General features: G+C 46.1%; 1 protein-coding gene across 2 annotated transcripts; it reads right to left on the reverse strand.

Annotated features, from left to right (window-relative positions):
- Nucleotides 1-30,384: 30,384 nt before the first annotated feature.
- Nucleotides 30,385-42,000, reverse strand: EFCAB1 (EF-hand calcium binding domain 1). 2 transcript variants are annotated; one of them, XM_042924211.1, is made up of 7 exons: nt 41,847-42,000; nt 36,518-36,676; nt 35,681-35,785; nt 34,863-35,014; nt 34,473-34,577; nt 31,554-31,639; nt 30,385-31,145 (listed from the first exon to the last, which is right to left on the reverse strand). In XM_042924211.1, the coding sequence occupies exons 1-6, from the start codon at nt 41,902-41,904 to the stop codon at nt 31,580-31,582; spliced, it is 639 nt and encodes a 212-aa protein (XP_042780145.1). In that variant the 5' UTR covers nt 41,905-42,000; the 3' UTR covers nt 30,385-31,145; nt 31,554-31,579. The 2 variants fall into 2 exon arrangements, with proteins under 2 accessions (XP_042780145.1, XP_042780144.1); XM_042924210.1 differs by lacking the exon at nt 30,385-31,145 and having other exon boundaries at nt 31,533-31,639.
- Between the last annotated feature and the right edge of the window lie 30,089 nt (nt 42,001-72,089).

Consider the following 72,089-nt stretch of genomic DNA (forward strand, 5'->3'; position numbering starts at 1 on the left):
TATAATAGGTTAATGAGTGATTTCAAATTTTACTAGTGAAAAAAACCCTGCTACAGTTCAGGCTAGATCAGTGCTCTGGCCACTCAGTGAGCACTTCTGAGATGTCAGATGGAACTCAGAGATGTCTGACGCTCTAAATGAGGTACGAGAGTAGATAGGTATATGTAGGTGCCGTGCCACATGCTGGGTGCCATGGCAAAAGTAGCAGAAACTTACGGTGGCCTGGAATTTTAGAGTTTGAAGTATCTCAGCAAACTGTCACCCTCATGACAACCTCCTGGGGGTTCTAGCACAGCTATTACTACCTGTGTTACAGACGAGGAAATTCAGGCTCCAAGGACGAGCGACTTCCATGGAGTCATCTGGAACCAAGACAAGAGCCGTGTCTCCCAGCGTCTCACCCAGAGTTTCCCCGCGTGTGTCAGCTCTGCAGAGCTTGGCTGCGACTCTCCCCCAGCTCTCCGATCAGCGACTTCAGCCCGGTGGAAATATTTACACCACCAACATGGGCAGATGCTCCAGACAGAGGGATTTACCTCTCCTCTGCCCTTCAGAAATAGCTTGTTAAAATTTTCCAGCACACCACTCGTTAAGGCTATGTCTCTATATGTTTGCCAGTAGGGTTGTTTGGACACAAGGAATGTTTCCTCTTTACTAATCCGTATTCTTTTGCAGGGTAGACTTTGCATGTAGGTAGAAAATAAGTTCCCAAAGTTTTGAAGTTACCTGTCTTGAGGTTATGCAATATCCACAAATAGGCACGTAGGATGTGCACAAAGCATTTGTCTTCATCGGGAGGTAATATAATCACATATTTTACTGAAACAGCGTGTTCTTCTGAGCCGCTTAGGACAACCCTTGAAATTTACTCTGGTGATAAGTATCACCCTCCTTTCCTTTGTATAAAACCTAAACTGAAGCAACAAAAATCCATGGAGTTATTTAAGAATTAACACTTTACGGGCCAGAGAACAAGAGGCAAAAGGGGTCTGTTGGCCCATGGGGCAAGATGCTAGTTCGGTTGGGATGAACGCAAGCCCTCTGGATTTACCCTCTGAGTCTCTATGAGAGCGGAGGCTTCCTCTGAACATTTGGGAAGGCTGCACAAAGTAGCTGACCGTGGAGCCCGCCCTCTGGGCCACCACTGGCCTCATCGGAAACGCACACGTTTGTCAGCGGCATGGTCGGGGCATCAGTAGTCTGTTAAAACATGTGCTCTGGAGGCAGCAATCCGTGCAGCCCATGCCACGCGTCGGAACGTCTGTGCCGATGCTTAAGAAAGGTACATTTTGGTGAGGGAGAGCGGAGGGGCCTCCCCAGATGGGCTGCAGCCCCAGGAACACAAGGGGCCAGGAGAAGAGAACGAGGAAAGAATTGCGGTGAGCACTGCTACCTTTCCCTTTTATGAACGATAATCAAACTGACGCCATGAAATGTGTTGAGTACTTTCATTCGTGACCCTGACGGGCAGCTGAACTGAAGGAGAGAATCCGCAGCCGGTGTCTCTCCTGCTACCTGTTACTCTGCCCACCTCCAGGACCTGCCCGTGGGCAGAGGTACAGACACTCGCCTTTGTATCTTGATCTCTTAGCAGAGAACCTGACCCACTGTAATACCAATGATGATATTATCGATCTTAATAGGATTAGTGCAGGAACAGCAGCATTGTTGATAGGTTTTCGTGTGCCAAGCATCATACTAAGTTGTTTTACAAGCATGACCTCATTTTATTATCACAGCCGTCCTGGGAATTAGACCTTGTTATCCCCGGTGTGCAGATCAGGAAACAGAGGTTCCAGGAGGATACGACACTGGCTCAAGGTTGAACAATTACTAATTGATGTAGTTGAGTTTCTACCCAGGTCTACCTGATTCCCTAATTAGGGAATAAGAATTCCAAATAGATGCATAGTTCTGCCCTGCAAATATGTTTTCTGTTCTCTTTGAGTAACTTCCTTTCTCAGTGTTTTCTCTCAGTGTAAAGCTTTATCACAAAGCTGTTCGTGGCTCTCTTTCCCTTGAAGGGCGACTTTTGATACAAAGAATGAGACACAGTGCAGAATGCCGATTCTCCAGAATCGCCTGACTGAGGGCAGATACCAGACAGAAGCTGAGGGTCTCTTTCCACGCTTAAGTTCACCAGTGAGGCCAAAGGGGTGACCTCCAGAGGGGACTGTGACTTTTCTGCTACATTCCACGACGTCCACCACTCCCTGATCCCTCCTTTGGGAAACTCCCGCCTCCCTCGGGTTTCAGACTCCCACAGAATGCCTCACAGCTTGGCCTTGGAGTCAGAGTGACTCCGTCTGCACTCCACCATCTCTTACCGCTGGCCTGCTGGGAAACTTTCCCACTCTGAGCCTCAGTCTCCCCACTGCGGTGTGGGGAATCAGCGGGACCAGCACAGGTTTGCTGCAAGGATTGCACAAAGCGATGCTTCTGAAGGGTCTGGTGCGCACACTGAAGCATCTTGCGTCCCTCGCCCCTTCTCCGAACCTGGAGACGATATGAACCAGGGTCACTCATCAAATGAGAAACAAGGCACTCTTTAGTCAGAGCCGGATCCTTAACTTCTCCCGCTACAGAGGCCCATTGAGATCCCCCCTAGTTTCTCACCCTTATTCCGAGGAAGCAGGGCCCCCCATTGGTATTGAAGATGAGGGACAGGGCTTGCCTTGTGATGCCTGCCACCTCACCTGCAATATCCTGAGAGGGAGCATCTCCTTCAAGTTTATGGCCAAGTTCCAGACTGGACACTGAGCATCATCTATATTTCTATCTTTCCAACTAGAACTTCTGGTCGGCCCAACTGGGGTGGAGGAGGAGGCCTCTTACATATTTCCAATGACATAAAGTTGACATTCAATAAAAGTTAGCTGGACACGTGAATTATGTAATCACTCTTTGGTTCTGGGGAACCATATGAAAGCAAGAGACGTCGTAAGACTTCTAGCCATTGTATTAATTCTCCTGGGCAAGGATCAGCAAGCTTTTCCTCTGAAGGGCCACATACTAAATATTTAGGCTTTGCCGGCTATGCTCCCTCTGTTACAATTACTCAACTCTGCCATTGTGGTGCAAAAGCAGCTGTAGACACACATAAATGCATGAACATGGCTGTGTTCCAGTAAAACTTAATTACAAAACGGGTGCCGGGCCAGATTTGGTGCAGACGCTGTCGTTTCCTGCTCCTGCTTTAAGGGGGGGCACGGATCTCGTGTTTTAAATTCAGTGCCATAAGCAAATTTTCATACTTGGTGTTTCTCAAACATAAAGCCCTCAAGCGGCTATGCTTACCCTGGTGGCAGGCTCAGGATGTCATTCATTCATTCATTCATTCATTCATTCCATGATATTGGACCCAACGATGGTGAAACATTGTCCTAAGTGTGAAAAAAGAATGCTCCCAGACATATAGTTTTATTAAAAAAAAAAATCTGCCCTGAGATACTCGCCTCCAGAAGTATGCTGCTTATGATTTCATTTCAGTTGTTACCTGTGGCTTTCTGGAGGTTTCTTGAATGCCTTTTATGCTGTACCTGCCTCTGCGGCATAATCTATATCTTATCTCAGTTTGGCATGGCCTGAATGATTGCTCTCATTGCAACTTTTGGAACATTTCAGGGGCTTTCTTGGGCAAAGCCCCTGTGGGATTGGTGCTAGGTCCGGGAATGGGACCTTGTACCCTTTCACCGCCTCTTTGGGCTGACCTTCCAGTCTTGGCTCCTGGGAGGAAGCTGGACACTAAGGGGTTTGGTGTATTCCTGATGTCTTTTCTGAAAAAGCGGAGTGTGTGTGTGCATGTGTGTGTGTGTGTGTGTAATTTTTTTAAATTGTAACTAAAATTTTAGGAGAAAAGTAGTAAAAATAACAATTTAAGTCATGAGGTGTATACCATTATTCTATGTTTAGACAAGAATATAATTTAAATGGACACACAGATATTTAATTTTTAATAATTTAACTCAATAATTTCAATAATTAAATAATTTAATCAAATATTAAAATCAATATTTTAATATTAATTTAATATTAATATTAATAATTAAATGATTTAAATATTTAAATTTAAATATTTTTAAATTCACAATGATACTGGCATAAGGGTGTCTGAATTGTTTTGACTACTACCATTTTGGTAAATTGTCTTCTGGTAACTATGACCAAATAAATTTCTTTTTTTGTTTTAATTTTTTTAACGTTTATTTATTTTTGACACACACACACACACACACACACACACACACAGAGTGCGAGCGGGGGAGGGGCAGAGAGAGAGGGAGACACAGAATCTGAAGCAGGCTCTGGGCTCTGAGCTGACAGCACAGAGCCTGATGTGGGGCTGGAACTCACAAACCATGAGATCATCACCTGAGCCGAAGTTGGACGCTTAACCAACTGAGCCTTCTGGGCTTCCCGAAATTTATTCCATAATCAGAATTTATTTGCTTATTTCTATAAAAACAAAATATCCCTTACTGTTTCCTTAGGAAAAACATTTGGGCAAGTAGATCTCCTTCAAATTGGCTAGAATTTTCATACACACGAGAAAAGCCAATAAAGACACTGAGCCATTGGTGTGCTGGTAAATGTTTAGCAACCAGCTATCCAGGAAGAAAAAAACAATGTGTGCATCTCTACACACATAGCTTTATTATGAATAATCCTGACATGAAAATAATTTGCATACAGTTTACCAACAGTAATAAAATACACATGATTCTTTATCATATACTCCATTTGAGTCTCAAAGAGTGCTTTTGTTGACTTGCTGAAATCTTAGGTCTGTAGCCAACCCAGCATTGCCGCAGATGTACAAACGTGGCTCTGACCTGACCGTGGGGTGATTTACTTGCCTAATGAAGCCAGCAAGTGAAGAGAAAGTGAAATAACGAAGATGGATGTTTTGGCTTCACGGGTTCTTCATGGTGTGAGTGACTTCTTCACTAACTTGGATCGCCAGTTTTGCAAACCGAAGGAGGATCCTCTCAATTTCTGGTGCTGCCTTAGAGGGTAACAGCTGAAGGCACAACACACGTTCAGGTTTCATCTGCAGCATGAACGTTTTCTTCAACCTTGTCATGAGCCTCGGCAGACAACGAAACACTAAATCAGACCCCAGCTGGTGACATCTGCTGGTTTCTGTGGTGTAAAGACCCTCACCAATGACAGGTGACTAAGCACGGACTCATCTCCGCATCGGGCGGAACTTCCGCCCCACTGATGTCGTGGGGGACAAACCCCTCAAGAGCACAGGACACAGCGAAATGGAGTCAAATGCTCAGGAAGTGATGATGTTTCAGCTCTTATTACCTTGCATTTAATATAGTAAGATACAGGTTTATATACTTGAATATTAAATCACGGTAAAATGGAAAAGCCAAAAAGCTTCCTGAAACTTTAACAGGTGTCTCTTATGTGCCACGATGAGCTGAAACCGCCAATCGCCCAGTTGAGTTTGGCGAACGGCTCAATCGTTAGCATTAAACGTACCCATAGCTTGAGAAGAGCCTTGTAAGAAGTTGTACTATCTTATTTGCAGAACATTTAACGCTGGTTCCTAACAGGATCAGTTGCTGGCATCTCTTTCATGGAATTAGCTGTGAAGCACATAATATATGTGGCAACTTTTATTGAAACATATCAGAATAGATACACATATTTCAGTAGCGAGCCAATTAATTGACCTAATTGCTAACACTAGACGTTGTGGATTGCATATTGACAGTGAACATGGAACTTCGTAAAATGCAGACTGTAAATTCCATGGGTGTGGGGACTCGGCCCTTCTAAATTCTTATAAAATAACATGGGTTATTCTTGGTAATTTGCATCTAATTATTATAGTCTATCATTATGATAATGTGTCATCCATTTTTAAACCACTTAACACAGGGAAAACCATTCGTGAGGTTTATAAAGTAGAACTTGGGACCCATGTAGTGATGACTGAGTAAAGATAATATGAAGGAGGACAAGGCAGGATATGTGATCTTAGCGTGAAAACTTTGGGTCTCTAGGTTACTCTTAAAATTTGGGAGGATTCTCTAATTATTCAAGTGGAATTAATGTGAAATTAATTGACTTCTTTCAATATCCACTTCCTTCTGTTCTGCTTCCTGCTAAGACACCTGCTACTTCATAGTGAACTGGGATGGTCGTGGGTCCTGTGTGTGAAAGCCCCAGTGTGTGGGGCTGCTGCTTTGGACACATGTGTGACTCTCCAGAAGGCAGGAAGGAAAGAATGAATGAATAAATAGTGTGCGAAGCAGAGTATCGCTGCTTGGGAAGTGATGGCTATTGCTGGAAGACAGAGACCTCCCTACAAACCTGGCCAGGCCAGGAGTGGGGGCCAGGAGAGCCATCAGCACACCGGGCAGCGACCCTCTGGCTTGTGGCTGGACCGGGGACCTGGAGGTAACACCGCTCTGTGGCCTGGCCACCTCTGTCGTCTGTGCAAGTGTCCTTCACCATCAGCTTTAAATGTTTAGCTCACTTTTCTTACTAAGGATGCGTGATTTTCTCCCTAACTGAACTCACATTTTCCCCTGGGTGATCTGCCTATATGTATAAAATTGGATAGAACCTTTGCCAGCAGGGTGGAATGCACTCCTTGGGTTTCCTCTGGGCTGGCTGGCCCATCAGGAAGAGCTGACATCCCAGTAATTGGGCCACGAACGGCATTTCCTTTGAACCCGACCCGAGCAGGAACAACAGCTCTGTAGCGAGGTGCTGTCACTCATACTTTATGATCCCTCTCCTCAAAGACACAGGTAGACAATATGTACAATAAACACAATTAATGAATTCACAGGGAGGCTGGGCCCATCCTTCCTTGGCATTGTTAAACCCGCAGCTTCAATCACTGTGAAAAGCTCGATCGCTCAGTTCCCATGCTACGCGCAGGCTTCCCAGGTTTGCTCTACCGTAGGGCATCTTGCGCTGGCCTCTAATTGGTCTGCATGCACAGAGGATGCATATTCCACGTATTGAACTAGGAGGTGCAACTTGGAACCTGCTGCAGGAAAAGGTCCAAGGACAGGACAAGTGACCCCCCCCAGAAAACGATCCTGCTCCTGACCCCCCAGAAAATGACCCTGATCGCTCCCCTACCCACCAGTCTGAAACAAAACACACAGCCCAAACTACGTAAGCTCACGCCAATATCTGCACTGGGGGTGCACGCAAGGTCACCACCACCTCGCCGTGTCCATTTCACGTGGCGGTTGCCATGTTTCAACAAATTTTATTCCACGACTGTGGTTTTTAGGTGGGGCTAATGAGAAGAAAGTCGGATCGCTTAATCTCAGGTTCGACAAAGAATGAACTAAGCCTTCCTGTGGAAGATAATATAAACATGTAGAAATGGTGTCCAAAGGAACCAAACTCTATTGGAGAAAATGCTTCTAAGAAATTATATACTAATAATATTAATTACAATGTAAATAATAGGTAACACTGTTCTAAGTACATACCATATTGATATGCATTCCTTATTTTCTCCTCAAAACAACCCTCAGACATCAATAGCATCTTCTTCTTCCCCAGGTTGGAGAGACCTGAAGGTGGGACGGACGCCTGCTGTGTTCCAGCCCGGCACGGTAGATGGGGTCTTGGAGACATGGCACCTGATGGCTTTGGGCACCTTCTATTTATACCAGAGCATCAGGTCCCATGCACCTCACAAGTGGGGCAGGAGGAAAGGGGCTTCCAGATGGAGAGAGCAGTGAGAGCAAAGCCTTCAAGTTCTGCAAGGCTGGAGAGGGCATGCCAGGAGCTGTCCCTCCATATGCTTGGTGTGTGTGTGTGTGTGTGTGTGTGTGTGTGTGATAAAAACAGATAACATGACCTCCACCCTCTTAGCGAATTTTTAAGTGCAGGGTACAGGACTGCCAACTGTAAGCACGATGTGATACGGCAGCTCTTTGCAATGTGTGTGTCTTGCAAACTGAAACTTAATGCCGTCTGAACAACAATGCCCCACTGCCCTCTCTCCAGTCCCTGCCAACCACCATTCTACTTTCTGTGAGTTTGACTACTTTAGGCATCTCATAGAAGGGGACTCATGCGGCATTTATCCTTCAGTAACCGGCTTACGTCACTTGGCGTAATGTCCTCAAGGTTCATCCATGTTGTCCCGTATGGCAAGATCTCCTCCCTTCTTTAAGGCGGACTGACATTCCACATGCCCCACAGCTGCTCTGTTGATAGATACCAGGTCGTTCCACAATTAGGAACAGAGTTCCCGTATGATCCAGAAATGCCCCTTTTGGGTACTTATACAAAGGAAGTGATGTTAGGATCTCGAAGAGAAGTTCACATCCCATGTTCATTGCAGCACGTGCACACGCTTTCGCAGGTGTATTTTGGGATGGGAGGAGATCAGACTCTCCGATGTCTTGCCAAGTGCTCAGCCGCCAGAGCTGTCACAAAGAGCTTGGAGTGTGTGTCCTGTTGAAGCATCAGGCCAGAGCGTCGACACACGGAAGGATGTTTGAAAGCCGGGGGGACTTTGCCAAAGCTTTAGAGCTGGGGTTTTAGGCAAGGATTATCTAGTAGCCTATACGAAGGCACCCCAGGTGTCTGGGCCTCACCAGGGGGCCAGGAGCCCCGCGGGACAGTGTCAGGAGCCACAGTAGCCACAGGAGGTCTACTCGCACTCCTGGCCAGGGCCCCCTGCCTCGAACGCGCCTGCATCGTAAAACCAACGGGTAGGAAAGTGACGCGTCAACACCCTCTGTGGGACTCTCTCTTCCTCCAGAGAGGTAGATGGCCTGGCTGCATTCTGCGGAAGGATAAAGTACAGAAGCAAAATATCTCCCTGAGCTAACTTGCTCTCAGGATCCCTTCTTCTGTTGTTCCTTTTCATTCCCTCAGCACCCCGACTGTCATGGCGATGAGACATCTGTCCCCTCCAAAGAAGAAGAGTGACCCACCCGGCATGTGAACATTGCTCGGACTTTGGGGTTCCTCCCTCAAGCACTTCTTCCTAAGTTCTTGAATGTACGAACCACCAGTGCTTAGACTGAGACCTGGGACGGGCCTTACACGGGTACGGCTTGGGTACAGACGTCCCTGGGGCTCACAAGGGGGGCAGAGAAACCTTCAGGCTGCGGTCCCTCACGAGCAGAAGCCACCTCTGTGGGAAGTCATCCTGAGGAGAAAACTGGGCTCAGGCCTGCTCTGAAAACTAGACGGCCTAAAGCGGAGTCTGGGCCCGCAGTGCCAGGCCCCGTGGAGGGGCTGGCGGGGCAGAGGGGTGGGGGGCCGGTATTCCAGGCCACCGCAGGGGCTGACACCAGCATCAGCTTCACCAGAAAGTGAGTTTCCTCTGTGACCTCCGTTCAGACCTCAGGCCCCACGGCCAGCAGGGCTGGGAAGAACGGAATAGTACACAAACAAGGCACGCCACCGTGAACCGCAAAGGGCTCCCTTGAGAGAGCTGCTGTGGAGAAGTGCGAGGGGATTTCTGCTCCCCGCCTGGCTGGGAGCCCCCAGGGGCTTGCGCCTGGGTCAGACCCCCCACCACAGCCCCTGTGGCCCCGGGGCGGTGCCGGCCGGGGACCGGGGGTCCACAGAGCGTGCGGATCCAGGCCGCGCCTCGAGGCCGGCACCGGGCGAGGGTGCTGGTGCTTGGGGTGGGCCGCAGCAGGCGGGGGTCCCGGCGGTGGTGGTGGGGGCCGGGTGTGGGTGGCCGTTGCACCCTGGCTCCTCCACGGAGCCGTGTGTCTGGGTCTGTGATTACTGGAGGCAACCGGCTGCAGGCCTGGACCCGCCTGTATACTTACTGCTCTGAATGTGCACGGGCCCTTCTCGGGCGCAGAGCTCCCCAGGGGCAGGTGAGCAGGTGCGTGGGCCTGGCAAATGTGCCTCTTCATGACCCCCCCGGGGCCCAAGGTGCGTCCGGCTGCTCTCAGACTCCATTGGGAAACTCACGGAACAGAAAGTGTTTGCCACGGGAACGCGACCGAAGGTGTAGAAGACGAGACGAAAACCAAGTCTCGGATCCCCCATATTTCTCTGTTGCTGACAGAATATCCTCGGGTTTATTTACGATCTGAGTACCTCATAAGAAAAGCAATATAATATTGAAACAAATAATGTGTTAATGTCCTAAAAAAACAAACCTATGCAATACAACTTATGAGAAATGTGATTCCACACAAATATCTTTGCACTAAGAAGCCATATTTATTTACCTTTGGCATTCCTGTATAATCCGAAACCTAAGTGGCTCGCGGCAGACGCTCAGAGGCCTTGGCTGGTTTGAAACGGGTGCTCTGACCCCAGAATCCTGTAGGAACCAGGTGTCCTTTATCAGCAGTGGTAGGCCACATGGCCCATGACAGTCTGAGACTACAACATTGGATCCCATATTATCCCTTTTTTCCACCTGTACTTTTTAATGCCACGTTTAGGTCACTCGAGCTCCCTAATGACGTCCTAACCGAGGGGTACGTGGATACAATCTATTTCCATATAATCGCTTTCCTTTAATCGTATTTATGTTATTTGGTACATTTACTACACTGGGAAGAAAGTTTATAGGCCTCACAGAAGCCACGCACAAGGAGGTTAAGGGTGCACTCCAGGACTGACGGGAAGTCCCACATCCCTCGGCTCACTGCCACCCCTCAGCCTTCGCCTCCTGCCCAGCCCGGGAGACTCCAGGCCTGACACCCGGTCCCACAAAGGAGGACACACTCCCCTGCTTCAACCCACCCTCAGACCGGCGGCTTCCTACAAGGCCTGACAGTGGACAATGATCCTCTCTGTCAAAGGGGTCCCGGGCGCCACACAGGAGTGTGGGCTGGCCTCTGATCCTCAGCAGCAGTTGTAGGATTAGCTGGGTCGTGGCTCCCGCAGGACGAACGCTGTAGCTTTCGCGGGTAGGGCCCGTCAGGCCCACCCACCGAGCCCGGAGGATCCGTGTTGGGGGCCACAGCGTCTTTTTTGGTCTCTTCATTGAAGTCTGAGAAAGTCTGCCGCTGGCCTTGCCCATGGCTATAGCGACTCCTGTGGGAGGTACATATCTGCCCTGGCTTTGCTCGTGTGGAAAGCGAAGAGGCAAAACGTGGAACATGGTATTTGCTCAGAAGAGACGTGCCGGGGAAATCACACGTTGATTGTAGGGCAGCAGTGGAGATTTGAGCTTTTCTTTGCACACAGGGCATCAACCCCCCTGGAGACAGCAGTGTCTTCTGTGCTGTTTGTTTGCCGAATTACCCTGGACCCATCACTTGGTGCCAGTTTCCTTGTCTGTAAAATGGGGTAGTAACGGAATCTTCCGCTATGTTTTCCCCAGTCCTACATCTATGAGCTAGCTATGAGTCCGGGCCCCATCTGGGCCACACTCTCCTGTCTACAGGATGGGCCCGTGATCTATCTGGACCCCACTGTCTCCACCTATCCCCCAACCCCAGGGTTAACTAACTAGGACTTAAATGAAAAATTTGAAAATAAAATAAAATAAGATATAAAAACATACAAATGTCGGTGCTATTTCAAGACTCTTTTCAGATGTATCACATTTCTTCCATTAGTGAAGGGCCACGACTGACCTTCCTTTGCTTCAGTTGGTACAAGCCAGCTATGCCAATGGGCTTATGCTACTTTTCTCTCTCTCTCTTTTTTAAATGTGAAATTTATTGTCAGATTGGTTTCCAGACAACACCCAGTGCTCTCCCAACAGGTGCCCTCCTCCATGCCCATCACCCACTTTCCCCTCCCTCCCACCCCCCATCCACCCTCAGTTTATTCTCAGTTTTTAAGAGTCTCTTATGGTTTGCCTCCCTCCCTCTTTGTAACTTCTCATTGTTAGTATTTTGACTGTTTGTTTTTTATTGTGCGTGCTTATTTTTTCAAATTGATATACTTCCAGACCCTTGTAAGTACATAGGTCTTTCTGAAGTTCACGTTCCTCTTCCTGAGCTGAGAAGCAAGCTCTTTGACTTCATTCCTCCCCACCTAGATTTTCTATTAGGTCTCCCCTTGCGAAAAAAAAAAAAAAACCCACAATGCACTGAAACTGGGAAATCCCTCACCAATAGGAGTTTTCCACCACATGTGGCTGTGGAGGGGGCATCCTGTGGGACCTTAGCACCTTTCACCGGCTCCTTCCACTTCCCACGGGGAAGTCTCCATGTGACGGCAAATCTTGGCTTCGTTGTCTGTGCTACAAGGAACCCAGTGTGGTTCCTTCATTATTATGGCACTATTACCCGCCCCGCCCCCACTTTTGTTTTGTTTGTTTTTTAACCGAGAACCCTTTACACTGCAATTTTTGTGGGCGGTATCCTTTCTATGATTTGGTGGAAGTGAGAAGAAAAGCCAGAGGGAGGTGTGATTCAACACAAGGTGGCAGAAGTCTTTGTCAAGAGGAGTACTTCCTCAGAGCCCTCGTCTCCTCTCTCCACGACTCCTGTTTCCAGGCAGTTATTGGAGAGACAGGTGTGTGTGCGTGTGTGTGCGTGTGTGTGCGTGTGTGTGTGTGTGTGTGTGTGTGTGCATGACGGATGCGTAGGAAACAAACTGAGGCCTTGAGGGTCTCCACTTCCGGGAAATCTCCTCGCTATGGTTGAGGCAGAGAAAACAAAATCCCTGATGGTCTCTCAACTTAAAAACCTTTTTTGTTTGTTTGTTTGTTTACAGAAGTTTAAATATTCGGCAGTTTGGTGATGATAGTGATGCAGTCACTTTTTTTTTTTTTTTTAAATTCTTTGAACTTTTTAAAGCCCTTTGTGTTTTCCTAACTGTTACTCACAGGGCCGGGAGAGGAAAAATGCAGGCAGGCTGGTGCCTGCTTCTGAGCACTCAAGTTTGAGCAATCGCGTACCACACAGACTCAGCTAGTTATATGTATGCTTTTCCCTGGTGGTGGCAGCAAGAAGTTGGATGGGTTTCTGGGCACGTCTTGTTCTCCGGTCAAATGAATGATTTCCTTTCAGCCCCGCAGGTTTGAAATGAGTTCCTGACACAGGCTCTGTGTCCTGTTGGGAGCTGCTTGTCCGTGAAAACAGCCATCGGACACAGGGCTGCAGGCAGCCCAGATCACTCTGTGCTCACCCGCCTAGACGCCACCTTGTCTACCTGAGGGCTGGGCGGGGTGGGGGGGGAGACAGGCTGTCACTGCCACATTGACCCCTATCTCCCTCCAGGTGTCTTAAGCCAACTCCGGGCTCTGATGTTTTAGGACATGTGGTGGGATGCTCCTGGCAGGAGTTGCTGTTGCTTTTGAAGTGGCCTTGTGGCCGGTCTTGGTGGGCAAATGGCCAAGAGATGCTATCTTTCTAACATCTGCTGTCCTCTCTGTTGTGTGGGAACTAATGGCTGCGTTTGAATAATTAGGCCCGCGCACCACAGCACAACAGAAGCACCCACTGCTCCATTAAAACAAACGTAATTATCGTGGTGCACGGATTCAAAGCCCCTTTCATCCCTTCAGAACCTGCGGCCTCTGGGAAGGTCTGTGCGCTGGAGTGTTTGCTCGGGTGCCACGGACGCGGTCCCCTGCGGGGTGAGGACTTCTCTGGGGTGGAGAGGGCATGTCTGGGGGGTTTGGTCTTCGGACCTTCCTCTGTGCTCCATTACACTTTAGCCAGACCTCTGCTTTCGCGTTCATTCTCTCTTGGGCGTCCTTTTTCCTCCTAAGCCGCTGGGGTCCTCTGGGCCAGCACCGAGATCCTGTCCACGGCCATTTCTCTTGCACAGACTTTGGAGCTGAAGTCTGCTGACCTCTCTGCGCCTCAGTTTATTCATCCATTCATCATCACTTCTGCCCCAGCCACTTCCAGGATGGCTGTAAAGATCAAATGCAGTCATGGATATAAAAGTGATTTGCAAAGTATAAAAATACCACACAGATAATAAAAATCCTACAGCTACCTGGGTTAGGGCACAGATACTATTTAATCAGCCTGCCAACCATTTGACTCAGGATGTGGCTCTTCAATGAATACTTTTGAGAGATAGGATTTGTGTTCCTGGTGGCCAGGATAACTCTAAAAAATGACAGTCCTATTTATGAGAAACTCTGGTCTTCAGCTTCCTGGGCGCTGTTCCCTTCAGATCAGTGATCAGTGTGTTCTTTTCATTAATCAGCTGATCAACATATATGGAACACCTGTAACGTGGAAGGCACCGTGCCAGTTAATGCTGAAATACGAATATGCGTGCGGGCGGTGGGGAATATAAGGCTCTCAAGTCCCTTGAATCTATCAAACTGCGCCAATTGGTGGTAAATCCAAAGATGGAGCCAGGAATTCAAAGGACAGAGAAGGGAATTCCTGGACACCGCTCTCTTTTTCAATTTTTGCTATTTGTTGATGAACCTAGGGCTGGAGATGTGTCATGGAAGTAAAATTTGATGTGAAGCTTCAAGGATGAACAGCTTCTTTGTCAACGGAGGAGAGGTGCACTCATAAGATAATACACTGATGTATTGATGCTAATCGTATTTTGGAATTTTCCCTAAGATACTCAGCCACGTATTACTTCCCTACGTGGCTGTACGTTCCACAGTACATGTGATGAGCACTCATCATGACTGTCAATTATAGGAAAACCCAAGGTTAGCCTGAGACAGACAAATCCTCAAGGAGCTGGTGGTTGCATTGCATTATGGGTGAAAGGGGAAATGGGAGGTAGAATTCTTCACTTATGTCAGCTCCTGAATGAAGAAGTGTTTTGTTCTCCCATTTGGAATTTTAAGCCCCATAAAGAAGGATTCAAATAGGTTTTGTTTTGTTTTGTTTTGTTTTGTTTTGTTTTTTAGATCTTAGCAGTACTCCTGGGGTGCTCTAAGTTAGAGGATCCAGACACCCTTCTATCCTCTGCAAATCCTTCGGCTTTATAGACGCTGCCCAGGCTGCATATAGAATCCTCACATCGGTGAGATATTAACGAGTCATATAGACAAATAGGCACATTTTATTCCTGGAGGAGCTCATCTTTTGTAGAGTATAAAGGTACACCAGGAGGAAGTTGTAAGTGGCTGAGTACCTTTGGGGAAATGTCAGCGTTCCATAGGGTTGATGAATTTCGTCTGAGAACACTCTTCACGTATCTGTCACTTTAGTGGAGAATTATCATATGTCAGATGAAGGCACTGAAGTGAATTAGGTCCCTGGCCCGGGTGAAATCAGAGTGGATAAATGAGTTCAATGCTCTGTGATGCCATAAGAGAGGTCTGCACCACGGACCCCGTGCTGGAGGTGGGGTGGGGTGCAGACCTCTTGGCCGAGACCGGGAGGGTTTGCAGTGGAGGTGAAATCGGACATAAAGGGTAAGTGGAGTTTGTCAGGCAGGACGAGGTGGAAGGAAGGCCATTTCTGAAGCAGGAGTGGAGGTGACAGGACTCCGGTGGGCCAGCTACGTGCGCATCATGGCAACAGTGGCCTGAAGGAACTCGCACAGTCAGCTAGCTGTCTTATGAAAGCCCTCCGGGACGTTCGAGAATCGGGCAACCTTTCAGAAGCACCAAACTGCTCTCACACGTTCTCCTCGTCTTAGAAATTGTCCACTTCTAAAATTCAACAGATGACTGCTAAGAAAGGAAGATTTTCCTCGGCCAGGGCAGCCCTTACCATGTAGTCACTAATCCTGTCGACCTACATTACACACTCCCTTCCTTTGGGAGTTAAGATTTCGTGGCTAGCCACGCACTGAAAACCATGAGATTCGAACCTCTCGGCATTTTCCCTTTACCCAGGGCTTGGAACAGCGGTAGAATCATCATCCTCTGGAAACAATGAGCCCCTCCGTGGAGGGGCTCATCTTAGCCATCACAGAATATGGGACAAGCCAGTTTTTTAAGTTTCAAAGCGATGTTTGTTCCTTAGCTGATTGCCACAGCTCACTGTGGCCGTATCAGTAGAATAACCTTCATTTCAGTCAGACCAAATTTACTCTGCACTTCGGCTGGAGTCTATTTACTTTTGTTCCATTATTTGGAAGATATATTCCACTTAATAAACTTCCATGTGTAGAGTTCCAGGAAGGCCTTGACTCAGGTCTAACTCTTCTCCAGGCAAAGAAATGTTTACCCCTGTAACTTTCCCAGGTACGTGAGTGTCCCTGGGACACTCATGAGGGAATAACTCATCTTATTCCCTAAGGGGCTGTGTTCAATTTTGTTTGCCGGCCGAGTGAACAGGATGCTACTGAGGCCCGGGTGGTGATGAGTAGAATGAAAACACTGCCTCCTGCTCATGATTTCATACAATAAATCAGAGGCCCTCAGGGCTGCTGCGGACCAAGGAATGCTAGTTCAGCCTTCACTTTGTACTGTTGAGTACATAACAGTGTATATCAGCCTCCTCAAAAGACAACGCTACCTTGAGGACACAAACTCTTTTGAGATCCGATATAAAAAAATTGATTTTCCCATAGCACCTGTCTTGGGATTCAGTCATTCAACAAATATTTATTGACTGCCTACTATGCGTGGCGTCAGTGAAGACAACCTTAGCACTGGCAAGGTCTACACGTCCCTGCATTTACATGCTGGTAGAAGGAAAAACCCAAGAAAGAAGTAAATAGAAGAAAAGAATATAGCAGAGAGTGACAGCAGGCTGACTTGAGGCCTCGGCTAGAGACCGAACCATGTGGAGGCCAGGCTGGGCCTCCCCTCTGAGGGCTGAAGTCATAAGCCTGAGCTTCCCTTTCATAGTACTGAGGTGGTTTAAGAGAGTAAATGGTGATGATGATGCTATTGAACTTCACCTTTACCTTCTAAAGTTTAGGTGGCTTAGCTTCGGGCAATGTTTCCCATTTTTTCATAAAATTACAGACAGCAGTATTAACACTGTCTAAGGATCAAAGCCTTTTGGAGAAACACAGGGCCGAATGAAGCTGTGTGTTAGGGGGAGGGGTCCCAGTGTAAGTTTTCAACGTCATGTAGACATCAGAACAGAGGAGAGCCCTCCTAGAGAGGTTGAGGTCCTGCGCCCTGGCGGTGGTCATAACGCCGTGCTGGCTCCGCAAACCATAATCTTGCAGGCAGACAACGAAGATAGGACAGCTATTCAGAAAAACGCGTGGCTTTGGAGGCTCAGGACATGTCCCAACTGCACCTGCAGGTTTTCCTTTCCCGGGGCCGCCGGGCCCTGGCTGTGCTGCACCTGCCGCGGGCCAGCTCCCTGCCTCTCAGTCACATACCTCGTGCTGGGCGTGCAGGCCCCGGCCTGCTCCGCATCCTGCTCTGCCCTGACGACAACACCTCCAGTCCGCGGACTTCCCGACACGCTCCGCGAGGGAGGCCGTGCCTCTGCTCTCCGACCTGGGAGCTTCTGTAATAACGTGAAAAAAGAGAGACGAGCACCACTCTCTTGGCCCCCTCCTTGCCGTAGTCCACGGTGGGCCCTCACTTGTCTTTGTCCGATCCATTGCTTGTCGGTTCCTGTCCTTATGATGGTTTTCCAAGAAGCAAACCGATCTGATACACATGGGTTTAAGCTGTGTGCACACCAGTGGGCGATCTTGGAAGAGAGATAACCCCAGTCGGGGAAACAGGAACTCGGGAGGGCTCGCAGGCTCTCTTGGGGAAGGGGCCGGTTGTGCTTTTCTGTCGGAACGCATCGATCAGCTCTTTGTGAAACCAAACGCCACTTGCTACCCTACCTGTTTTGAAAATTTCCAAAACTTGTTTCAAACTCTAAGAGAAATCTACAGGAATGGGATTGTTCGGAAAGACAGGGTGGGAGACACCAAGGAAGAACCGGCCGTGTCACTCTTGAGCCGTGTGCATGCACGAGGGAGGGACGGGACTTAGTCCCACTAAGTCACAGAAGGCCCCACTCCTCTGAGCTCTGTGAACTACCTGTCTGACGCACTAGTGAGGATTTGCCTGGATGGCTTTTAGTAATGCTGCTTCTGTGATGTGTTACTTAGCACTAGAACAATGTGAAGATTTTGCTACTAATGGTTAAGCACATGCCATAACTTTCCTGGCCCAGATAGTGATGAAAGTAATAAAACTATTCTCTAATGACAGGAGTTTAAAGTCTTGTTATGTGCTTCAGTGGAATTTTTTTTTTTTTTACTTAGACATTTGTGTTTCCTTCAAACTCCCATTTTGTGTAGGGCTGGGACGACACTGCAGCCATGCGTGACTGGCAGGTGGGGACAGTCCTGGACGATGGTGGCACAGAGCTGGAGGCTGTGAAGTGAGTGTCAGGCAAAAGGGAGAGAGGAAACCAGGTTTCACCCATTTGTTCAAACGTCCCTCCTCCTGACACCCCCTCACGCAGGAAACACTGTGTGTTGCAGGGGGGGGGGGCGGGGGGCTGGGCCACATAATAGGAGCAGTGTAGGCTGAACAGGCAAGAGGAGGTAAAAATAAACAAGATGATGTGTGTCTTAGGGGGAGGAATATTTTCTTGAGGGATTAAATCATGGCGTGAGTACATAGCAAGCCACAAATTACCGAGGATGAGGGCCGTGCTGTTCAACACGCCAAAGGATGCTGGCGATTGCAGGGAGGCTGTGACAGAGCAGGGGGCTTTCTGGGACGTCCTCAGCAGCCCCTGTGTCACTCCTGACCTTCCGAGTGAGGGTCCGTGTATGTGCACGAAAGGCAAGAGGGAACGCCGGGTCCATTGGATGTACACATTGAGGTAGAATCTTTTCAATGCTGGGTCTACTGGGAGGCCTTCAAAATCGTATCAGCTCCATTCCTTCCCGTCTATAAGCCCATGATTGTTTCAGCTATCCGGACTGCTGTCCTTAGGCTGGTTTCAAACATTCCTGCAAGGGAAAACACATATGCTATTGTTGGACTGATGATCTACCAAGGTCTTCTTCACATCTTACCAAATCATTTCTGGCTGCAAGAAAGACCATTGTCCCCCCCTCCCACCCCCCCCCCCCCCGCCTTTTTTTAAACTTTTTTGGCTACGAGCAAAATCAGACTGGCATTTGGATGAAATCAACTGCCCAGTTTTGTTGTTCGTTTAGGACTCGTGCAGTGAAATCGAACCTTAGTTTTCATTTCTGTAGGTCAGATAAGTGATTTCTTTTGCAATGTGTGATGTTTGCAAAGCCTTTACCGGTCCTGAGGGTCATGCTTGGTCCATCTCCAGAGCCGAGCTTCTCAGTCATGCCTAGTCTTCTCTGCAGGATCTAGGGAAAGGAGGGTTCCTACTCAGCCGGGCTGGTGGGGCCCGAGACCCTGCATTCTAGCTCCCCGAGAGCTATTGCCCCTCTACGGGCAGCAGAGTACAGATGCTCTGCGGCCAAATGGGTCCTCAGTATGTCCAGATCCGCCTTCTAGAGAGAAGGGGGTGCCCTGAGGTGAACACGCACTTGCACCTGTGCTGAAGCACGGGCCCGAACAGGGAGACTCCATCCTGCGGTCGAGGGGCGCGCTCTGTGCCCTCCCATCCCTATGCTCACCTCCAGCACCCTGTGTCCTTCCTGCTGTGACCAGGGGATAGGGTGACCTGAAAGCAGGTCATTCATTCCCAGGAGCTCTTTGTCATCCTACCCACCCCCGGTTTATCGAGCTGGGCCATGTGCCACGAGCGTGGGATGCACGGGGACACTACTGTGAGCAAGGCGGCCACTTTCTGCTCCCTACAGAGCCTCAAGTCTGGTCTGTTTATTATTCCTGGAGCCTGCACTGAGTTAGTTCCCCCTCGTGTCCGTCAGAAGTGGCTTTTCCTAGAGAAGGTAAAACACAGCTCTGTTTTCCTATACCACACACCTGGCAATCCCTAGATAAGGCTGAGGCTCATGCCGTTCTTTCCTTTTCCTTTTGTTTACTTTTCTCCCTCTTGCCTCCCCTTGTCTTCTCTTCACTTATCTCCTTCCCTCTTCCCCTCACGTGCACCTGGCTTGGCATCGGCCACGGACAGCCAGCTGTCCATGCTTCTGTATGGGCTCCTGTTGTAGCCCCAGATTGGCACTCTTTTGTTAACTGTTTATATTTTTCAAGGATACGGGTTTCTTCTAAGCAGCACGATTCAAGGAACTCACTTGCGTAACCATATAGAGTTGTGTGGCCTGGCTGACTCGGGTTTTCCTTCCCCGTCCTCTTGGCACTGGGCACGGGGCACGAGGCAGCTAGCTGCCCCCCTGCGTCCACCGAGGCTGGAGCCCAGAAGGGCACTGCTTTTGTGGATGGGCCTCAGGGAGCCGGTGACCAGGACAGATTTTGGTCTGAAGGTTGTGGTCAAAGTCCCGGAGGCGTATCTGTTGCTGTGATCCCAAGACTGTGTCCAGCTCGCCTTTATTTTCTGAGCCCCGTGTGGGGTTTATTTCCACATCATCTTCCATGAAATCACCAGAAATGGTTAACAAGGGGAGAGATCGGCAGGAAGAGAAAAGCACACAATAATCTGGAGACATTCAAGTCAGTGCAAAGACAGGTGGAGCTGGGCAGCGGAGACCTGAGACGCAGAGGGAAGAAAGCCTCGCTGTGCGGACAGGTGAGTTCAGGTGTGTGCGGATGAACACGTTCGTGGGCGCGCGCACACACGCACACACCACATGCAACGGCAGCTTAAATTTGGGCCAGATAAGAAAGCACACTGAAGCTCGCATAGTAATGGATTGTGGTTTCGTGGTTAATAATAGACGTGAAAAAGGATTCCTGGGGCGCCTGGGTGGCTCAGTTAGTTAAGTGTCCGACTTCAGCTCAGGTCACGATCTCTCAGTCCGTGGGTTCGAGCCCCGCATCGGGCTCTGTGCTGACAGCTCAGAGCCTGGAGCCTGCTTCGGATGCTGTGTCTCCCTCTCTCTCTGCCCCTCCCCCACTTGCACTCTGTCTCTGTCTCTCTCTCTCTCAAAAATAAATAGACATTAAAAAAAGAAAAAGGATTCCTTAGAAGTAGCCTGTGTGGGGGCGACTGGGTGGCTCAGTCGGTTGGGCGTCTGACTTCAGCTCAGGTCATGATCTCGAGTCCATGGGTTCGAGCCCCACGTCGGGCTCTGTGCTGACAGCCTGGAGCCTGCTTTGGATTCTGTGTCTCCCTCTCTCTCTGCCCCTCCCCCACTAGTGCTCTGTCTCTCTCTGTCTCTCAAAAATAGATAAAAATAAAATGTAAAAAAATAAAAAATTAAAAAAAAAAAAGAAGTAGCCTGTGTGCCTCTAGGATACTATTTTTGTAAGGAGAAATCCCCTGCGTGTTCAACCAATAGGGATTCAGATTATGACCAGGAGTTAGCATCCTAGGATGTTTCCATTCTTAGCTGAGAATTTTTGTAGGGAAGGTATTTTTATTTGTTTGTTTGTTTGTTTGTTTGTTTATTTAACATCCAAATTAGTTAGCTTATAATGCCACACTGATTTCAGGGGTAGATTCCTTTATGCCCCTTCCCCATTTAGCCCAACGCCCCCTCCCACAACCCCTCCAGTAACCCTCTGTTCTCCATATTTAAGAGTCTCTTGTGTTTTGTCCCCCTCCCTGTTTTTATATTATTTTTGCTTGTAGGGAAGGTATTTTTTCTCATATACTGAGGTGTTGAAGAACACCATTTAATGGTGGCTGAAATGCACCTGCCTAGGCCCCTTCCAGACACGCCCCCTTAGGACGCTGACCCCTGGAAGAATTCCAGTCCTGCTCAGAACTGCAACAGATTGGTGGCTGGTGGCACACAGTGCCGTCTGAATGCTGTAAGGGGTAACCAAGGGACCAACTGACTGATCGTACAGCTACTCTTGAAATCATGACACCGAATAAGAAGATTCATGAAGTGCAGCCAAAGCATACAATGTTTACATAATAAGTCATCTGTATCTAATAATACTAGGAGCTCACATTTATTGAGCATCTATTATGTGCCAGGCACCACCCTAAGTGTTTTTAATCTATTTACATATTTAAACCCTCTGCGGCAGACGTTCTGCTGACCCCCACAAAACTAGACCGGCATTTGGATTAAATTAAACTTTACGGTCGTGTAAAGTAAGGCAGAGCGGTCAAGGCGTCTGTCCTGGGCCACGTGGGCAGATGGTGGGAGCAGTGCTCAGCCCTGCCCGGCTTGTAGAGCCCACGCTGAACCCTGGCTGTGTGACCTTTCCAGGTATATGCAAAGGCTACGGGGGTGGGGTGCTGTGCATGGTTTCGGAAGGAGGGTACCCCATTCCTGGCATGGTGCCCAGTGGCCCTACCAGAAGTTATGCTTGCTTGATCCTGGGGGTGCAGCTCTGGGTTCTGGGGTGGGACAAAGCACAAGTCCCAGGGTCCCTCCGACTCAAACAGGAGCAAAGGCCTTGCTAAAGAGGGGTGCTGTGGGGCGCCTGGGTGGCTCAGTTGGTTGAGGGTCCGACTTCAGTTCAGGTCACGGTCACGCGGTTCACGAGTTCAAGCCCCGCATCAGGCTCTCTGTTGACAGCTCAGAGCCTGGAACCTGCTTCGGATTCTGTGTCTCCCTCTCTCTCTGCCCCTCCCCTGCTTGTGCTCTCTCTCTCTCTCTCTCTCTCTCTCCCCCCGAAATAAACATCTAAAAATCTAAAAACAATAAACAAAGAGGGGTGCTGTGCTGCACCTGCTCCCCTGGGGCTGGGGGACAAAGGAGTTCCACCACTTCCGGTTCTTTGCGTTCAAGGCTAGAAAAGCCTCAGTCCAACTCCCCGGGCCTCCCGCCCCCCGCTCCCCGCGTCTTGGGGTCCAGTCTCAAACTGTTCTATATTCTGACTTTGTACTACAACCATTCACACCCCCGCGGCTTCCAGAGCAGGGCTCTCCCCTTTCAGCGTTTGAAAGGATTTGCTATTCCTGCATTCTTCCCCTGGAAGCAACAGGTCCTGACAGGGCATGCGGTTGGAGCCTCCGCCTGCGTGCCCCAGGTGGACTGAGGCAGGCCAAGAATGAGAGGGGGAGGTGTGGGGCGGCCAGAACGCAGTCACCTGAGAAAGGAGGAATTCAAGCCCGAGTAATCCCTCGCCCCGTTCTGTGGGTGCCCCTCTCCCCACCCGCCTGGATGCTGCTGTCTGCCCTCCCGGAGCCCCACAGGCCAGGACGTGGGAGGAAGGATCCAAGCAGATGTGCAGGGCCTCCCCAGCACGCGGCTTCACGGGACACCTGCCTGCCTCTCGCTGTCCCGGTGGCCTCGTCGGCCCCCCTCCAGCCGCACCTCCACACTGCTCACCCTCGCCTCCCTCTGGCCTCTCTCCAGCCGCACTGCCGTGGGCTGTGCCGTGGCTCGTGTGGCTCTTCGGGGGTACTGCTAGGAAGGGACCAGAATGTTCCTTGCTGTTGTCTCCAACTGTTGTTCTGCAGGCCTCTTCATGCCGCAGCACTGCCTTTTCTGCCTCACTAGATCTTTCCCCTGGTTGCACATCCGGTCAGAGAGCAATTCCTTACCCTCACACTCTCCTCGTTCCTTCGGTCATGGGCATTGCTACAGCAACTGCTATGCCTCTGTGACTGAAATTTCTAAAAATGTACGCTCACATTTAACACATCCTGCCCTCCCCACCCCCCTTTCTAACAGACCTCTTCTGGACAGGGTGGGAGTTTGTCCTTGACCACCTACTGGGAGTTCTCCTCTTTCCAGCTGAACGGGACAGTGGCTTCTCTGCAAAACTGCTTCTGCTCACAGGTCGTGAGAGTGGCCGAGAGGACCTTTAAAAACGGACAGCGGCGGTGGTGAGGCCGTGCTGGCTCCCGGGATGTGCAGAGAGGCTGCGGGTGGCAATCGGAAGTTCTAGGCCTGTCGAGCACTGAGTTCTGGGGGGGGCTGCGGGAGTCACGGAGCCCAAGGATGGCTGAGGGAGGAAGGAAAGAGGTGCCCTGTGTGGAGGACAGGAGGGCAGGGCTGAGTGGGAGCCGGCGAAGCCCGGCTCCGCCGCAGGCTCTGGGGAAAGGGGAGCCCTCCCAGGGCCACCGGGGCTGTGCGGGGCAGGTGGGCGAGTCCCCCCCCCGCCCCACGGACACTGTCCTGCCGGGTCTCTGCCCTCTGCGACTGCACCTCACTTTGGAGCAGCCCGCGTGTGTCATCAAAGCCGCCAGAGCCGGAAACTCCACCAAACCCCTCCCGCCGCAAACCATAATCTTGCAGGCGGACAACGAAGATAGGACAGCTCTTCAGAAAAACGCGTGGCTTTGGAGGCTCAGGACATGTCCCAACTGCACCTGCAGGTTTTCCTTTCCCGGGGCCGCCGGGCCCTGGCTGTGCTGCACCTGCCGCGGGCCAGCTCCCTGCCTCTCAGTCACATACCTCGTGCTGGGCGTGCAGGCCCCGGCCTGCTCCGCATCCTGCTCTGCCCTGACGACAACACCTCCAGTCCGCGGACTTCCCGACACGCTCCGCGAGGGAGGCCGTGCCTCTGCTCTCCGACCTGGGAGCTTCTGTAATAACGTGAAAAAAGAGGGACGAGCGCTAACCCCCTTCACTCTCCCGCTTGCCTCTGTTTTTTTTGAAAAAAGTCACGCCAGGGAAACCTTTGCTCCTACTCAGTTCATCTTATTTTAGTTTCCGTCTCTTCCTCCTCCTTTCCACAACCTCCTTCTCCTGTTTTCCGGGACAACAGCAAGTCTCATTTCCCAGATGGTTTGCTCCTGGCGGGTAGGGACAATGTCCCTATCCCTTTCCCTCTCCCTGTCCCATATCCCTTTTCCATGTCCCTTTTGCTGCCCGGCGTATAGTCTGCAGACATTGGGTATAGCACCGTGCACACATGATGCATAAATCCGGACATGATCTTCAGGGTCCTTGGAAAGAAGGAGGGTGCGTCCCCTTCCTAGTAAATAATTTGACTGTAATTCCTAAGGCTGCTGTATTCTCTTCTGCATGTGCACGCATCAACATACAGTGATATTTAGAAATTCAAGGAGGACAGAAGCCTGTTTTTCCCTTAGTCAAATTTACACTATCCAATTTAAGAACACAGCATGTGGACCAAGGTGTGAGCTTGGCTAGTTGGAGCTCACATAACTTGGATGTAAGTTCATGTTTACTCACGGGTTTCTGACTCCTGCGCATTCACACAAACCACGCATCTTGTTAAGTTCTAATACGTCAGCACGTTAGAGCCCGCGTAACAAACACATCAAGCCTCGAATGTCGTTAATCACGACTGTGGACGTTAACAGTATGGCGCCGATGGCCTTAGAATTCGTGGTTATCTTGACTGGATGAGAGAGAAATTCAAGACACTCTGATGTGTCTGTTAAATAGAATAAACTACCATGTGTATGTCTGTGAGTCTAAGAGAGATGTGTGTGTGTGTGTGTGAGTGAGCAAGTGAGGGTGTGGGTGGGTGTGTGTGCTCACAGGAGAGGTAATTTCACTAACACTAACTCCAATCATGAAAATTCCAGTGTTGGTTGCACTGAAGTTTTGTCCTAATTTCATGAGATTCGTTTCTGTAAATACATTAGATTACTAAAGATATTTTTAGAGGCATCCTTCAGCTTTCTTTAACTGGCTGAGTGGCTTGAGCAATGTCACGCATGTAGTCAAATGCGTCTCATTTCCAGGTTGTTGATGCTCTTATTGACTCATCGTATATGAGCTCCTACTGAGAACACAAACATGTCCCAATGCAGGGCGTGTGTTCCACTGTCTAGCGCATTCCAATATCAATCTATGTATTTATATCATACTTCACAGTTTACAAAATGATACCGTAGACATGATCTCATGCAATTCTTACAAAAACCCTGTGAGGTGGAGACACCAAGAGTTGGTATTATTCCCATTTTACATGAAATGTCACTTGAGTAATCCGTAGCCTGTAAATGGGTGGCATGCATATGGCTTTGCCTGGGATGACATTGTCCCACTGTAATTATGAGCATCTCCTTCCTCTCTCAGTATCTCTGGTCTGGGTGACAGATAACCATGGTGGTCCCCACCAATATACACACCACCTTTCACTTATATAAGACTTTTTTTTAAATGTCTGTGTATTATTTTTGAGAGAGAGAGAGAGAGTGTGTGTGAGAAGGGGAGGGGCGGAGGGAGAAGGGGACAGGGGATCCGAAGTAGATTCTGCACTGATAGCAGTGAGTCCGATGGGCTGGAACTCACAAACCTGAGCCGGTGGGACGCTCAACAGACTGAGTCACCCAGGTGCCCCTATTTACATCAGACATTTTAGGTTCGTGCAACCTATGCAAGGCCATGTGATACCTTGTGACAGTTAGAGGCAGTCGGAGCTACAACACAGTGGGGCTGGGCTACAAATCCAGCTACACCTTGATTAGTCTCCGTGGGCCAGTTACTGGCACCCAGTAAGGGCCATATCATAATTGCCGGTGTTTGCCACTGACTCATAGTCTCTCATCACTGGCATCTTCTTCAGATGGATGCCTTTCTTTGGCATCACCCAAGATGGCTCAAGAAACATTCTTTGTCCTTCTCCATTTGACGGGTCCTGCCCTTCCTCTCCTTCTGGAAGGACTTCTGTCTCTCTCCTCCCAAACCAGCAATGGTCTCAGGCTCTGATTTCTCCTTCTGTTGTTCGTTGACCCTCACTTCACTTTTCCCCCTTTGCTGACCACGGAGTCACAAGGTCTGAGGGCCTGGCCACCATTCATGTACCCCATTTACCACAGGTGGACTTTGACAAGGCAAGGTTCCAGCCCAATGTCTAGATTCCTATTGGTACCAACCACAGGCACACCTTTACATCCAAATCGGAGACTGCAACTAAATGAAGGAAACTCCAAGGTGTTTCCGATGAGGACCGTGCCCTGGAGAGAGTTGTCAACATCTCACTTCCTGGCATGCCACATACCCAACACTTCCAGGGAGCCATGAAGGGGCGCTCCCAAGATTCTTCAGGAAGCAGGGGTGCTCAGTTATTTCAAACGTCAGGGAGATGTATGGCAAGGACACATACTGCTTCAGAGAAGGATCTTCAATGTTAGAACTAAATGCGGCCTGAGTCTTGGCTTTGTTCTTTACCAGGGTAGGACGTGGAGAGAGTTTCTTGATTTTCTTAAACTCCTATTTCCTCAATCTGCAGGATAAAGAAGTAACTGATGTTTATGTTTACCTCTTAGGACGGTTGTGAGAAATGAGTGAGATAGTAAATGTAGAGTGCTTATCATAATACCTGGAACAAAAGGGCTCATTGGATTTTTGTATAATGTGTTATTGAGATTGCCGGGACAGTTTTATCCCACTTGCCCACTATATTGCATTTCTGAAGGACTCATTAAGGAAGACTTGACCAAATGGTTTTAATTACTCTTCGGGAGTGCTTTGGGCTTTGGAGCTAATCACTCCTACCAGGAGGTGGTGACTCAAGCTCTCGATGTCTCTTGCAGGGGAGAACTTGTAAATTCCTCTGCTTCCTTCCAAGCCATTCGCCATCTTCAGGCTCACTGTTGCCCGGCTCTTGGCTGAGGTATGGCCTTGGTCCACATGAAGACTTTGGAGACAGGGACAGGAGACGGGAAGGTGCACCTCGGGTGAAGGGGAGGACAGCCTGTATTTCACCCAGTTTATTCAAATGCCCTTTAAGCTGACAAGCTTCTCACCCAGGGAACTCTCTGTGAGTCTGGCTGGGGCCACATAATAGGAGTAGTGTGGAGCTCAACAGGCAGGAGGGAGGTAAAAATAAACAAGAGGATGTGTGTCTTAGGGGGAGGAATATTTTCTTGACGGATTAGGTAGGAGGCAGGAGGTACACAGAAAGCCACAAATTACCAATGATGGAACTGTGAGCCGTTAACCGCTGCTCAGGTTAATGGCACTCTGATAAAGACGTTTCAAGTGTGGAAGCATGCAGCAAATTTCCTGCCTTTTTCCCCCCTCGTTTGAAACTGAGCAAGTTTCCTTGAGAAGATATCTCATGAGAAGGGGACGTTGATTTGCTTGGTATGTATTTTGGCTTCTCCTTCAGGAGTAACTGAGACTGGAAAACAGTTAAAGAGATCGTCTGCTTCACCCTAACAGAGAGAACATGGTCACTGAATCAGGAAAGACACATGTACCGTTTCTCCCTCTTTTTGAAATATTACCAGCCAATCCTCAAGACTTGCTAAAGTGTAAGTGGCGAATGCATAGGTTAAGTTTCTATTTCATTACAGATTGTTGATAATAATCTCTGCGTGTCAAATGCCATGGCCATCGTTTCTTGGTCACACCAGGTGAGAATTACCATCTACTCTGGATGACAGTGGGAGAGTTGGGGGGGGGGGGTGTGTGGAATCCTGTGAGGGAACGGACACAGATTAAATGCAGTCAGCAAAACTGGGCCGTCCAAGGAGCTGTTCGGAGTAGCCTTGCCAGACACGGCTGTCCCCACAGTTTCGAAGTGTATTTCATTCTAACTCCCTCTAACCACGTCCTCTAATTAAAAATGACATAACTTTTGGGGGGAGGGGTGGAGAAGGGCGGGAGAGGGGCCGTCACTGTGCTTCCAGGGAGTGAAGGCGATGACACAACACAGCTGTCGCACGGCACGAGTGAGGTGACGGCAGGGTGACCCAACTCGCGCTGTGTTCGCCCTCGCAAGGTGGGAACCTGGTGAATGCTGTGGATGACTTTATGCAAGCAATTGCAGGCTTGGCTTCTTAGCAAGTGCGATCTTGTACACAAAGCTATCTGCAGGTTAAGAATGCGGGACTACCAGTTTTCGGGGGTAGTTTCTAAATCCTGTAGTCTGAGACATGTGCTTGATGGTTTCCCAAACAGACTCTCTGCACGCTGCGAGCGAGGCAGCGTGTCTGTCCCACCGGGGCCCGGCTGGCTTTCTGCTGGTCACCCGAGGGCACCGGGAGAAGGGCAGCCAACGTTCCGCGGAGCCGGTGGGAGGAAGGCTACTACGTTCGGTCCTCCAACTCAAACTGCTCATCCACGGTGCCGTCCCAGCCACCCAGAGGCAGGCAGAATGGGATGGGGTGAAGTCAGGGCAGGCCGGCAGCAGGCAGGCAAGGCCCGGAGGAGGCCGCCGGGCTCGGAGCGAGAGGAGCGAGGCTGTTTCCTCAGAGGTGCCCTGTGTCCTCGGATGGCCCTGCTGTCGAGCTGGGAGGATGGTCAGTGTGAAGATCATTTGTGAGTTGTCACAGCAGGACAAGTGAGAGAACCCGGAAATCCAGACACAGGCACACCCGGAAATGATTTGGGCGGACACGAGGCGGAACAGCGCAGGGGGTGTGGTCTGTAGCATTCGGGGCGGGGCGAGGGCGGGGCGAGGGCGGGGCGAGGGCGGGGCGAGGGCGGGGCGAGGGCGGGGCGCTCTCTCACGGAGCTCGCGAGGCCGTACAGTCAAGTGCCGACGCCATCTTAAGTTCCTCCGAAATTACTCGGGCGTTTCTAAAAAGGCCTTTTCGGGGGCGCCTGGGTGGCTCCGTCAGTCGGGCGTCCGACTGGGCTCGGGTCTTGATCTCACACTCCGTGAGTTCGAGCCCCGCGCCGGGCTCTGTGCGGACGGCTCGGAGCCCGCTTGGGATTCTCTGTCTCCCCCATCTCTCTGCCCCTCCCCTGCTCGTGCTCTGTCTCAAAAATAAATAAAAAAAATTTAAAAAATAATAAAATTTTAAAAAGGCTTTTCCAGTTTTAAATAATGTCAAGTAACGAAATGGGGTCATTCACACGGAAGTCACTTTTTATACAATCTACAGTACCAATTTCAGGTGCAGGTGTAGAAGAATAGTTCCCTAAATGAGAACTCAAAACCATGGTCAATCATGGTCCACAACATCCGCGAAGACGTTAAAAGGAGGTGCACCCCAGAGAAGCGGAGCGGGCAGCCCGGGCACCAGGCACGGCAGAAACCCCAAAGCCAGGCCCCTAACCCAACATTCGCTTTTACACACGTACCCCGAGTAAGCCCGCACTGATGCATGTGAAGAGATTTATTTACGAGGACAGTTCACTTTGGAAATTATTTGTAAGAAAAAAAACCAACCAACCAACCAAACAAAAAAACGTGGGAACAACCAAAATGTCAGTGACAGGGGAGGAGCTTAATCAAGTCTGTTGTGATGGACCAGGTGGTCATGGCACGTCAGGCTGTAGGCAAATAGAAGTCGACCTGAGAAAATGCCATGAGCTGGAGGTCCATAAAAAAAGGGCTTAAAAAAGGGCATTTTCAACGTGATCATCTAAAAAAAATATATATAGGTCTACTCCGGGCAAAAGTATAGCTATACTTACAAATGCCTTCAGAAAGCCTGAAAGAATGTATACCAGAGTATTCATGAATATTTTAATTTTATTTTTTAATTTCCTAAACTTCTGAAATGGTCTTCAGCGAACCTCTCTTACTTCATAATCAGAAAAACATAATTTTTAAAAAATCAAAGCATTGTGCGTCCCACTGTTTAGACCTACTCAAGGCAGGAAAATGGTGTCGAGGTCCATCTATGTAAGAATCTAAAATTTTAAGAAAATACATAGGCGGTAAAATACCTTTTATTTCATGGAATCACTTATTCCATTTATTTGTATCAGTCCTTTTTTTTTTTTTAACACAAGGTACTCTTTTGCTTAAACTTAATACGGATGTTAACGAAAGGGATTTAGTGTCTCAAGTAGCCTCTGAGTGTTTATATGTGGACAGAGGGGATATCTGCAGATCTGCACGCTCGCAGCCGCCTGCACGCATGTAAGAAAGGGGTGAGCGGCAGCTACCGGAACCTAAGCGGGCCCCATCTTTCTCCTGTTGCGCCCAGGGCCTACAGGCACCTGCTGGACGGTAGGAGGCCGAGGAAGCAGCTTTGCCTTCGGGAGTTCACGGCTGGAAGGAGGAGGTGTGACGCGCTCCCTGTTAAGGGGTGCGTGAGGGGAGGCCAAAGGTGGAGGCATGACACTGAGGCGCACCCAGGTGGGGCGAGGGGGATGGGGCTGAAGCGGAGAGGCAGAGGGATCCAGGGCAGAGAGGGGACTTTACAACCGGCCACAATGGGTGAGGAGCCTCGGGGTGACTCCAGAGATGGACCGAAAGCTGTGGCCGCATCACGCATTATGTACAGAAACAGCCCTCTCTTCCTCCTCCGCTCACCAAGAGTCTGGATTTATCTTGCAGCACTTTGCACTTTTCCCTCCACGCTGTTGACTGCGTACCCGTTCTATGCAGGCGACTGTCCTCACCGCTGTGCCAGACACAAAGATGGGTTGCGGGGATCCCTGCCTTCAGATGCTTACTGTCTCCAAGGCTGTTCTGGCAAAGCCTCAAACAATAACAGGCATCATGCTGAAGTAGGTCCCATGCCGCTTTCAGCTCTCGGAATGTCCCTCCATGCCTAGCGGAAAGGTGTCGAAATGCTAACTGCCATTACCCTTTCCTTCTTTTGATGTGGTCTTGATTTACCGCTCCAAAGGAAATTCAGTAGTCTCACTGATTTTTCAGTGTACACCCAGCATCTTTCTCACATGACAAGTATTTGCCTCTGCATGATTATATAATCGATTTGTTTCATGCTAGTTCAACGGATAGTCTATGTGATAAGATATCTGGCAATGTTAAACTGCCAAACGCACACTCAGAATGGGGCTTCTTGTCTCCCATTTGTTCATTTGCATCTTCCACCAAGGTTGGATGACACCTGCTGGTGAGTCCCCTCCCCCGCCCCAAACACACGACTCAACATCATCTTTCTGAGCTAAGCAGGAGAAACAAACAATACATATGCGCCTCCTTTTTTACTCACTTGAGACAACACAGACATTTAGGTATTTATATATCATTGAATTCATTCGGATCTTTAAAAACGTGGGCTTCAAATTCCATCTCGCTCTGTAAAAAAAAAGTGCTCAAATTAGCACAGACTTCCAAAAAGGTAAAGAAAGCAAAACGTTCTGTATGTCTCCTTCATGTTTGAAGAGCTCCAAGATAACTGAAGAAGAGCGGGGACCAGGAACTTGTGACACTCGTGCACTTTCCACTCACGGGCAGGGACAGTGACACGTGGTCTGGGGCCACAAAGATGAGCAAAGGGGCATGACACAGCTCTCGAGGAGCCTCCAGCCTGGTGGCCAGGTGGCCACAAATGGAGCTTAATTCATGGCGGGGACGGTGTCAGAGGGTGACTACATGGGGGCTCCGGAGTCCAGGAGGCCTCATGATGTCACAGCCAGGCTGCGGCCGGAGCCGAGCAGCTGCACTGAGAGTTGGGGTGGGGAAGGGATGTGGGCCAGCGGGACAAGAAACCAAGAGCCCTGCGCTTGGGACCTACTAACAAGTAGGGTGTTGTGACCTCAGCAAGAGCAGTTTTAGGAATGGGCTGAAGAAACCGCGGTAGTGTGGGTCACAAATATAGACCGTTCTCTCACGACGTTTGACTGTAAGGAAGAAAGCCATTGGACAGGAAATAGAAGTACATGTGGGATTAAAGTCGGGTTCTTTCTTTCCTCCCTTCCTTCCTCTGCCTTTTCCTTTTTCCCTCCCTGTTTCCTTCCCTTCGCCTCCCCCGGCCCTTCCCCTTCCCTTCCCTTATCTCTCTCTCTCTCTCTCACCATTTTTCATATTAGGCTAAATTTAAATTCTGCAGGGCAAAATTTTGTAGTGAGGTAAGAGGTTGAAGATGTAGGGTAAAGAGAAAGGCCAGTGATAAAGTACTTCCTGAGGAGATGGAAAGAGGCAGATCTAGAACTCACTATTGGGCACTCCTGAGATCCATCCATCCATCCATCCATCCTCTCAGCATTTACTAAGCACCTACTGTATACCATGTGCTACACATGGTATATGGGGAAATATGGTGAAAAAAAAAAGACTAAGTTCCTGCCCTCAGGGAACTTCTATCCATGTTTCAAGACAGACAAGAAGCAAATGAGTAGATAAATACATTCTACATAGTGATAAGAACTACAAAGCAAAAAGGGGCAGTGGTGGGGGCGGAGGGGATGGAGTAGTTAAGAGGGTGGATGGCATCTGCTCAGAGACTGAGTGAAGTAAGCATCTGAGACATGCTGAGGTCTGGGCACAGGACACTCAGAAAGAAGCTACAGCAAGTGCAGAGGCACCTTCTGTAGGGAGAACAGGTAGGTGGCTGCTCCAGGGGCAGGAATCTTCCATTGGGGAGGTAGTAGGAGACCATGGTCTGGAGAGAGACAGAGGGGCCACCGAACAGGCATCAGAACACACTGGGGATTTCAAGCAAGAGAGAGGCACGACAGCATTTGTGTTTTCAAATACACTGTATGTTACAGAGCATAGTTTGTGGGGGCAACATCAGAAGCAAGAAAGCCAATGATATAGGCTGAGTGTCAGGGTGGCAGCTTGATTTAGGTTGGCAATCACACACATGTGGAGAGGTTATACTCAAGGCCATATTTTGTTCATTTTTAAGAGAGAGAGAGAGAGAGGCAGAGAGCAAGGGGGACAGAGGATCCAAAGCGGGCTCCACACTGACAGCAGTGAGCCTGATGCGGGGCTCAAACTCAAAAACCGCAAGATCGTGACCTGAGCTGACACCATGAACTGACCATGAAGGTGCCCCAAGGACATATTTTGAAGTAGGAGCTGCTGTAAGAGGGAAATTAAGGGTGACTTAGGTTTTTGACTGAAACTGAGTGTAGAGCTGTGTCATTTATTGAGGTAGGGAAGATGGGAGAGAAGTGATTTTTAGAGGAAAACCAAGAGTTCATTGAGATTATCTACTGGACATGTTGAATATGCAGCTGGATAAACCAACCAGAGATTGGGGAAGCGGGTATATGGTAATATTTATATATCATGTCACTCCACCTGCTTACAATCTTCCAATGAATCCTCATGAGCTTCAAGACAAAATCCAAGCTCTAAGTGCCACAGGACTTGGCTCTCCTATGCATGTCTAGCGTCAACATGAGTCTCATACCACACTGAATGCTCTTCTAACACAGTCCTTCTTTCTGTCCCCTGTCTTCCCCTCCCATGCGTATGTCTTGCTTAGACTGCTCTTCTCCATTTGGACCTTGCTAACTATTGTGGCCTTAAAACCCAGCTGAGCCTTCCTTGTGCCACAAGCCATTCACCAGCGATTCTATCCAGCTGGATTAGATGCCCCGACCACCGCGGCACTTTCCAGCACCTATCTCTATGGACTGGAGCACCAGGGCGCCCAGGGTACTCCGTAACTCGTGACTGGCCTGGGGCAACTCGCCAAAACTCTCTGATGCTCATTTTCTTCATCTGTAAAATGAGGATAATAATACTACCTCCTTCATAGCATTGTTGGGGGGATTAAATGAGGTAATAAACATCGCCTGACATAGATGAAACACTTAACAAGTCAGCATTATTATAGTAATACTTATCACACTGTTGTGTAATTAGTTTCATGCTGGCTTTTCCCAGGAAAATATTAGCCCTTGAGTGCAGACATGGAACCTTTCATCTGTGTTTCTGGAGTACATTATGCTTCAATAATTGTTTCTTACCTGAATGAATGAGTTAATGAATGGGAAAAATGGCATTAGGCTAAAACGGTACTATGAGATGAACCAGCAGGTGGGCTTTCCCTACTTAGAAGCTATTCCTCGTGGGTGAATATAATTCATCTGATCCTTCACTCACCAAACCTACAAGTCCTGGGTTGTTGACTCTCCGTTATGCATTGGTCACTGTTCAGTGAAAGCGATATTACCTTTGGATCAGGTAGACATGGTCCGAAAGCTTCTAGTAGAAGGGTCTCTTCCCTCACAGCCTGCTCATAATCTGAGAAAGACAGCTTCCCATCATGATCATGGTCCTGGGGGGTGACCAGCCACACATCAGTCGACATGAAAAATGCTTATTGCAAACACAGACTGTCTTTTGTTGGTCAAGTATTGATAGGAGAAAGGTGATGGGAAAATGAGAGACTAAATAATGAAATTGAAAAGAACTTTCAATATTATAGTAAAAAAGAGCAACAATGTAAGTGTTTCATTTTACCAAGCAGGAAACTGACAGTTACTATAATTTGAGTTCCAGTGCCTTACCCCATATCTGGCCTGTAAATTTCAATATAAAATCCTAAATTTCCCATATTTACCATTTTTTTAAGAGTTATTTCAACCAAATCTTTAATTCCTTCATCAGGGTCTTCTTCAGACGGCTGTTTGAGAAGGCTGTTCTTTAACATATGGAACATCTCCTCCTTTGAAATGAATCCATCACCATTCAAATCAAACACCTCAAAGCAATCTTTTAAAAAAACAACCAGTTATGAATCTGATACTCTCACTAAGGGAAAATGTGCTCTTATACAGTTTTCAAGGCCAACATCTGTATTGTGGATGTCAACCCCGCAGGCTGTAGGGCAATCTACTTTCCATAGTAAATGCTTCATGGACGCTTGCTGCATATAGTGAACGACCCTTAGAAAATGAGTCCTTACACTCAATCGGCTGTGAACAAGCATGCCAAGGAACAATGACCTGAGCTCTTGGAAAAACTGACTGAAATATGATCCTTAAGCAGAGTTCATCAGCATGAATTAAGAATGAACTAAGAATCAGAAGACTTGAACCAACGTTCACTGCTTCTATGGTTAACAGCTCAGGTAAACATACAAAATACTTAACACCTTGATACATAACTGCATACGCACACAGTCAGCATGGATAGTATATGCTTATGCAGGTTTGCTCGGCATGAACGACTCCCCAGGCTCTCTTGGTTTTCCTTTTTATTAATTTTTTCCAACCTTTATCATTGACTTAAACTCGCTCTGTAAAAGAGGCTACGGGGGATTCAAACTAACCAACCAAAAGACAGACCTTTTCACTGGCAGGTTTGGAAGACGGGAGGTAAGTTCTTTCGATGTGTTAGTCCTAATGTCCAAAGCAATAGAATAACCTGAAATCTTACATTTCATTTTTTCTTCCAGAGTTCCTCGAAGAAATACCGATAATCCAGAAATCCACTCTGATACGTTTACACAGCCGTCGTTGTCCTTATCAAAACCTCGGAACACTGAGAGAGGAGACAAGTACAACATTACAGCTGTGCTGCGTTTTTTTTTTTTTTCTCAGAAGTACGTTTACACTGGTGCCACTCACTTCTAAAATTTAGACAGAATTTCAGGATTAGATGGTCCAACGTTCTCACTCGACAAAGGGGAGAACTAAGACATAACATTGGGAACTCTTTTATTTAAACTTTGACACTTTCCCTTCGTATTTTGTGGGAACAAAGTAAATTCTGAGCATCTAAATATACTAATCAATAATTATTAACATATGAATATACTAGTATATTAAACATGCTGATATATTAGCATAAAATACATTATTTTATATTTTTCTTACTTAAGAAAAGTAATGCTATTACATGATACAGAAGACTATAACTTAATTTTTGTTGAAATACTTTTGATGATGTAAAGTTTGTATGTCCTTTTAAAACTATTATTTTCATCATTATGTTTACTAAGTAGAAATAGAACTATTTGAGGCTTTCAGATATAAAGTAAGGAAAACCTAATTATTCAAGCTAGACTTTTTTTAAATACACAGAATACAGAGGGTAGAATCTCCTTCCCTATGATCCTCCCCTATGCATATACAAATTAATTTTTTATATTCAAGTGAAATTGGGAATTCAGAACATTAAGCTTCCTACCAAGGAATATGTCCAAACTCCAAACTTTTTTTTTTTTTCCAGTTATGGCTAGATGTAGCCCATTTGAATATTGTGTCTTCTTACCTCTGTCCATAATCATGTCATCTGTCATTCCAAATGTCATGTGTAAGATGTTTCGAAATGCATTACGATCTAGTCCAGTGACCATACCTTGCCGCTCTGTTACATCTCCCACCAGGTTATAAAAAAGATTTATAAGACATTGCACTTCAAATTTATTAACTGTGAAAAAGTAAAATTAAAATGTAACAAAAATGCATTTTAATCTTTAATTTCTAACTTAAACTTTACATTAATGAGTTTATAAACAACATCAAGGCCATCAAATACTCAGTTTTCAACAGACGACTATTCTGTTTTAAGATTCATGACACTTAAATTAATAGTGGGTGGCCACTACAGAGGATTCCCCATTAAAATAAGAGAAACAGCCTTCCCACCGAATAGGACTTGAATATTAAACAGATGTACACTCAGTCACATTTAGGAAGAAAAGAATATTAGCCAAGTTACCTGAAGAACGATTGTGGGGTTGGATCCTGAACTTTAAAGGCAGTAGAGGTGCAATTGAAAGTAAGCAAGGTAACGTTTAAGAATGGTCACTTTCCCCCAGCATTTTGATTATACGCATTTATGGAATCACTTAACTTTTCCCTGGGAAGAGATACCAGACTCCTGAACACCAGGCAATATTTTTCACTTCCCATCAGCTTTGGTGAAATCATTAAGCCAGATTTTGGACATCAGAATCACCTAGTTTCCAATTCAGAAGCATTTAACCATCTTCTAGCACCCATCGTGGTCCTTGTTGTATGTGAAAATCAACACACAAGGATTCAGTAGTATCGTGGCGGAAGGGGAATTTTTATTTAAAATAGATACACAGACACGTACACTGGCCCAGGCACATAATTGCATGAAGGGTGTTTATAAACCCTGAGTTAATTATTTGTGTTCCAATTCTCATTTGACATACGTAGGTGGAAGTGATTACCTGGCATTAAGAACATAAAAGGGAGTTTAAATATGAAGTATAGGTGGGGGAGGAGAAAGATTTTATGTCAGAACAAAACAAAATTATGACTTGTTTTAAAAATCAAGGATGAAACCTGTGTGAATATAAAGGAAGACAGTAGGTAGGACTGGAGAAATCACGCCTCATCCTACAAGTCAAGACAGGATTGAACGAGATTATCTGGTTTTGGGTACCACAATTTAGGAGGAACATTGAATATTAGGGGAAATTAAAGATTTGGTAAAAAAAAAAAAAAAAAGTGATTAAATAGGGGGCGCCTGGGTGCCTTAGTCGGCTAAGTGTCCAGCTTCAGCTCAGGTCATGATCCCGTGCTCCGTGAGTTCGAGCCCCTCATCGGGCTCTGTGCTGACAGCTCAGCGCCTGGAGCCTGCTTCAGATTCTGTGTCTCCCTCTCTTTACCTCTCCCCTGCTCACGTTTTGTTCTCCTCTGTCTCTCAAAAATGAATAAATGTTAAAATAAATTTCTTTTAAAATGGATTAAATAGTAGAAAACAATATAATGGTTATAATTTTAAAAAGAGCTATTATGGGGCATCTGGGTGACTTAGTTAAGCGTTTGACTCGTGACTTAGGCTCAGGTCATGATCTCATGGTTTGTGAGTGTGAGCCCTGTGTGCGCCTCTATGCTGAGAGCGTGGGCCTGCTTGGGATTCTCACTCTCTCTTTCCCTCTTCCTGCCCCTCCCCCACTCTTTCTCTCTCTCTCTTGCTCTCTCTCTCTCTCAAAATACATAAATAAATTTAAGAAAAAGAGAGTAGTTAGTTGCTATAGAAAATAGCATACCAGTTCTTCAAAAAAACATTAAACATAGATATTACACTAGGTCACCCGGTGACTCCACTGCTGGGTATATGCTTAAAAGAACTGAAAGCAAGCGCTCAGGTGCTTGTACATCAATGTTCATAACAATGTAATTCACAAGAGCCAAAAGGTGAAGGCAAACCAAGTGACCATCGATGGATAAACGGATAAATAAAATGGAGCGTATTCATATAATGGAATATTATTCAGTCTTGAAAAGGAAGTACATTTTGACACAGGCTACAACGTGGATGAAACTTGATGACATTCCGCTGAGTGAGAGAAGTCCGATACAAAAGGACAAATATTGTATTATTTCACTCATATGATGCACCTAGAGTGGTGCAATTCAGATATGGAGAGTAGAATGGCGGCTGCCAGGGGCTGGTGGAAGGGGAAATGAGGAGAGACAGTTTAGTGGGTACAGTTTCAGCTGAGAAAGATGAAAAAGTTCTGGAGATGGATGGTGGTAATGGCTGCACAATGATGTGAATGCATTTCATGCCACAGAATCGTACACTTAAAATGGTAAATTTGATGTTACATATATTCAACCACACACACACACACACACACACACACACACACCTCTAAAAATAAAGGAACTGTTAGTGGCTGAAGAAGAAAAGCCTGCATAGGGGCGCCTGGGTGACTCAGTCAGTTGGTTAACTGTCCCACTTCGGTTCAGGTCACGATCTCAGGGTTGGTGGGTTTGAGCCCCGCAGCAGGCTCTGTGCTGACAGCTCAGAGCCTGGAACTTGCTTTGTATTCTGTGTCTCCCTCCCTCTCTGCCCCTTCCCCACTCAAGCTCTGTCTCTCTGTCAAAAACAAATAAACGTGAAAAAAAAAAGGAAAAGCCTGCACGAAGAATGATATTCACGTATATGAAATGTTAGTAGAGTGGATGTTGATTAGCCATGTTTCCATTTATGCCTGAAATAAAAATTAAAGAATATCAGCTTAATTTATTACCCAAAAGATCCAAGATTGGCCATAAGAAAGCCTTTCTTGCTGCAATGTTTCTTAAATTCTAGAATGAAATACTAAATGAAACCAAGGGAAATTCAAGAATCGATTTTCATCTCTTTGGATGGGTCTACATGTGCTCTGCACGTCATATTTGTAGAATGGGAGGTTAGCTGGGCAATCACTTAAGATATTTTTTTTCTCTGATTCTGCAGAATTTTTCCATTTCACCCTGGTAGGATTATCATCTGGCAAGTAAAAGGAAATCTGACTTTAGGGGAAAGGTTCTCTGTTTCAAACAATGTTTTAATTATAATGTCCATGACTTGTAACTATCTGTATAGAATTGAACTAGACATCATCTAGGTTTTTCAGGCCCCCTTTAAAAATTTTATGTAAGGACAAAAGGAAAAAGAGTTGGTTGTTTTACCTGCCAGGTTTTCACTTACCTTTTAATACATCCACCTTTTGACTGTTCACAGTACACTGTAAACTTACTGAACAGGGACGAAATCAAATTCAGCATTGTGGATAGCAGTCACTGCATTGTTTATTCACAATGTTCACTAGATGTTTTAAGATCTGGGTTTTTTTTTTTCCCTTGAAACGGAATTATTTTGAGAAAAACAACAACAGGACAAAACTCTCACCAGATTATAATAATGATAATAATCCCTTACGTTATAGGATGGCTTTTTTACTAAGAAGCTTCAGATGTTTATACACACCCTAACTTTTAGCTACAGTGACGCTCCCTCCAGTAAAGGGAGCTGTATTTAGATACTAAGTACAACTAGAAGACCCCAGATCCTAAATCTCTAGGACTACATTACACCTTTTTGTTCCTCCTTTGCACAATGGGGGTGGTCCTGGGATCACGGCTTCTCCTATTTTCTCAAGTGGCCATAAGTTTTGCAATCAGCAAAACAATTTGTAAGCTTGTGCATCAGACGTATCTTTCTCATTGCAAACCATCTCGCAGCTTCCGTGCCTCCTCGCCCAAGTACAGTTCTGGATACAATTCTAAAGTTGCCTGTGAAACTCTAGGACCGTGTTTTGGAATGTGTGATTGGAGCAGACCTCTTCAGTAAGTGCTCATTTTGTCACCTGCAGTCTCCTTTACCTGGCAACCCCAGTAGCAACTGCAAAGTCTAAGTCTGGAGCCGGGAGCAGGTTCTTGACTATGTGTTTAGCTTTGTAGAGCTCTTTGGTTTCCAGACACGCTTCCTTGCTCTGAGGTACAGGTTTTTGTGACACTCAACTCATCTTTCCTATGGATGTTCAGCTATTGATAACCGTTTTTCGCTTATGGATTTCCTGGTAAGTTTCCAGAACTTGGATCCCGCCAGTTTACTTGCTCTAAAAAGAGCTAGGTGGGAAGGCAAACTGGTGCAGCCTCTCTGGAAAGCAGTGTGGATCTTCCTCAAAAAGTTAAAAACAGATCTACCCTATGACCTGGCAATAGCACTGCTAGGAATTTACCCAAGGGATACAGGAGTGCTGATGCATAGGGGCACTTGTACCCCAATGTTTCTAGCAGCGCTTTCAACAATAGCCAATTATGGAAAGAGCCTAAATGTCTATCAACTGATGAATGGATAAAGAAGTTGTGGCTTATATACACAATGGAATACTAGTTGGCAACAAGGAAGAATGAAATCCGGCCATTTGCAACAGCATGGATGGAACTGGGGGGTATTATGCTAAGTGAAATAAGTCAGGCAGAGAAAAGACAGATACCATATGTTTTCACTCATGTGGATCCGGAGAAACTTAACAGAAGACCATGGGGGAGGGGAAGGGGAAAAAAAGAGTTAGAGAGGGAGGGAGCCAAACCATAAGAGACTCTTAAAAACTGAGATAAACTGAGAGTTGAAGGGGGGTGGAGGGAGGGGAAAGTGGGGGGTGGAGGGAGGGGAAAGTCGGGGGTGGGCACTGAGGGGACCTGTTGGGATGAGCACTGGGTGTTGTCTGGAAACCAACCAAATAAGTAAATAAGTAAACCAAATAAGTAAATAACCAACCAAAGTGGGGGGTGGAGGGAGGGGAAAGTGGGGGGTGGGCACTGAGGGGACCTGTTGGGATGAGCACTGGGTGTTGTCTGGAAACCAACTGGACAATAAATTTCATATTATAAAAGGTAAATAAAAAATACAAAGAGCTAGAAAGCAGGTGCATGCTGGCTGCTCTAGTTTTCTTGAACCTGGTGGGTTTCAGTACCTATTTTATGCATGTGTCTGAGGCGAAAAGCACACGTGTCCTGCCAGTATATACGCAACAGTTCTACAATGGACAGGCAAGTTCAGAAGAGAGTTTGGGAAGCAAGTGAGTGCCTGCACTGGGGTGTAGTGCCAGACGCCCGGATACCTGCGTACTGGTCCTTAAGGTCATGGGCAAGCGTGGGTAGGCGGCTCGAGGTAGCCCCGGGGATTCCCTTCCAGACTTCTCCTGAGGGCACGGAAAGTGGGGCTCCACGGGCATTCAGACTGGAGCCCGAAAGCGGGCCGAGCCGCGGACACTGGCGCGGGGCAGGACCTGCGCCCTGGCCAGGAGCTCTGCTCGCCCAGCACTCGCTCCATTCTTACTTACAGTGCTTGCAATTTTTAGTTAAGGTGTCCGTCAGCTTCTGCAGCTTCTTGCGGTTCATGCCGGGAGCTCGGGAATCGGGCCGCGGCGGCTGTCGGGGGGCGCGAGGTCCCCGGGTCCCGGGGCAGCTGGGCCGGCTCGCCCCCGCCGGGCGCGCGCGCGCGCGCGGCCCTAACACACGCCGTGGCCATGGCAACGCCCGGGCCGGCTGCCGATTGGCTCCCGGCGCGCGCGGGGTGCGTGCGCGGCCCCAACGCGCACCGTGGCCATGGCAACGGCCGGACGCCGCCTGTTGGCCCCGGGGCTGGGGCGCGCTGGGCCCCGGCCGGGGCAGTTGGAGGGTCTGCTGTTTGCCGGCGTCGGAGTTTTAGCCCTGTCGCTGTCCTTTGGGCCCACAGCCCCTTGGAGGGACTGCACTGCGAGTCCCCAAGGTCTGAAAGTATGCTGTGCACGCGGCCAGAAGGGGTGTTCGGGATGGGGCGCGTGGCACCAAGCGAGGCTTCAGATCTTCGGGGAGATCTGGGGGAGCTGGGAGGAACCTCAGGAATTAGCAGGTGTGTTAGCCCGACGAGCGTTTTCGGGGTGTAGGACGGTGAGGAGCCTGCCCTTAAAGCTGAGCCACTCTTTTTGGTTGTGGGTCTTTTTGCTGTGATGCCCGGAGGGAGCCTGGAACAAGGTAGCTTCACAATTCTGGTAACGTTGCCGGGAGCAAAAGTAGTTCGGAATAGTTCTCCCACCCTCCTTCATTCTTGGAGGTGGGGGTGGAGGCTGTTGGTGGAATCTGGAAAAAGCCTCGGGCAACGTTTCAGCTAGTGAAAGAGGCGGCCTCCCAAACAGACAGGTTGACAACTGCCACTTGGCTGTGGGGTAAAACCCAACCTTGCTTTTCTGAAAAATATCCCAGTAAAATCGGTCCTTTACTTATGTGAAAGACAGGTTCTGGGTCCTTTAATGTGGGAGGATTTTCTGCTCTTAATCACAGATGGGACACCCTCTTGGAATTAAGACAGCAATAAAATGGGTTAGCTCAGCCAGGAGCACAAAACCTACAGTATTCTCCAGTCTGTCTCCTGGTTTTACAGCAGAGGGGAAAATGCCTTTGAAAACAAATTATTTCATAGTATACATAATGTCATTGTCGGGCTGAAAGCGGAAAAATTCTGCCAACCATGAGTAACAATCCAGAATGAAATGGTTCCAGGGTTGAAGTCTCTGATTTCCTCTCCTTGTTCCATTTGTTTATCAAATGAAGAACTGGGAGGCTGTTTAAAACCAGAGTCAAGGGTGCTTGGTGAAGGCAGGGACTGGGTTATCTTAAGGCAAGTTCTCCGAGAACAGTTAACCAATATGAAATGATAGTAATTGTTGAGTTTGCAACAGTTCTCTGGTTAAATAGTATTCCTATATGTCCTCTTGTCTAGCAGCTGTGACACTTTTCTTTTAAGTTTATTTATTTTGGAACGGGGCAAGGGCAGAGAGAGGGAGAGAGAGAATCCCAAGCAGGTTCTGCTCTGTCAGCACAGAGCCTGACGCAGGGCTTGATTCCATGAACTGTGAGCTCATGACCTGAGCTGAAATCAAGAGGTGGTCGCTTGACCGACTGAGCGGCCCAGGTGCCCCCAGCTGTGACGCTTCTGATCAGATTGTAGAGAACAAATGGAAAGGACTGGACATATTCTAATTACACTTAACCTGTGAAACACTTGTGGCTTTTGTTAGATGACAGCATTGTAGCAAATATTTCATTTATAGAGATCATTGCAGTATTCATTTTAAAAGACAAGGGTCAGTAGAGATGAAGGGAATCCGTGGGCCCCACCTGTGTTGTGTTGGTAGGTCTATTAAAAACTACCTATGAGGTGTTCTGATCAGACTCCCCGCTGGCACATCTTGGGAGCGGGCCTCCGTCAGTGGGGAGAACGTTGATGGGCATGTCCAGATGTGTTTCTGCAGACATCATACACTGAGAGCTTGTTGGTGAGCATCTACGGTTGAGCTAATCACTTCTTTCTTCACAAGCTTCAGGCTTAGGACCATCTTCCCTTAAGGCCGAAAGTCTGGTGTAAGGACAATACCACCGGAGGTTGAGATTAAAAGAGCCCAGTCTGTTCTGCCAGGCAAAAAGCCTGTAACCTGCGAAGAAAACTTTGTGAGGCACTCTTCTCCCGTATGCCCCCCTCCCCAAGTTCTTTCATCCATTCTGTTCTAATTTTAGTGAAAAATTTCCAATGGCATTATTATGTGAAACTTCTCTAAGACAGTGGGCAGGGTATTTGTTAGGAGAGTGTTGTGTCAGCATATGGGAAATCTTCAGTGCATTCATTATGTTCTTGTGACGTTTTTGAATGTAATCTTTTTAGACTTTAGGGACAAGCTGTAGGCCTGATAAGACTCAGTTAATCACATGTCAAAGCAAATTGAAATTCCTATTTGTAGTTTTTAGTTGCTTGTGTTGAGTAGACACAGGATCACTTTCCCCCTCATGGCCTTTTTCAGAGTAAGGCAATTAAACCTGAACGGTTACTTCATATCAAGTCGATCAATAATAGAATAATAAAAAAAACTGCATTTAATCTGTGCACACATTTTGCCGCACGTGACAAGATCACAGAACTTTCCAAAATTCGACTTTGAGATGGATGCTTTTGTAAATAAAAAAGTACATTACAGTGACTATCAATGCTGTAAATGTTTCCTTTAATTTTGTGTGCAAAACAGTCTTCCCTTTGACTCACAATTAATTGGAACTTTGCCATGATAAATAACCTGAACCTTGAATTGATGAAAGCCTTTTACTTCACGTGGACCTTTTATGATGAAGGCTTTTGGAAGCTGTTCAGGAAATGACATCATAGAATTGATTTCCAAATAAATTACAAATCTATTATGAAATTACCTTAACGTAAGAAAAATATAAAGGTTAGTTATCTACATAATTTAAATTCAATTTTACCCATTTTATTATGTAGAGAGAATGATGAGAAATTCAGAGGTGACTTTAACCAAGTGTTTGGGTGGTTGAATCTCCACCACTGTCTCCTGCCACTTTGTCTTTACTGCTATGATCTGTGACCAGCTGCCTTCAATACCTCCAACCACCCAGCTCTCTGCCCCAGGATTTCTGCACATTCCTCACCCATCTCCAACGGCAACTCCCTTCAAAGAGCTTTTGACTTCACTGTGTAAAGTGAATCCCTCTCTACCCCAGGACCATTCTCTGCCTCGGGACCATTTTCTTTCTAGCACTTGCTACAGTGAGTGATTACTTTCTTTCTCTGATCTCTCCTCCCCACTAGACTGTAAATGACATAATCTCTCTCTCTTCCTATATTCATGTCTATTTTTGTGTCTGGGTTTCTAGATCTATCATCTTTCTGTCGATATCTCTGCAGTTTGGCCACACGGTCCATGTTATGTTGTCTGTATTAAGGGAGGGGGTGTGAGAATTTGCCTGAGTGGGGAATGAACCCTGAGTTTCCCTGCAACACCCCATCAAGAAGAGCCCCTTTGAAGGGATAGCAGGGCCTTTAAAGAGGGCTACGTAGTAAAGAAAACTTTTCCCAAAATACATTTGTATTCACTGGTGTTAACACATTTCTAGCTAGCATTTTTTAAAAACACACAGTCAAGTGACTTGTGGGTAATGCAAATGCCTAAGGTTTACTAAGGATAGGATTCTTCTTCTATGACGTTGTAAATTAGATGTGGCACATGATAAGTAATTGCAACAGCAATAATGTCATCAGGTTGAATAAGGAAGCTGTTTCTCTATACCCGGTAGAGCCGACCAAGAAATCCCAAGGGACCTGCCATGCTCCTTACTGAGTGCTGGGTCGTGGGTGCCCAGAGCTAGGTCATGGTGGCTGTGCTATTTACAAAAGCACAACAGGGACAGTAGATACTCCTTCCCAGGGGATCCTAGAGTGCCAGGTACCATCCTGGAACAAATCACGGCCCTCTGCAGCTGTCACACACCTCCCATGCAGAAAAGGGCCACGCTTATTCTCCCAGACCACACCCGGCACTGCCTGGCCCTGTGAGCCAGTGCCGACCACAAAATGACCGGAACCGGTCCAAATATTTGAGACCACATTCTCTACCTCTGTTGCTCTTGATCACTCCGGGAGAGAAGGAAGCTCCCAGAATTGCCTATCTCTAAACAATCTTACCCCCATCACACTCTCTTTCTTAGCCTAGATCTCTCTAACCCCTCTGACCCGTGCTCAACAAATTTCTTCTTGACTGTGAACATTCATCTTACACAACCCATCGATCGGTACACAGAGCCTTTTCTCCTCAGAAGCCTGCTTCTTTTGTAGACACCCCACAGAACAGGCTGCCCATGGTCTCATGCCCACTTGCTCACAGCCAGAAGGAAGCCTGTCCCGTTGACCCACATCATCTCTTCCTTACTGGATTGCTCTTTCCTTTCTCTTCATAGGCCTTTTCAGAAAGTTCAGGCTGTGCCCGCTTCCTCGCTATGCACCTCCTGCCCCATCCATTGGCTCTCCCATCCATTGGCTGTCCCAACCAGCCCCTGCATTAGCCTGCTGTCTTCCATCGCAAGCTTCTCAAAGCCATCCACACGGCTGCCAGGAGGATTTGCACTGATCCAACTGTGTCTTCCTTCTGCTCCATGACTTCTCAGGTCCTATAAGAAGACCATGTCCACACCCAAATAGTACAGTTTCCACAGGTCTCCAAGATCTGGCCTCTGCCTTCTATGTAAGCCTTTCTCTGACCAATCGCTGTGTATTTAATGTCTGGAGCTTTAGCCGCCATCTTATACCATGAGGTTCACTGGAAGCTTGGGGCCACTCAGAGTGGAAGGGCAAACTAGAAGGGGCTGTGTCTCTTAATGCTGCAGGCACTCCTGAACAGGAATGTACAATAAGATTTTATCTCATTTATCCCATTTATATTTGGGGGTTTGCAATTACTTTCATACCTAATCCTACAAACATAGTCTTTAAAATAATAAAGTTGGACTTCTTTTCATCTAAAGATTCTTCTGGCTTTGAGATTCTTAAAGACAAAAATAAAATTTGATTTCCACCTATTTCCGCAGATTCTTCACTACGCCGAACCTTATGAAAATGTCAGCAGTTGCACACTTTTGACCTATAAAACACTGACCCCATATCAATCTAACGTGTCATGGTATCTTTGTACGTTTGTTCAAGATTTCAAATCATCCAAGCAAAACCAAGACTTCCTCTGCAACATCAAAGTGGCTACCTCATCTTTTCATCATTCAAATTCCCTGCGATCCCCATTCTAGATTTGTAGTATGCTACAGGAAGGAATTTGGAATAGTTTTCTTTTAACCTGTCTCCCATATTGGTGGGGAATATACCCAACGGCTGACCTGGGACGGGTTGTACCCGGAGGAGCCCTGCTCTATTCTCACTGCTTGGGGATGACAGAGAAGACTGTGGTGAGGTATTTTCTGGCTTTTCACTGAAATTAATAGTTTACTGGGCAATCCAGCCACTCCTAACACACTTTGTTTAGCACTTGAGAATTGCGACTATGTTTAAAGAAAACCCTTCCTGCTCTGATCTAATCTTTAATGGGGTTACGTTTAGGAACATCAAAAGGGCATTGTCTTTGTAGTAGTAGAAACAAAAGCAAATCAAGAAAGGCAATTTCACACTCAAAATTGTAGAAAGGATGTGGCCACCATTATTCTCTTTATATTTGTGGGTGTTGTTTCATTCTGCTTTAGAGAGGAGGACTATTTTTTTTTTTTTTAATGATACAAATCCCAAGAAGTTCATTTGGGTCAGTTTCCACGTGGCATACTTGTGTATTTATTCATTCATTTAATCAATATTTTGGGTGCCCGCTATATACCAAGTGCGTCACATCGGGTACTCATGAATTATGCCCAGTTCCTGCCTGCTAGGCTCTGACCATCCGTGGTGTAAAGTCACTTGGTAAAATGGTATATGTGCTAGTCTGGGAAGACTGTACCCTGAGCTGTGTGCTTCCTCAAAGAAATTCATTCCCTGGGACCTGCTGGTTCAGGCAACGCTTCCTAAAATCTCGCGTTAGGGAAGGCTCAATTTGTTCACTCATCCAAACGTGATGATGAGATACGACCTGTATTGTTAGGAAAGCAGGGGCTGTCTACAGAAGTGAGTAGCACAGAGAGACAGCGGGTCCTAGCCATCCTTTCCAGAGATGCTCTGGTAGGAGGTCACAGTTAATCTGGCAGGGAGCAAGCCTGGGGCACAATGCATCTACCCTTGTTGCTCTGTCCCATCGTCTTAAAGGCAGAGAGTAATGGTCTGCATTTGGAGAAGATGACCGAAGAGGGGTGTATACCTTCATGCTATGTACTCGCTCATTCGTTCATTCTGTTGGTCAGTCAACAGCCACGTATGAAGCCCTCACCATGAACTGAGCATTAGCTGGGACATGGAGATTCAAGATGAAGGCACCCGCCACTGAGTGAGAAGACAGCTGCTGCTGAAATAATTGAAAACACAGGTAACAACAAGCTGTGCAACATCTTGCGAAGGAAAAATGCAAGCAGTTCTGGATGCTGCTGAGAGGCCATGGTTACTTTTTATTAAAATAAAATCAGCCGACAGGAAGAACAGTGACCAAAATACAGCCACCATCAGTCTAGCACTCTGGGATCCAGATAGATTTGAGTCCGATGTCTGCTCTGTTATTAACTAGTGTGGGATTCTGGCACCTTCCAGAGCTTTCCACGCTCCTTTGCCGCACTGGACAATGAGCACACAAATGGCGCCCACCTCGTAGGGCAGCCGGGAAGGCAAACTGCGATGATGACTTTGGAGCAACTAGCTTGCTGTCAGGCACACAGTAGGCTGCACTCAGTGCCCCTTAGTTAGCTGCTATCATTGTCCGTGGTAGTGGGCTCTCTGTGGGGGCAGGGTTATGGTCCCCAGGATTCACATCTCAATCCCAGGACTGGGAATACGTTACCTCAGATGTCAAGAGGGGCATTGTGGATGTCATTAACGTTACTAATCTGCTGACCTTAAAACACAAAGCTTCTCTTGGATTGCCAGGTAGGCCCGATGTAATCACAGGAGCCCTGAAAAGCAGAAGAGGACATGGAAGGGGAAGGCAGAGAGATTCAAACACAGGAAGGAGAGCACGAGCCATTGTTGGCTTGAAGAAGGAGCGGGATACATGTCAGGGAAATGAGAACCCAAAGCCCTACACCGTGAGGAAATTAATACTGCCAACAGCCCGACTGAGCCTGGAAGTAGGTTTCCCCCCAGAACCTCCAGATGGCTGACAACTTTCATTCTGACCTTCGAGACCCGGAACAGAGAAACAGTGGAGCCTGCCAGAACTTTGTGTTCTTGTTTTAAGCTACTAAGTTTGTGGTAATTTATAACATAGCAATAGAAAATAAGTACACCATCATTTTCAAGTTAAAAAAAAACAACTTTAGCAGGCGTTGTAATAATAAAATAATAAACATTCAGATCCTAAAGAGCTATTGGAAAGTTTTATTGAGATGAAATTTACATAAAATAAAGATCACCAAGTTTAAGTATAGAATTTGGTGAATTTTGAAATGGATGGATTCATGTGACCCTCTACAATAACCATGCTATAGAATGTTCTGTTACCCCACAGAGTCCTCCCTGCCCCTTGGCAGTCAGTTACTTCCCTACCACACTGTCAGACGCCATTCTGCATATTGTCCCTTTGCTTTCCCCTCTATGCCATATAAATGGCATCAGTTTCATACCTGGCTTCTTTCATGTAGCATAAATGCTTTTAACAAAAAAATTAACATTTATTTATTTTTGAGAAAGAGAGAGAGAGACAGAGCGTGAGCAGGGGAGGGGCAGAGAGAGAGGGACACACAGAATCCAAAGCAGGCTCCAGGCTCCGAGCTCCTAGCTGTCAGCCCAGAGCCGGATGCAGGGCTCGAACTCACAGACGGCGAGATCACAACCTGAGCTGAAGTCGGAAGCTTAACCGACTGAGCCACCCAGGTGCCCCTGGCATAAATGCTTTTGATATTCTTTCATGCTGTTGCATGTATCAGTTGTTTTTTTTTTATTGCTGAGCGTTGTACCATTATATGGAGGCACCACATCCCTTCACCAGTCAATGGACATGTATGCTGTTCCTACTTTGGGCTATTATAATAAAGCTACTATGGACATTCAAACAAAAGTTTGTGAGATCATCTGTACTTATTTCTCTTGGGTAAATACCCGGGAGAGGGATTGCTGCTGGGTCATATGATAAATACGGGCTTACCTATACACAGAGCTATTCAACTGTTTTCCATGGCAGCCGTACTATTTTGGATTCAAACCGGCAATGTGTTGAGAGTCCTGTTTGCTTCCGATCCCTGCCAGGACTTAATATTACCAGTCTTCTTAATTTTGTCATTCTAGTGGGTGGGTGGTGTTACCCCATTGTGATTTTAATTTGCATTTCCCTATTAACTAGGGGATAGTATGTCTTTTTTTTTTTTTTAACATTTATTCACTTTTGAGAGTGAAAGAGACAGAGCACGAGTGGGGGAGGGGCAGAGAGAGGGGGAGACACAGAATCCGAAGCTGGCTCCGGGCTCTGAGCTGTCAGCACAGAGCCTGACGCGGGGCTCAAACTCACGGAGTGTGAGATCATGACCCAAACTGAAGTCAGCCGCTTAACCGACTGAGCCACCCAGGCACCCCCTAGTATGTCTTTTTAATAATGAGTTGTACGTGTTCTTTTTTCTTTTTAAATTGAGTATAGTTAAGTGTTCTTTCTACATTATGGATGGAATACCTTTATCAGATACCAGTCAATTTGTTTTCTTTTATTCTCTTACTGGTGACTTTTGAGAAACAAAGTTTTTAAATTTTGATGAAATCCAATTTATCAAATTTTAATTTTATGGTTTCTGCTTTTTGTGTTCTGTCTAAAAAGATTTGCCTACTACAAATCCACAAAGATTTTTTTTTTTCCTGTACTTTTTTATGTGGTTTATGGTTTGTTTCTTACACTTAGATCTCTGGTCCCATCAGTTAATTTTTGCATATTCGTGAGCTAAAGATTAACATTCATTATTTTTCATATGACTATCCAATTTGTATAGAAGACTATCCATTTTCTATTGAATTACCTTGGCATTTTTTTCAAATGGTTACATAAGTGTGGGCTTACTTTTGAACTCTCTAGTCTGTTCCATTGATCACTATGTCTATCCTTATGCCAATATCATACTGTGTTGATTTCTGTAGTTTTGTAGTGAGTCTTCAAGGCAGGAAGTGCAAGTTCTTTAACGTTGTTCTTTTTCAAAATGGTTTTGATTAACTAGCATCCTTTCCATTTCATATTGATTGGAGAATAAGCTTGAGACACCTGGGTGGCTCAGTCGGCTAAGCCTCTGACTCTTGATTTTGGCTCAGGTCATGATCCCAGGGTCATGAGATGGAGCCCCACATCATGCTCATAAGATTCTCTCTCCCTCTGACCCTCTCCCCATCTCACATGCACTCTGTCTTTTTCTCTAAAGTTAAAAAAATAAAAAAAGGATCAGCTTGTCAATTTCAAAAAAAAAAGAAAAAGAGAAAAAAAAAGTCCAAATAATCCTGCTGGGACTTTGAGTGGTATTGCGTCGTATCTATATAGAAATTTGGATAGAACTGAAAGCTTAAAAATAGTGGATTTTCTGATCTCTGGACATGGTATACCTCCCATTTATTTAGGTCTTCATTAATTTTGAAGCATTATTTTGAGGTTTTAAGTGTGCACATCTGAGCATTTCTGTTACATGTTTTCATAAATATTTTTGATGTTAATATATAATATTTAATAGATTTATAGTATTTACTATATTTATAATGCTAAACTTATATATTGCTTCTATGAGGGTTTTTTTGTAGATTACTTAAGATTCTCTACATTAATTGTCCTATTGTCTACCAATAAAGGAAGTTTTACTGCTTTTCCAATTTCTATGACTTTTTCTTTCCTGATCTTCCTTTTTATGGGGAAATAGTGGGCACGTTCCCGCCAACACAAGGGACACAGCAAGGATTTCTACTGTTACCACTTTTAGTGTAATGTCAGAGTAGTAGAAGTAGAAATCCTCGTGTTGGCGGGAACTCGCTCAACATTTCACCATTAAATGTGATGTTAGCTGTAGATTCTTCACAGATACCCTATGTCCTCTGGAAGTTTTCTTCCATTCCGGATTTCCCGAGAGCATTTATCATCAGTGGGTTGTTGGATTTTGTATTGCTCATCCACCATTGCTGCAGGTAGCTGGAGTACCTATTAGGTGAGAGCTGCATATCACAGGAAACGTCAACAAATCTGGGATGCTTGTCTTTTAGTAAAATAAGTGACTCGCAACTCATTCTGAACTTTGACAACTTTTGTATACCCTGCCATACTCTGATCAGGAAACATCAGGGCTGGCACAACAGGGTTTGTAACCACTCACCCTCTCGTTGTGAATTGTTGTCAGGGTTTCGTGATATTTTAAAGACTGTGGTGTTTTGCTTGTTTGTTTGTTTGTTTAAATAAAATGGGCTACGTTAACGATTTCGTTCACCTTGAATTTGACTTCTTGACTGAAGTACTATGCCTACAAATTATGCAATAGATTCATTTTAGGTCTGGTGCCATCTCGATAGCCTTAGTTGGTGATTTTTGTTTCATGTTGTTTATTCATTCTGGTTCAAGTTTCCCAGTTTTTCAATAAAATATTTTTTTCTTTATTTACTACTTCCTTTTGTGTTAGAATATGGGTACTTTGGTACATTTGGGTTTTTTTTAGAGGCTTACTAAATTTCTTTCTGGAAGCAGAATTGGCAAAATACATAAGCTCAGACGTTTTAGAAATAGATGATGACAGTTTAAGACACACCTTTAATATTCCCTACTAATGACATAGGTAGACTATACTTCTCAGCTCCTTTGCATCGGGGCAGTACAATTAGCCAGATCTTAGTCAATAGGACATAGACAAAATTGCAAGGAACTTCATCCAGGCCTGGCCACACAACATCTCTCTTGATTGCTTGGTTCCTGCTCTGTGCAGCTGGGACACAGAATGCTAGCAGTCTGAGCTTCCACAGTTAACCCTTGGAGGACAGAATCTCCTGTCAAGAAGAATTTCAGTGGACATTGAAAGAATAAGAAGTCTATCCCCATTGTTCTACAACATTGGGATTTGGGAGTTGTATTCTACAGATCACCTATCTGACTAATATACATCTGTATAGCATCATGATGTAGCCAATTTCCCAACTCAGTGACAGGATTCACTCTCTCTTAATGTTTTAAATCAACATAACTATTTTATAAGTGTCTTCTAGTCGTTTTTTTCTGAAGAATGAATGATTTCTATATTGTTGGCCTATTTTTTCCATGTATTACTACAACATATTTTATAGAAGAAGGGGGAACAAATGTTTTCCAAAGATATTTGGATTTTATTTTTTGGCTTCCACTGTTAAGAGACCAAGCAAGACTTACATGTATTTCTTGCTCCCTTAATTAAAAATTTGTAAAGTTCTTTGTTGAGTATTCACAGCTTTAAATATCTTTTAAAAATTATAAATATTTTCTTAGTATTCTAAATATTTATTTCGAATTATCTTACTCATCATGCTATGATTAATTTATATATATACAATGGAGTATTACTCGGCAATCAAAAAGAATGAGATCTTGCCATTTGCAACTCCGTGGATGGAACTGGAGGGTATTATGCTGAGTGAAATTAGTCAGTCAGAGAAAGACAAAAATCACTCGTATGAGGACTTTAAGAGACAAAACAGATGAACATAAGGGAAGGGAAACAAAAATAATGTAAAAACAGGGAGGGGGACAAAACAGAAGGGACTCATAAATATGGAGAACAAACGGAGGGTTACTGGAGGGGTTATGGGAGAGGGGATGGGCTAAATGGGTCAAGGGCATTAAGGAATCTACTCCTGAAATCATTGTTGCACTATATGCTTACTAACTTGGACATAAATTTTAAGAAATTAAAAATAAAAAAATATATAAAAAATAATAATTTATATTTTAAATCACAATGCACACTAAATTCAAGTTTCCTCTCCAATGATACATTTATAATCTCATAATTCAAATAACCTTTTATAATTAACTTTTTTTTAATTATTATTATTTTGGCCAGCTTCTTGCAGATCTGGCGAGATCACCGTAGGCTGTATTTTATCCTATGGTTGACTGGGAAGGGGCGGGGGAGGGGCATCTCTGCCTTTCTTTTGCTGCCGGTGTGCCTTCCTCTTAGTATTACTCTCAACATGGCCGTTCCGTGAAGGAATGATTTTAACCTATTGGTCCTTTTTTTTCCAGGGCGAGTTTACTAAAACCAGATAATTTAATCCATAAATTAGCTTAACTAGGTACAGGAAACTGCAATACCCATGACATTGTAAAAGCAAATACACAAATGAAGGGGCCACCATTACCTTCCCCACCTTCCCAGAATGCCTATGTTAGAATACTCACGTGACCCTTCTACAATCAGGACACATTATCTTGAGAACCTGCCTGAGGATGTACTTCATGACAACAACAACAACAACAACAACAACAATAAGACAATTCTAATTTAATAACTCATCCTAGGGAAATTCTTCCTCATGATAATCTCTGAGATCTATTTCTGCATTGCTTTGTTCATGATGCTCTGTAGGTATCACGCCTCTGTGCATGCATTCTCTTTTCTTACTTCAAACAGAAAATAGAGGGTATCCTGTGGGAAGTTTCTAAATCGTTACCTTTTTTCCTCCTACTCTGAGAAATTTCATCTACCCTTCCTTCCTGTCTTAGGGAAGAAGTGTTTTCTCCCTGACAAAATGATCTTTATAATGTTGCCAGAAAGCACATCAAATTCCCTTCAGGTTTTTTAGCTTCTATTCAAGCATGCTTTTCAATGCCATCCTTGAAACTTTGGAAATTAATTTTCTATTTTTTTTCATTTCTATTGTCTTTGAGCATCTGTCTACCTTGAACTGTATTGTATTCTGTTAGGTGATATCATGTCCTGTGCTAAAGAGATATCATGTTAAACAATAAAACGTTCCAAAGAGAGCTTTAGTTATAATGACATCATTTGACATGTCAACGTTTGGTTTGAATTTGTAGATAATTAGCTTCCTACAACTTTCTGGCTGTTCGTCATCTATTCTTTAGGCCTCCGGTGGCAAGTCAGCTTTAAGATCAGCTAAACCTCACTTTCTCTTTGACGTTCCAGAATGAGGTCTACCATGAAGAGAAATAGCATTGTTGGTCTTCTGTTTTCTTTTAGCCATACACACAGTTCAGCTACACTTGAAGAGCTAGAGCCAAGAGATTCTTTAATAAGATATCAGTGTTACACATTTGACCTTACTTTGTTTAGGGAGAGCTTAGGAAGACTCAAATACGTTTTTCTTCTTCATCCATCCCTGGTGAAATCAGTTCCTACTGGGTGTCAAGGTTTTCCTTGGGCAAACCTTAGAGTCTCTTATTAAAGCTTTGATTGCATACACGGGACTGTTCAAGAGTCACAATAGGCAAGAGGTCAAGTACAAAGGCTGATGTTGTTTTTGCTGCTTTTCCTTAAAGTATCCAGCACGTGGGAAACTGTATCAACGGAGTCTGTCAGTGAAACTTCCCAATTGATGCATCTTTTTGGAATCCCCTGGAGCAGAACCGTTCAATTCAGACCCGGGGATTGATGAAACAAAGTGTGACTAACGTTGCTTTTAGAGGACATGCTTAACAAGACAAGTGCTGTGGATGATTTAGGAGAGAAAGTCCAAAGCACTGACTAAGCATTGTTTTATAATTGCTAGGGCATTAACTGATGGGTTTTCTGCAGGCTTATCAGGTATTATGGGACCAGCAGTTACTTGGAGAATGAGAGGAGACCAGTAGATCTTGGTGGGAAGATAGTGATTCAATTTTAGGTCTGAAAAGGGTCTCTGGGATTGGCCTGTGCCACCATAAATTCATTCGAGATCTTGTAATTTCAAATTAAATCTAAGAACTTAAACACTGTCTTTTTAGTGGTCAGAAATCCTTGCGTTTGAACAAAAACTGAGCCAGGGTTGTAAAGCCTCTTTGGTAATTAAATTCTAAAGTGTTTCTTGCTCTGGATTTCAAGTTTTTTTAAGTTTTTTTTTTAAACATTTATTTATTTTTGAGACAGAGAGAGACAGAGCATGAACAGGGGAGGGTCAGAGAGAGGAAGACACAGAATCCGAAGCAGGCTCCAGGCTCTGAGCTGTCAGCACAGAGCCCGACGCGGGGCTCGACCTCACAGACCGCGAGATCATGACCTGAGCAAAAGTCAGACGCTTAACCGACTGAGCCACCCAGGTGCCCCTGGATTTAAAGTTTTTAAATGCCTTTCTTTCAAAAGTCTTTTGAGTTGTTGATATCTATCATACTCATTCTAAAACTTACCTTATCGTTGAGTGTGCATGTATCAATATAACCAGGAACTAGACGAACACGTTATTCTTATTTAGATTTAAAAATGTTCCATTTCAATGCTGACAAGGATCCAGATAATGGACAAATGCAGCCCAGAGAATAACTGAGGTATTTAGCGACAGTACGCAGTCAAATGTACTCACGTTCCGATCTTTGGGCCTTGCATATGCTCTTCTGTAAGGCTTTGCTTTAAAAATAACACCAGCTCTAGTAGTTCAATTGTGAGCTTCATGTAAGCAAACGCATTTTGGGATTAGTCTCTTAACAGTGGCCGAAAAATAATTATTTAATGAGAAGCTGAAAGGGAAATGTAAACTTCTGTGCAGGGAGGCTCCCCTCCATGGTAAGGCCTTCACCACGTCTCTTCCGCAGCAGGACCGTGGAGCTGAGCTCAACGCAGACCCTGGGTTGAGCAGGGCTGACGTGCTCCGCGTTGGTTGCACACTCCCGGCACCACCGCTTTCTGTGTCCCTCTGATTGCCTGACTAGGGTGAGATTGGGTGCTTGTTTTCTCTCCGCTGTGGATCCCACCAGCTAATCTACTATGTCTCTCAGCTAAGCCCGAGGAGCCTCAGCGAAAGCGGCATAGTCACGTAACTTATCTCTCCTTTTGAACGGTTAGCTCCAACTTGATTTTGGTATAAGTTTCCTCAGGACAATTTCTGGGAGAACCGGCCACTTCGGATGGAACGGTGGCCAAGCCTACTGCTGGTACACTAAGTCTCTTCCTTCCCTCTGCATGCAATGGGCTTTGTAGCTGAGCACAAGCCTGCCCGGACAGACCCCGACCTCAGCCTTTCCTTTGACTAGGAATGACCTTGTGAGCAGGAGAGATTAGTACTGCCTTACTCTGTACTGACTTACTCTTAGGTCACAGGTCTGTGACTTAAGGTATCCAAGCAGGTTCACTTTTTGCTTCCCGTGAGTTGGGACAGAGAGGATTTCTGCCGCCCAAACTGGCCTATGCAGGGGGTGTGATGGAGCCTGCGTGCGGAAGACCGAGGTTGCCTGAAGGGTCTCATGGAACACAGCCACCTGCCGGCCTGAACAGCTCACCTCGGATCTGAAAGAAATAATTACGGATGTGTTTTGAGCCACTAGGTTGTTACTAGATGTCTTGTTACGGTAAGCGAGCCTGGCCAAGCTAACATAGCTTGCCGTGCTAGGTAGTGTTCTAGGATCAAACCAAGGAGTGCTGCCCTCATGGGGCCCTCAGTCTACTGCAGGAGACAGACAGCGAACAGCCCAGGTGCTTAATTATGTGCTGAGTTAGACAGGGTTTAAGTGCCACGGGGGACCTGGGGGCCAGGAAGGAAGATAAAGGTGTTGGGTGAAAGGATTGCAATTCTAGACACGGGTCTGGGGGAAGTCTCACTGGGAAAGAGACTTGCTGACACAACCGAAGAACACGAGAGAGCTGGCCGCGCGGAAGACAAGTTGAGGGACAGCAGCCCAGGGAGAGGGAGCATCCTGAGTTAGGGTGAAGCCCGGCGCGGTCATGAATCTGCAACGAGGCCGTTGTGCCCGAAGCAGAGTCGCATCCGCTGTTTGTTTCCATGGGACAAGTCAGCTCAAATCCCGGTGGCTTGAAACCGAAAGCCCCCCCGGACTCTGTGTGCCACGTTGTGCCTGTCCACACGAGCCACGGGCCGACACAGACTCAGGCTGTGGAGAAGTACGCCGCGCCTCTCACCGGGAGGAGTGGCCACCCCTCGCTGCAAGGTTCATTCGGGCAGGGTGGCCCGGATCACTGTGGCCATCTGTGCAGCCTGTCCACTTCGGGAGTAGACGAGGATGGCAAGGTCACAAGCGCCGCTGCCCGCTCGCTTGGAACTCGCAGGTTCGAGGGGCTCGTTAAGGTACGCTTCTGCGGGCTTCGGCCGGCTATGTCAGAAAACATTCAAAACTTCTTGGAAGCAGATCGCCTGGGTGAGTGTTACATAGCCAACCAGCAGGCAGGCAGCATAGTAGCCACTGCTAAACGTCAAACCCACACTGAAGGCTTCACGGCACTGGACTGAGACCTTTTGTCCACGGATCTCTTCATTCAGAACAGCGCGGCAGGGTGAGGACACCCATGCCTACAGGGCTTAAGTGACTTTCCCAAGATGTCACCGACGGCAGAGCGGGGTTTCTACCCAGGCCTGTCAGACCGAGCCCTTCGCTGTGACCCTCTGTGGCCACAGAGATCCTGGCCACGGCCCAGATCTACCAGGAGATGTGAAGTCAGGGGTATCGCCCTGGGAATACTACCCGCTTCCTTACTCTTGGTCGGGGAGAAAGGAACTACTTAAAATAACCAGAGAGAGATTCCAGAGGAAGAGCCAGAGAGGCAGCTCCCCAGTGTTTTTACTAATATGGACTTTCTTGGTCTTGAGGAAGTACTTTGTTTCAAAAATAGCTGGTGCTTTTCCAAGAGGAGGCTTGGAACTGTTAGCCATTCACCTCGTGCCTAAGACGCACTGCTCCTGAGGGCTGGGAGGGAGGCGGCCGCCATCCCCAAGCCTGCAGGAGGGAGGAGGCCCACCGGCCTCCGGAACTGCCAGGACAGGGTTTCCTCATTCCTGCCGGTGCCCAGATATTTATGCCTGAGGGTAGAGGGGACAAAGAGCCCAGCAGGAAGGGAGGGTTTCCCCCTCTTCCTTTGCTTAAGTTGGAGACGTTAGTGTGGAGCAAGCATCCGAAAACACAGCCGAGGTGACTGGACAAGTTGGTTAAGGATAAAGATTTGCCTTAAGAACAAACTTTGACCTTGATTAATTGGAATCTACTAGCATTTGTAATCAGGGGCTCTTTTTTAACAGGTAGAAAGTTGGACGTGGGGGATGGACCCCAGAAAAGTTGCAACGAAGCATCTACCTCTTGTTTTTAAGAGTGAGTCAGAGTCATTAAGTCCTTACTGTATGCGAGACGCTGTTCTCAGCCTTGTCTGTGTCTTAAAGCGTCTAACCTCACGTGAACCCTATGAAGGAGGCAATATTAGTGTCTCTGTTCTAATTTGAGGAGATCGAGGCTCAGGTGGTTACACAAGTTGCTTCATTTTGCACGCAAAGGGGGCTCTGGTCTCCTTTCCAAATGGACCGATCGTTTACGCGCTGCACGTATGTGTGTGTGCACGCCTGCCCGGCTGCGTGTGTGTGTGTGTGTGTGCGCAGGCACACGTGTGTGTGATGTTTTTGGCAGGCACACATCTGCCTGCATAGCTCCTGTCAAAATTTCACTGGTTTTCCCATCCTCGGGGGGCCATTTGTCCTTTGACGCTATGGCTTCATTTATCACTTGCCATTTCTTATCAGCCTACGGTCCCTGGAAAGCTATTTCCCTCGGAAGATGGATGTGGACGCTGCATTTGGGGCAAAGAGAATGTTCTGTTTCCACACGCCTCTCTGCTGAGTGTTTTCGGCAGACGTGGATGTGCTGTGGTTTGAACGCCAGGTCCTGCCCCGAGTCTGCTTCGTAAAAGGCTTTGACTTCTGGGCTCAGGGGCAGATTGTTTATATTATTATGTGCGTTACAAAGCAGACTTCTTTCTGCAAAGACAAGGTAAAGGTGAGGAGTAGCATCTGTGTATCTGAGAAATAAACATGGATTTGTATACTGCGGGTATATGTGCATACTTATTTACTTTGTATGCATTATCACATTTTATATTATGCCTTAGACTTGACCTCACTCGGTAGCAAGGAATCACCTTTTTAAAAATGGAGCCTGGGGCACCTGGGTGGCTCAGTTGATTGAGCGCCTGACTTCGGCTTAGGTCATGATCTCACAGTTCGTGGGTTCAAGCCCCTCATGGGGCTCTGTGCTGACATCTCGGAGCCTGGAGCCTGTTTCAGACTCTGTGTCTCCCTCTCTCTGCCCCTCTCCCACTCATGCTCTCTCTCTCTCTCTCTCTCTCTCTCTCTCTCTCTCTCTCAGAAATAAACATTGGGGCACCTGGATGGCTCAGTCGGTTAAGCCTCCGACTTCGGCTCAGGTCATGATCTCACGGTTCGTGGGTTCAGGCCCCACATAGGGCTCTGTGCTGACAGCTCGGAGCCTGGAGCCTGCTTCGGATTCTGTGTCTCCCTCTCTCTCTGCCTCTCTCTCTCTCTCTCAAAAATAAAATAAACATTAAAAATGTTAAAAAGAAATAAATGAACATTAGAAAACTAAAACAATTATTATAAACCGAAGTGTTTGCTATTTCAGATCTTATCTCTATCTGCCTCATGTCCCTATAGATACCATTCTCACCTTGCAATGGTTATCAGATTCTGAGTTAATTATTTTGTTCTTTATCTGCCTTTCTCAATAAACCCTGAGATTACTTTCAGTTATTCGAAAGGCCTAGCATATTGCTTCCGGAAGCTCTGGAGATCAGAAGGAGTCTGTGTCTTGGCACCTGGTACTTGCCCAGACTTTGCTATTCCTTCTGCCTAGGGGTAACTTTCTGCTTCTATTTTCTAGAACAGATCTTATACAATTAGTGTTAATTCTTCTTTCAAGTTTTGGTAGCATTCTCCATGGAAACAATCTGTGCCTAGAGATTATGTTTTTGGATTGCTTTTAGTTACAAATTAGATTTCCTGAATAGTGAAAAGGCTATTCAAATCACATCCTTCATAATGGTAAATTTGGAAGTTTCTGCTTTTCAAGGAATGGGTCCATGTCATCTAAGTTGCCCGATTTATGTGTGCAGACTGGTCCATTTTACTCCTTTGTTACCATTTTGATAGCTGCAGGACCCATAGTGATATCCTCTGTTTCATTCCTGGTACTGGTCCTCTGTGTCCTCTCTTCTCTCTCTCTCTCTCTCTCTCTCTCTCTGTGTGTGTGTGTGTGTGTGTGATATGTCACTTTTGTTGATCCTTTCAAAGACAACCTTTGCATTTCATTGCTTTCCTCTATTGTTCTTGTGCTTTTAATTTCACTGGTTTCTGTTCTTTTCTGCAATTTTCTTTACTTCTGCTTGCTTTGCGTTGGCTTTTCTAGGTTCGGGGTGGAAGCCTACATCGTGGACTTGAACATGCCCCGTCTTCTAATGTCTGCATTTAGTGCTGTCCGTTCCCTCCAGCGCTGCTGGGGCCTGTCCATGCCTTCTCGAGGTGGTATTTTCATTTTCATTCGGTGCAATGTATGGTTTCTTTCTCCCGAGGCTTCCTCTTTGACTCACGGGTATTTAAAGGTGCAGTGGTTAGTCTCGAAGTGTTTGGGGGATATTTTTCCATTTTTGATTTCTGGTCAGACTCCAGTGTGGACAGCAAACACTGTCCATATGATTTCATTCCTGATGAATCTGTTGCTTTTGTTTGCTGACCCAGGCTGGCGTCTGTCCTGATGTGTCGACTCGATCCTGTTGGCCGATGGTGTTGCTGAGTTCTTCCATACTCTTAGTGGTTTTCTGTCTGGTCGTTCCTTCAAGTGCAGGCAGAGGGGTGTTGAAGTCTCCACCGACAACCGTGGCTTTGCTAGTTTTGCTTTCAGTTCTCTCAGATTTTGCCTCACATGGGATGCCGGCTCGTTGTTTGGTGCATACACATTTGGGATTGCTGAGCCTTCTTGGTGGCCCGGCCCTTTGGGCATTCTGACTATTCCTCTCTGTCACCTGTCACTGGTAAGTTTCTTCGCTCTGAAGTCTAGTTTTGATAGCTCTTTTTTTTCACATATTGTCTGTATTTTAGTTTCTTATTATCATTTTAATTTAGTATACTTAGGCACCACAAATCACTCTGAAAATGATGAAGCTTACAGTTATTTTTTTCTGACCACATTCAAACATAAGCACATATTTACCTGTCAAACAGAAAATTTTTAAACTCCTATATATATATATATATATATATATATATATATATATATTTAATTTTCTACATGAATTTTTATTTTTTATTCAAGTGTAGTTAGCATACAGTGTTATATTCATTTCAGGTGTACAATATAGTGACTCAACAATCTGTACATTACTCAGTGCTCATCATGATACGTGTATTCTTAGTCCCTTCCACCTGTTGCACCCATCTACCTACCGACCTCCCCTCTGGTAACCATCAGTTTGTTCTCTGTTTTGTTTGTTTGTCTATTTCTCTCTGTCTCTCTCTCTGTCTCTCGGCTATCAAATGTGGATAGCTCCTTTCTTTTAATGTTCGCATACTGTATCTTTTTTCTTTCTCCTTACCTAACTCATTTGAAATGAGTTTCTTATAGCCAGTATGCAATGAGGTGATTAAAAAAATCATTCTGTGAATCTAATTTATACATTTAGATCATTTAAATTTAATGTGATTATTGAATTACCAAGGCTTCAGCCTTCCATTTTATTTTTTCCTTTATTCTGTTTTTTGTTTTCCCCTCTCCCATCTTCCTGTAGCTTACTTAAACATATTCTTAGAATTCCAATGTGAGCATATCTCTTTGCATGTCTTTTACAGACATGTGTGTATATATATATATATAGACTCCCTGCAGTCTACGGGTGTAGATATTTCACCAATCTGAGTCCGGTGTGGAAAGTGTGCCTCTCTTTTATATTACCTTGTCCTCCCTCACTAAAAACATCGTTGTCTTAAATATTCCCCCTTCTCCCATTAAAGACATATTGGGAAGTTTTATATTTTTGCTCCAACTGTCAGGTGTAATTTAGAGAACTCAGTAAGAGAAGGACAACATACTGTGTTTTCTCCACATTTACTTTGTCCTTTCGTCCCACCCTCACTCTGTCCTCCTGAGGCTCTGATGGCAGTCACACAAATGTCTGCTCTGTGGTACGGACTCAGCCTGGAGGGCCCGTGCAGCCTGGCCGGGGTGAACATCTGAGCTCGCTCCTCCGCGTGTGCCGGCGTGTGCAGGGCTGGGCTGTCGTCTCTGTGCAGTGTTTCGACAGAGCGGAGTAGTCATCGTCTGAAAGTTTCCCATCTCGCTAGGCTTCCCCTGGTCCTCACTTACACCGCCAGGTTCCCGGGCTGTCCCACTCCAGGTCTGAGCTATAGGAAGCGGAAGGAAAACCCAGGGAATGCACCACCTCGTTGTGTCTCTGGTCCCGAGTGCCTGGCTCATCTGCTGCCTTCTGTCTGCCTTCCAGAGTCTTCTTGTGTTTGTTTGATACGTAACGCTTACTGATTTTAGCTGTACTTGGTGGGAGAAAAGGGAAAAGGCGCATCTGATTCATCCTCCTGTAATAAGATCTGAAGACAGGAGACGTCTTCTTGCCCATGTCTCAGGTTAGAGAGGGACCTTGCAGCCACACCAGCCCAGCTCGCCACCGCTGGCCAGGCGTTCCTGTCTGTCCTTCCCTTCTTTTCACGGCGGGAGTGGGTTTCGGGTTTTGGTTTTGGTTTTTGATTGGTTTAGCTTGTTGTTTTCTAAGCAAGGGTCAGGGTGTTTCTGAGAAGTAAGGACTTAATAGTTCCCCAGTGTTACAGTCAACTCCCAGGCTTCTGAGTGAAGCAGAGAGGCATTAAGTAAGTTAGTAATTCAAGCAAGCAATCCTAAATACATAAAGGTAATTAATGAATATTTCAGCCCAGCTCCCCTAAACAAATAACTTACATGGAATAAGACATCAGTAAAGAAGTAACAAATCAGCCAAATACTTAAACCGAGCTGCCCTGGGTCTCAGGTCACATGCTTAATGGATCAACGCATCTTGATTCGATATCAATACGTATTAGTGAGCATTACAGTTAATAAGTTCAGCACTGTGCCCTGTTGCTGCCTCTTTTATTTCTGTCCGGGTGCTCAAGGGCTTGTATGAATGTATTTTAAATTTTACTAAAGTAGAACCAGTAAAGAACTTACATGATTATTGGAAGGGGTCAAGTCATTGTCTACCAGGAAGCCCCCCTCCCCTTGTCCCCTGATGTACAGGTAAGAGAAACATCCCAGCAGGACCAATGTGTCCTCAGCGTCCCATCTTACAAAGTGTGTGTGAACAAGATTAGGAAAGGAATGCACTTTCACTAAGATGTTTTTTTGTTTTGAACACCCTTCAAGAGCAGTGCCCTTGTGCCGAGGGACGTGCAAGTGTCCCTCCGACAGAAGAGTCCCCTCCTGCCCTTCCTCCCGGTGCCTCAGGTCAGCAGACGTTAGTAACGGTCCCCTCGGAAATGGCAGCCCTTCAGCTCCTGAGGCTTTACATCTATGATGCCACCAATGGTTTGTCGCAAATAGAGAGGGGCACGTGGCTGGACTCAGAAGGATTCCTCTTCTGGGCCTCTCCTGTGTCCTGTTTCTCAGAGCCGCACAGGACGTCAGAATTCATCAAAACAAAGTGGTTCTCAAATCTCTCTGGAGTCAGAATCACATCTGGAACTTTTAAGAAACGCACTTTCCTGGGAGTCCCCCAAACATGTTTGTGAATCAGACTCTCCGAGGTCAGGAGTTCGGGGACTTTACGTTTCAAAAGGTCCCCGGATGATTCTGATGAGCTGAGGGAAGGTTGGGAGCCACAGTCTCGCCTGATTTCTCTCCCTTTCAGACGGCTACCAGCCAGACCTCCCAGCGGAAACTGACTCCAGACTCCCAGTCCTGTGCTCCTTCTAGCGTGCAGCCCAGGAGGGGTTTGTGATCTCATCCAGAGGTTTCTCCTCTGAAGAGGGGGGCTGGAGGTGTTTTATTTACAAGCCACGGATGATTGAAGATGTGAGCATGCCTTCCGCCCAAAGCCCACGACTTTGCGAAGCCACATTCTCTTCCGCGCCGGGAGTGGGAGACTCCGGAGGCCTAGGAGTCCGGGGTGGGTTGACTTCCACGTAAGGCCAAGAGGTCCTCTTTAGACAGGGCCTCGGTCAGCTGCAGAGAGCAGGGTCCCTCAGACAAGACCCCGGGGAGAGGAAAAGGTGCGAAACGTGGCGTGAGAACCGCCCTCCCGGGGCCGTCCGCGTGAATTTTGAACTCCGGTTTCCACGGCTGGCTCGTTCTCCAGAGACACAAAGGCCAGGAGGCCGGTTTCTACCTGTGTCTCCTACCCAGTAGAAGGAGCCAGGGGAACGTTTGCTTTGAAAGGACCAAGCTGAGTTTCCCAGTCAGGGATGGCAGTGAAAGCTGCTTTCTCCTCCTCTCCAGAGCACAGATCCTCATCCAAGCAAGAAAAGGAGGGTGTGTGCTCGGGCCGCCCTGGCGGCTCTGGAGCGGGGCCCGTGGGCTGGGGCCAGGGGCGGGAATCCCCCCCACAGACACGGAGTCTGCCGCCCCAGACGGGAGGGCGGCTCCACAGAAAGCCACACTGTTCCTTGCCACGGAGCAACGCTCACAACACACACACACACACACACACACACACACGCGGCCGCGGAGAAAGGCGTATTTGAAAGGAGTGTTGTTTTTCCCTAGAATACACAGTGCTCTTATTTCCTTAGGGGGTGCAGTAAAAATTAGCCATGAATAGGTTGCCAAATGCAGCCGGGAGTCAGTAAGGATATTTATCTCCACAGGCCGGGGGTGGCTGGGACGGGTCGCTGGGACAAACTTTGAATCCTTCTATAAATCATAAGGAAAGATTAAAATGAGAAGGCATTTGCTAAACAGGCCTGCAAGGAGGCTTTTAGGCCGCTATTTTTTTCCTCACCAGCTGCTGCCGCTTGGAGACTTCACTGGGCTGTGAATCCGATGGAAAATGTGTATTTGTTTGAGGTGGGGGAAGAAAAAAAGCAAAAGCTCTGTGTGCTTGGAGGCTCGGTTTGCACGGGTTTTTGAGGTCAAAGACAATTCAATTGGTACGTCTAGGTGCATACATCACACTAAGTGTAAGAAAAACAATAAACCCCCCCAAGAATATATCCCCAGGATGTGTGAATACTTAACCAAGGGACAAACCGAGGGCTGAAATGTATCATCTGTTTTCTATTTCATTAACACGTAAGAATCAGTCTTCTTAAAAATCTGTGCAAAAGGCCACCCATCACTTAACAAACCTTTGCAGTCTCCTCATGAGCACCGTTGGACAGGTGTGGACCGTGGGAAGCCAGTTCTCGGAGCGCACGGGAGGCAAGTCGCTGGCCTCAGTTCCCCGCACTTGTTTGGAGCAGGAGGGAGAACAGAGAGCAGGACCCCCCACCCCCAGCCGGGGAGCCAGCCCTTCCTGAAGTGAGTGAGCTTCCTTCGCCAACACCCCGCACTTGGCTGCCTCTGTCCGGGAGCCGCTGTGCGCAGCCCCGGGCCTGGCCGCCGCCTCTGAACCCAGGAGCCGTCGGACAGGCGGGTGCCTTCGCTCTCCTCTCTGTCACCAGGCCTCAGCCACTCACCGAGGGCAGCGATCAGGCCTTGGGCTTGTGTCGTGGGCTCGGGCTGAGTTGCATCCCCTCGAAATTCACATGTTGCAGTCTCTGGTACCTCAGATGTGACCGTATCGGGAGACAGGGTGTAAAGAGGTGAGGAAGGTAAGATGAGGTCGCCGGGTGCGCCTTAACGCAATATGAAGGGGGTCCTCATGAGAAGAGTGGATGCGGACACAAGTGCCCCTGGAGGAAGGACCCAGTGAGGACACAGGGAGAGGGCGGCCGTCTGTAAGCCGAGGAGAGAGGCCTCGGGAGAAGAGAAATCGCCGACCCCTTGAACTGCTGGTCTCCAGAAACGTGAGAAAATATTGCTGTTGAAGCCGTTCAGTCTGTGGTGCTTTGCTACGGCAGCCCTGGAAAACTAATATAGCTTCTTGTGATCGCCGATAGATAGCTCTGAGCCTTGGGAAGCAGAGGCCCTCAGAAGCTGTTTGTTGGTCTACCGGTTGGCCACGTATAATATATAACAACATAGATATATGTAACAACACATATAATAACCTTCTATATAATGCACGTAGAATTATAGAAATTAATACATTAATATATCATATAACTAATGTATAATAGTAATATATTAGAATTCAATAATATATTAGTATATCATGTATTATAATGTATATAATCAATTACATATTACATATACAGCATAATATTATTATATATTATATAATTTCATATGATGTATTATACAACATTGACTATTATATACACAGAATACATGTGTGATAAGAGGGAGTTGTTATTTTACAATAACTACAAAAGTTTAATCAATTCCAAAAACTGACCTTGAGTAGGAGGCTTATAAAACACTTCAAATAAAAACGATAAAAATCTAGCAGGCTCCCGTTGGACTTCTACTTCTAGAAAAATGTAACAAATATTTTCCCTTTTCCTCCTGCTATATATAAATTAAAAAAAACAGTGTATATAATGCAAACATAAGACTCTTAAAGACAGAGAAAGGAAGGCAGACAGAGAACTCGGGGCCCAAGGAGACACGGTGATGAATGCCTTGGCTTTTGTTTCTGCCTTATGTATCGAGGCATGGAGCTGGAGAACCAGGCAACCCAGAAGTGTTAATGGTACACCATAGAAGCCTCTCTCTCTAGTTGACTGTCCCTAGCCAAAAGACCAGGAAAGCGGCAGCCCAGCAATACAGAAAAGTTTTAGGAAAAAACTGCTGTATTCTAGCCAAACACAGAAAAACTATGATACGAGGCCAACCCCATCAGCAAAGGCCACGCGAGGGGCCTGCTGTCCATTCCCTCCGCACCGTAATGAGATGCCCCAAATGCTCTGCCAGAAGGTGTCACAAAAGGCCAGGTCACAAGCTGGGAATCGCATCGTGAATGGGGGTGTTGAGAGCCCCCCACCCCCACCCACAGTGTCAGAGACAGACATCCGCCTCCACCCAGTGGTAGTGAAGAACTTCTCCTCCTCCCCCCTGAGATGGTGCCCAAGGAGTCCTTGTGTAGAGCCAGGACTTACCTCTCCCGATGCAGTGTCAGTGTCGAACACGTGGGGAGCAGCCACGAGGCACCCCTCGGCAAGCTGGCCACGTGGCATCAGTGGGGGCCAAGTGAGGAACCTGGACTTGAAGTCTCACCTGGCAAGATGAAGCAGAGCCCCCTTTTCCCTGCCGCGGCGATGTCACGGGAAGTCAGCCGACATAGAAGGCTTAAATAAAATCCACGCTGTCATAACGTGGTGCCCAAAGTGCCCAGATTTCAGTTGAAAATCACTCATTATACCAAGCATCAGGAAGATCCCAACCTGAACGGCAAAAAAAAAACCAATCAACAGACACCATGACCAATATGCAAGAGATGTTAGAATTACCTGAGAAAGATTTTAAGGCAACCACGATAAGCACGCTTCATGAGGAATGACAGACACACCTGAAACAAAGGAACAGAAGGCTAAGCAAATAGAAGATAGAAATTCAAACAAAAGGGAGATCTCAGAACAGAAAAATGACAGAAACCGAAATTAAATTGGACTCAACAACAACATGAAGAGATCAGTGAACTGGGTGATAGAACAACAGACATTACCCAGTTGGAATGGTCCAAGGAAAAAGTACAAAGAGGAGGCATGAACAAAGTTTCAGGGACCTGTAGTTCTGTTGAAAACATAACTGAGTTCTACTCCTGAAAACAATACTTCACTGTGCATTAACTAACTTGAATGTCCAACAGCAGAAACAACACTCATGGTATGAGTCCCTGAAAGAAAAGATAAAAAACAAACAAACAAACAAACAAACAAAAACTATTCAATGAAATAATGGCTGAAAAATCTCCCAAGCTGGCAAAAGACATAATTCTACAGATTCAAGAAATTGAGCAGATCTCAAACAGGATAAACCCAAAGAAATCCATATGGAGAAACATCATAGCCACATTACTAATGTAAAGACAAACAAACAAACAAAAATCTTGACAAATAGGGAGCAGAAAAGTATATCTTTTCTCCGGGAGAAATACAATTTGAATGGGAATAAAGTTTTCTCCAGAAATTACAGAGCCCACAATAATTTTTTTTAATGTTTATTTATTTTTGAAAGAGACAGAGACAGAATGTGAGTGGGTTAGGGGCCGAGAGAGAGGGAGACACAGAAGCAGAAGCAGGCTCCAGGCTCTGAGCTGTCAGCACAGAACCCTACGCGGGGCTCGAACCCACAAACTGTGAGATTGTGACCTGAGTCGAAGTCGGATGCTCAACTGACTGAGCCACCAGGCACCCCCACAATAATTTTTAATTAGTGAAAGAAAAGAACTATCACCCCAGAATCCTATACTCGTAATTACCTTTCAACTGTAAAGGGAATTCAATCCATTCTGAAATGAAGAAAAAGGAAGAATTCCCGCCATCAGAGATACCCTAAAAAATGCCTAAATGAAGTTCTCTAAACAGAAAGAAATGCTAAAAGACGTTAGATTCGGAACATCAGGAAATAAGAACAAATGAAACAAATTAAAGTATGTATGTAGAAAATAATTTTCCTTCTCCTATTGAGTTTTCCAAATTATGCCTGAACGTTTGTTGGTTGAAACAAAAATGGTAACATTTTCTGATGTGGTTGCAAACATACATAGGGAAAATATTTATGACAATTAGATTTTAAGCAAGGCTAGAATTCGGGATAAAGGGAGGTAAAATTCCTAAACTTTACTCAAATTAGTAAAGTATCTATACCAGTACATGGAGATTTTTTTAAAGCCCTATAAAGGGACACATTAAAAAACACAGAGATAAATCACAATGGAACTAAAAAAAAATTTAAAAATGAAAAGTTCAACTAACCCACAGAACCCCAGGGAAAAAAGACGCAGAATTGAAAAACAAAGAATAAACAGAAAAAATAAAACAAAATGGCAGGCTTAAGCCTTAACAATTTAATCATTACATTAAATTAAGTTGCTTAAATATATCATTTAAAAGACAAAGATGGCAAAGTGGACTGAAGAATCATGATTCAACTGTGTATCGCTTACAAGAGACTCATTTCAAACATGACTATATAGAAAGAAGAATAAGATATATGCAAACAGTCAAAAGAAAGGAGGAAACACTGTGTTAATATCTGATAAACTAGACTTCAGAGCGAAGAAACTTACCAGTGACAGGTGACAGACAGGAATAGTTAGAATGCCCAAAGGGCCGGGCCACCAAGAAGGCTCAGCAATCCCAAATGTGTATGCACCAAACAACGAGCCGGCATCCCGTGTGAGGCAAAATCTGAGAGAACTGAAAGCAAAACTAGCAAAGCCACGGTTGTCGGTGGAGACTTCAACACCCCTCTGCCTGCACTTGAAGGAACGACCAGACAGAAAACCACTAAGAGTATGGAAGAACTCAGCAACACCATCGGCCAACAGGATCGAGTCGACACATCAGGACAGACGCCAGCCTGGGTCAGCAAACAAAAGCAACAGATTCATCAGGAATGAAATCATATGGACAGTGTTTGCTGTCCACACTGGAGTCCGGCCAGAAATCAAAAATGGAAAAATGTTCCCAAACACTTCAAAACTAACCACTGCACCTTTAAATACCTGTGAGTCAAAGAGGAAGCCTCGGGAGAAAGAAACCATACATTGCACCGAATGAAAATGAAAATACCACCTCGAGAAGGCATGGACAGGCCCCAGCAGCGCTGGAGGGAACGGACAGCACTAAACGCAGACATTAGAAGACGGGGCATGTTCAAGTCCACGATGTAGGCTTCCACCCCGAACCTAGAAAAGCCAACGCAAAGCAAGCAGAAGTAAAGAAAATTGCAGAAAGAACAGAAACCAGTGAAATTAAAAGCACAAGAACAATAGAGGAAAGCAATGAAATGCAAAGGTTGTCTTTGAAAGGATCAACAAAAGTGACATATCACACACACACACACACACACACACACACACACACACACACAGAAGAGAGGACACAGAGGACCAGTACCAGGAATGAAACAGAGGATATCACTATGGGTCCTGCAGCTATCAAAATGGTAACAAAGGAGTAAAATGGACCAGTCTGCACACATAAATCGGGCAACTTAGATGACATGGACCCATTCCTTGAAAAGCAGAAACTTCCAAACTTACCATTATGAAGGATTAATTTGAATAGCCTTTTCACTATTCAGGAAATCTAATTTGTAACTAAAGGCATCTCAAAAAGGTAATCTCCATGTTCAGATTGTTTCCATGATGAATGTTACCAAACCTTTGCAGAAGAATTGGCACCAACTGTAAATAGAAGAGGCAAAAAAAAAAAAATCTTCCCAATTTATTATACTAAAATCAAAACCAGACAAAGCGGTACAACAGAGACAACTTTAGACCTATATCCTTTATGGATTCTGACTAAAGAGTCCTTAACAAAATTGTAGTGAATGAAATAAGAATTATATACAATGAAATATGAATTATATACCATACTAGGCAAGGCTGGCTTAACATTAAAAAATTGATGAGGGTTATGTACCATATTAACAGGCTAAAGAAGAAAAATCACATGATCATATTAATTGATGCAGAAAAAGCATCTAGCAAAATTTAACACCCATTCATGATAAAAAGCTCTCTGAAAAATAGGAATATTAGAGAAACTTGCTTAATTTCATAAAAGTGCATCTATAAAAATGCTACAACTGACATTATACTAACGGTAAAAGACAGTATTGCTTTCCCTTAAGCTGGAACAGTCAACAATGTCTGCTCCTACCATATAACCCAACATAACACTGTAAATCTTTTTGCTGAAACCAGGCAAGAAAGGAAAATAAATGGCATGCAGATTGGATAGGAAAAGCATCAAACTGTCGCTATTTACAGATTACACGATTATCTGCTTATAAAATCTGAAAGAATGTACAAAATCTCTTGGAAATAAATGAATTTAACAAGTTTGCAGGATACAAGATCAACATACAAAAATCAATTGTATTTCTTTATAGTAACAATGCACACATGGGCAGCAAAATTATAAATATAAAACTACTTACAAACAAAGCATGCACTATATACCAAAA

The sequence above is a fragment of the Panthera leo genome, chromosome F2, assembly GCF_018350215.1.
Source record: "Panthera leo isolate Ple1 chromosome F2, P.leo_Ple1_pat1.1, whole genome shotgun sequence".
NCBI classification, from domain to species: Eukaryota; Metazoa; Chordata; class Mammalia; order Carnivora; family Felidae; genus Panthera; species Panthera leo.

Excerpts from the sequence above, each read along its gene's own strand:
- EFCAB1 (XM_042924211.1), bottom strand. The coding sequence starts at position 41,904 with ATGAACCGCAAGAAGCTGCAGAAGCTGACGGACACCTTAACTAAAAAT. Across the intron at positions 36,677-41,846 it reads AACTAAAAATTGCAAGCACT|TTAATAAATTTGAAGTGCAA; the intron begins GTAAGTAAGAAT and ends ACTTTTTCACAG. Across the intron at positions 35,786-36,517 it reads TGACATGATTATGGACAGAG|TGTTCCGAGGTTTTGATAAG; the intron begins GTAAGAAGACAC and ends CTCCTCTCTCAG.